The sequence below is a fragment of the Aegilops tauschii genome, chromosome 2, assembly GCF_002575655.3.
Source record: "Aegilops tauschii subsp. strangulata cultivar AL8/78 chromosome 2, Aet v6.0, whole genome shotgun sequence".
NCBI classification, from domain to species: Eukaryota; Viridiplantae; Streptophyta; class Magnoliopsida; order Poales; family Poaceae; genus Aegilops; species Aegilops tauschii.
This window is the reverse complement of record NC_053036.3, coordinates 600,177,141-600,249,229: the sequence shown is the minus strand read 5'-3', so window position 1 is coordinate 600,249,229 and position 72,089 is coordinate 600,177,141.

Below are 72,089 nucleotides of genomic sequence, written 5' to 3'. Positions count from 1 at the left end.
AATTAAATCAAACTTGCATTGTCTTCCCCTGCGCACACTCAAATCAAATCAAATGTTACCAAAATATAGAATATGGTGTCTAAAGTAAATGTCAGACACGATTGAAGTTGAACCACTAGAAGGTGTATTCCCCATTTGCAATGCACGGGCAATTAGCTAGTTTTATTTAATATATGGCCTTCATTTTTTTACAAAAATGATAATTTATATTCGGATTAGACTTCTCCCAAAAAATTGTTTACATTAGAGCCGCATGGGCTAAGGATACAATCTAGCGCCTAAAGAAGGAAAATGCTATTTACGCATGTGAAGTCAACGAGTCAGCCTAACACACAGGGGAGCACGTCCTGGGTTGGCCCATCAACTGATTTTTCAAAACTTTGTTTCCAGTCAGTAGTTTTATTTTCCGTTCGGAATTTTATGCCCAAAATTTCCGTCTATTTTTCTTTTCAAGTACTGGTTTTTATTTGTTTTCCCAGTCTTTCTTGTTTTTCCTGTTTTGTCAGTAATCCATTTTTATTTATTTTAATTTTATGGTGTCTATTTTTATCCTTTTTAATTTCCTATTGGCTTTCTACATCTTTCCATTTGGTCTTTTGCTTCTTGTTATTGATTTTTAACTTTATACAAGTATAATCTTTTATGATGAACATTTTTAAATATGCAGTCAACATATTTCAAATATGAAATATTTTCAAAATAAATGATCTCTTTTTAAAAATACATGATATTCATTTTGTATGCATGATTGATAATTTTATAATGCATGATTAGCATTTTTATATACATAATGATTTTTTTAATAAAATGTTAAAAATTTAAACACAACAATATTTTTCAAATACAATGCGAACATTTTTTAACACATCACAAACATTTTTCAAATGCATGGTGAACATTTTTTAAATATAATGTGAATACTTTTCAATATACGGTGATCATTTTTTCACATACATTTTATTTATTTTTTTGTAATTTTCTATTCTTAAACTCGTTTTAACAACATTTTTAATAAATTAAATTATAATAAATATGATTTAGTCTACTTTTCCGGTTTTTCCTTCTTTTTTGTCAGTGTCAATGCTTTAAGTTCTTTATATATCCTTTATTTTTTCCTCTCTATTTCCTCCTTTTTACTACTCATTTTTATCTTTCGCATTTGGTTTTTTCTTTCATGTTGTATTTTTATTTTCTATATATATAATATTTTATACATGAACAATGCTAACTACATAGTGATTTTTTCAAATATGATAAAAAATACATGATATTTTTTTCAAATACATGATGTTTAGTATTTCTTAAATACATAGTAAACATTTTGTTTTATACATGGTTAGGAAATTAATAATTGAATTTTTTAAATACACAACAAATATTTGACAAATAAAAGACGAATATTTTTTCCACATGATGCACAGTTTTAAATGAATGGTGGACATTTTAATACAAGGCGAATATATGTGTGATAATTTTTCTGTGAAATACATATGAAAAATCATAGTATCTATTCTTAACTTGTTTAACAATGTTTTTAATATTTGTTCTTGGACAAACTATACATAATCTGTCTTTTTTCATGTTTTCATTGTATTTGTTCTTTCAGTCTTTCTTGTATTGTGAATGTTTCATTTTTTCACTCTCTATTTTTCCTTTTTAGTTTTCAACTGGTTTTCTCTCTTTTTCATTTTTTTCAATTCTTTATATTCTATAACGATAATCTTTTATACATTACATTTTTAAATACATAATGAACATTCTACAAATATGATTATTTTTAAAAATACATGATTTCTTTCAAAAGTAAGATGCTCATTTTGTATATGCATGATGGATATTTTTTAAAGACATGGCGAACATTTTCCATATACGTGATTAACATTCTTTACAGAAACTTCAAATAATTTTCAGATACACAATGATTACTCTTCAAATACACGATGAATATATTTCAATACATGATGAATTTTCCAAATGCACATTGGGCATTTTCCAAATGCAAGGTGAATATCTTTTTATGCAGGAAGACCATATTTTCAAGAAACAATCATAGTTTTCTACTCTTAAACTTGGTTTAAGAATGGTTTCTAGGAAACTATTTTTAACAGACTTTATTTAATCTATCTTTCATGTTCTTATTTTTATTTGTTTCTATGCCTATCCTATTTTTTCCTGATTTGTAGGCGTTCTGATTTTTATTTTCCCCTCGTTTTTTGCGCTCTATTTTTTGCTTTTTGCTTTTGGCTAGTTTCCTCTTTTTCCAATTTTATTTTCTATAAATATAATATTTGATACATGAACACTCATAAATACAAAGTGAACATTTTTAAAATATGATAAATATTTTAAAATATATGACATTTTTTTCAAATACAGGGTTTTCATTTTGTATTAGCATTGTGATTTTTTTAAATATTTGTTTTCCATGACGTATTATTGAAAAGCATGACTAGGCCCGGCCAAACTAGCCCAATTGCTAGCGGCCACCTTTCGACATATTCGAGGGGAACCCAAACCGAGCAAAGAAACCCCTTCCCCCCTTCCGCTCCTAGCAAGGTTTTGCATGCGAGTAATGCTACATCTACAAAAGGTTACTTTTTTTACAAACAAGCTGATGTGAAGATTATGATTTGTAATAGGGGATGAAGGGGCCCATCCCGGTTGAATTCAAAGGGGGGAGGATTAGTTTGAAAAGTTAAGTAAAATGTTTGTTGATTTTTGTAGGTAGCTGGCGCCTCTTGGCGTTCCTCTTCCGGCTCGGGCGTGAAAGGGATCGTGGAAGTCCACGTCCATGTCTACCTTACTAGCCCTTGCAGTAGCCATAGCTCCGACTCTGATGGTGGCACAGGGACGGGCGCGGAGGCCTCCAACGCCGATGCGTGGAGCACCAGTGGCAGCTCAGGCCACATCACAACCTCGGCCAACTCGAAGACCTCGAGGGCCTGCTTGAGGGCCTTGTCGTGCTTGGGCTCCTCCTCGTCCCGCGGCGGCTCGAGCGCAGGAGCATGCGGTGGCGCTAGGCGCTGGCGCATGCGCCCGTGCCAAGCACGAGCGGCTGCGCTGGTTGTGCTCATCCTCGAACCAGGTGTCCTAGTAGGGGGGTCCTCAGCGAATGTTGGTCTGTGAAAGAGGTCGTCCGGTAGTAGATCCCGACGATGGCAGATCTTCGCCACATGTAAGTGACTGGAGGGTGGAGAGGGCGACACCAGAATCCTTTCCGGGTTCAAATGGTAGTTGTTTCGCAGGTGCACGTTGGGCCCTGGCATCGGATGGCCACCTCCCAGTACCTTTGGCAAGTCGCGACAGGGACGTACCTGCAGTCTCGCACGAGCGATTTAGCCCTCGACGATGTCATGGTGAACGAGGCTGCGCGGCGCCACCTCGTGGAGGATCCGGCCTCATGGTCGTGCTTCCCGGGGGTCCACTTCCATGGCATTTGCGCAGGCGGTTGGTGGTGGCGGTAAACTAGGGTTTTGACTATTGGCAGTGGGGGAGCAGACTGGAGGAGAGGAGTGGGCACGGATGCCCCGCCCCAACACACACACGCATGGTATTTAAAATTACCAACTCATGGTCGTTGGGTGGCTGCCGAGTGGGCCCAGAGCGAACACTAAGTGAACGCGCGTCGTGCCGGTCTTCTGTCCATGTGGGCGCAAGGCTGGCCTCAATTTAGGGTAGATTTGTGTTCACACGAACATGAAATAGAAAGAATAGCCAAACACATCATTGAGTTGTGGTTTCTGCCCATGGGAACCCAAACCGAGGTTGGGGCGATTTGAATCATACGGCCTGTCCCTCTGGCGACCGTTTGGGCGATCTGTTCTCCCCGCCGGTGAGCTGATCTCCCCGCGTCGCCGTGGCCATGGTGTGCGCCACCGGTGGCGCACCGGGGTCGGCCGCGCTCGTTGGCCTCGGGCCGTCGCTCGGCTTCGCGAAATCTCCAGTGAGCTGGGCTGATCTCGCCGCGAAGGAGGAGGCAGAGGAAGGGCCGGTCGAGCAGCATGTCAAGCTCGCGCCGCCCTTTCTTGCGGATTTTTGGCCGACGGCGCGGTGAGCTCGTCGCACGGGCTGGTCCGCGTTGGGGAGGTCGAGGCCGCGGGGCTCGCCGGCGTCGCGCCGTGGAGGCCGTTCGTCGGGCGTCGTTGCGGCGATGCTTCCTCCGGGGGCTCCACGACGGGGGCCGCCTGCTTCCTCGGGTCGTCCTCTGGCCGTGGGCGAGTCGTGTGGCTCATCTGGTGCTGGGGCGGTGGTCGGAGGAGCCGCCCCGCCGTTGCCCTCGCCGCCGCCGACGACCCTTGCCGAGGGAGATCCCCTCTGCTCGGGTCTTGCTCTGGCCTCGACGCAGCATGGGCCGACTGGGGCTCCCGCTGTTGTTGGGCCTTGTGGCGTACGGGCTGGGCCCGGGGCTGTGGTTGGGCCATCTCCTCGGGAGGTCGTCGCTGCGGCCCAGCGGGCCCAAGAGATTCTGGACCGGATCAATAGGGAATGGAGACTTGCCCCAGCGTATCCGGCCCGTTGGCTGTGGATCCAACGGGGGAGAGGATGTGCACTCCGGGTGGCCGGCCTCTAGGGCCGACGTGGCGTTGGGGCGCCGGTTCGCTAGAACCATTTTCCCCCAACCTGCGCCACCTCTGCCCCGCTGCTCTGGTTCCCCAATGCTCCCGTCGGCCTCGACTCCGGCATCTCGTGCTACGCTTCTCTCGCTGCTTTCCCCTGCACTTCTCTCGTGCTACATCATGACGCGGGTGTCCGGTGATGGTCAGGCTCGCCCCAAGAGGCCGCTGCCGGCCGGGTCGTCGGATCGCCGGAGCGGTGGCTCCTCGGCTCGCGGTGACTCCGGTGACTCCAGCCGCTCCGCTCGAACTGCTCCGACCTACCCGGGCATGTCACTGCGGCGGCCGCCCTCTCCACGCGACCCGGCCAGGGACCCGCGGCTCCCGCTCCTGGGGTCCCCGGGTGATGCCCATCGCTGCAAGGCAGATCGTCGGCGGCGGGAGGACCTGACCCGCGAGGCGGACCTTCGGGCGGAGCTCGTGACCCGGCCGGCGGCGGCGACTCGGGATAGGGAGGGCCCGGTGCCCTGAGACCCAGTCGCCCATGATGCTGCCCCCAGACCCTCCAACGGCGATTGGCGATGTCGTGGGTCAGGTTCGGGAGGGTCCGGTGCTACGCGTGATGGTCCGTCCGACCGGCGTAGTGATGAGGCCCGGGTCTCTCGCACCTCCGACTCCGCTCGATGGGACGACCTTCGCCCACCTCGAGACTCCGTCCCCGAGCGGCGGCGGAGTGAGCCCCGACCGGATCCTCTCCACCGCGCCGGTCTCCTGACCGCCCAGGTGCTGCTGCTCAGAACAAGAAGAAGAAGCACAAGAAGAAGAAGACCCCGGGGGAGGTCGCCCCCCAGGACCGCGCTGGTCTCCCCCGCTCCTTTGGGAGGCCCGGAACAGGAGGTTCCAGTGGCTTTGGTGGCCGTTGGCTCCAGGGGCGGTCGCCCCCCAGGACCCGCAAGGAGACGATGTGCATCAACTGTGGATGCGCGGGCCACTTCCGCTCGGAGTGTGAGGCCCCTCCCCGATGCCCCTCGACCCTGGTCTTTCTCGGGTACGGGACAGAGGGGGTGGTTTCTATTTCGTGGATGCTGAGATTGAGGAGGAGGTAGTTCGGCCACACTTGGCGACGGTCACTCTGGCCCCTGAGCAGGACTTGCCATCGGGGGTGGTGGTCTCGGCCGACCTGAAGGAAATATGCCCTAGAGGCAATAATAAAGTTGTTATTTATATTTCCTTATATCATGATAAATGTTTATTATTCATGCTAGAATTGTATTAACCGGAAACTTAGTACATGTGTGAATACATAGACAAACAGAGTGTCCCTAGTATTCCTCTACTAGACTAGCTCGTTAATCAAAGATGGTTAAGTTCCCTAGCCATAGACATGTGTTGTCATTTGATGAACGGGATCACATCATTCGAGAATGATGTGATGGACAAGACCCATCCATTAGCTTAGCACTATGATCATTTAGTTTATTGGTATTGCTTTCTTCATGACTTATACATGTTCCTATGACAATGAGATTATAAGTCATAGGAACATGTATAAGTCATGAAGAAAGCAATACCAATATGATGCTGCTAACGCGACAATACGATTAGAGACCCTTCGACGAAACTGTGTGCGATGCCATAATCGCAAATGGCGGTGTAAAAAAACCATCAAAAAAGGTGCAAAACATTTGCGATGGAGGATGCATCAAACACGGTTCAAATTTTAGTTGCGTGTGCGATGCAGGGCATACGGTTCAGCTCAATTAACTATTTGCGATGAGCAGGAACAAAAGAAACGGGCAGCCAGATGAAGGTGTGTGCGATGTACAGCATACGGTTCACTCGGATGAACTGTTTGTGATTAGGCAACACAATGGAAACGGTCAGCCAGATCAAAGGTGTGTGCGATATACGGCATGCAGTTCACTCGGATGAACTGTTTGCGTTGACACATGAGAACAGAAACGGTTCAAATGAACAAGATGTGTGTGATACGCGGCAAACAGGTCTGTAATCAGAAATGTGTGTGAATACCGATAATAACACAGACGGTTGCTGCTAATAAGACGTGTGTGTTGTGCGATGGGATTGCATATATATACATACATACATACATATATATATATATATATATATATATATATATATATATATATATATATATATATATATATATATACATATATATATATAGACACACATACACACACTTATAAGGACATGCTTGCATAACCAAATTAAACATCCACTTACATAGGTGGCTACTACAACCATGGCATTTGCACACACCAAAGTAAACTATTACATGCATAATTACATAGGTGTCTCCTACACATGACATTTCCACACACCAATAAAGTAAACTATATATTACATGCATGATTAACTAGCATAAACGATCATCTGATCATCATCTACTTATTGTGACGCTTGCTCTGCTTGTGGCTTGATTCGGACTCGTCGATTTGGGTAACGAGACACTTCCTCATGTCAACGATCCGCCTGTGCATCTCGTAGCATGTGTACACGCTCTTGGTCGGGAACCTGAGGTGAGGTTCATCCAGTTGCCGCATCCAGGCCCTGTGCCAGGATAGGGGGATTGTTCTCTGGGCATCCTGCTTCATCTTTTCGTAGTAGGGGTCGATGATGGCCGAGGCGAGTTCGACCAGGGAGTCCTTCTTCGTGCTGCCCCAGACCCTGTAGTGGTCATGGATTTCGACAAGGTTCTTGCAGGCCAAGCCCGTAACACTGAGCGCCTTTACATCGTCTTTGGTTTCCACCATGGCGAACTTGTAGTTGGTGCTGTTGACAAACCTATTGAAACGGTCACAAGGCTTTGTGGCCATGCAGTGCTGGTAGATGAGGACATGAGGCGCACACACAACTGGGCGATGGCAACCTTCTGATCTATGCCGGGACGACCGGCGGTGTACTGGAGATCGATGCTGACCACCTTGTACTTGTCTCCAGCAAGCAACTGCTCAACGCTGTTGATGTAGTCGTCCACCACGGCCGGGTCGATGGTGTACACCACCGAGAGATCCGTCTCCCTCGCGTGGGTCTCCACTCTATGCTCGCCGAACTCCATTGGAGCGTCACTGTACATCCCCTCTCTATGTGTCGTCGTGGGTGTGCTTGTTGTGTTGTGGGGCGCGATTGAAAGGTTGAAGAGACTAAGCTAATAATGGCTGCGGGAATTAAAGGGGAAGCCGAACGGCCAGGAATATCGGCAGGCCCTGATGGCAGTTCTAATTTGCAGCGCGTAACTCCATCATGCCGCACGTAACTGCATCGCGTGGCAATGCGCGCGGCGCAACCGCATGCATACGGGGCCCCCGGCGTGATCGTGCGCACGCCCAACCGTTGGAAGAGCGCACGCGGAGGGACGCGAGCAGAGCGCTCCGCTGTCGCCTCAACGGCGAGCAACCATATTTATATGCATATAGCAGTTGAACACGCAAGGAAAAGTTGTCCACAAGCCAAGCACGCCGACGGACGCGAGCAGAGCGCGCCGCGGCGCCTAACGGCAAGCACAGCGTGCTGCGGCGCCTAACGGCGGGATATACCTTCATTCAAGCCAATCAAAATAAGACTGGAACGGACATGTCTGTATTGAGCAAAGGGATAGCACATGTCTGTATTGACTGGAACGAGAATGCAATAGCAAAATAAGAATTAAGGCCACGATGATGCAATCGCAGTTGTGGTTACAGGAGGCAAGAAGAAAGATGCATCCATCGCAGTGGTGGTTACAGGAGGCGATGTAGTTCAAATTCGAATTATGCACATAAATGTATTGAAAACTCACTTAATGCATAAAATGTCCAAACAAACCCCCAAAAATCACAAAAAATAACACGACACTCCTCTTGTTCTATGTTGACACGAGAAAAAAAATTAAAAGCAATAAGAGGCAATGGATATCGTTTCGCCCCCAAAGTTGGGGCATTCCCTACCGAAACCATCACGCTTGTTGTGAGAAGCTCTGGTTTGTGAGAAACATATACCCAAACCTGCCTCAAACTGGACAAATTTTTTACCACAGCATGTTGATGCCGCTCCATGAAAGCATGCCAAGTTTCATGAATTTCAGACGAGTTTACCAGGCATCTCAATGTTTTGCCGGCAATCAACGGTGCCCTGGTGTTTGAAATTCATTCCCATTTCTTGCATGGGACCTAAGCATGCACCCAAGGACAAATATTTGATGTTTCAACCAATTTATATGCACTGGAGCATGTGCATGTAGTTCAAATTTGAATTATGCACCTAAATGCATTGAAAACTCACTTAATGCATAAAAATGTCCAAACAAACCCCGAAAATCACAAAAAATAACACAACACTCATGTTGTTCTATGTTGACACGAGAAATTTTTTGAAAGCAATAAGAGGCAATGGATATCGTTTCGTCCCCAAAGGTGGGGCGTTCCCTACCGAAACCATCATGCTTGTTGTGAGAAACTCTGGTTTGTGAGAAGCATATACCCAAACCTGCCCCAAATGGGATAAAATTTTTACCACGGCATGTTGATGCCGCTCCATGATAGCATGCCAAGTTTCATGAATTTCAGACAAGTTTTGGATTTACTAGAATTTAATAACCAGGCATCTCAATGTTTTGTCGGCAATCAACGGTGCACTGGTGTTTGAAATTCATTCCCAGTTCTTGCATGGGACTTAAGCATGCACCCAAGGACAAAGATTTGATTTTTCAACCAATTTATATGCACTGGAGCATGTGCATGTATTTCAAATTTGAATTGGGCACATAAATGCATTGAAAACTCACTTAATGCATAAAAATGTCCAAACGAACCCTGAAAAATCACAAAAAATAACACAACACTCCTGTTGTGCTATGTTGACATGAGAATTTTTTTGAAAGCAATAAGAGGCAATGGATATCGTTTCGTCCCCAAAGGTGGGGCGTTCCCTACCAAAACCATCATGCTTGTTGTGAGAAGCTCTGGTTTGTGAGGAGCATATACCCAAACCTGCCCCAAATGGGACAAAAAATTTACCACGGCATGTTGATGTCGCTCCATGATAGCATGCCAAGTTTCATGAATTTCAAACGAGTTTTGGATTTACTAGAATTTAAAAGGGATTTTTACATCTGTGCCCCTGGTTCCTTAGCCATACTCATTCATCCCCACGCTCTTAACTTTTGCTCACTTTTCCCCACTCCCTTGCCCGAAACCCTCAGAACTGGTCACAAACGGTGGATGCCGTCAGGTCAGTGCTTTGACCGTTAACTCTGATGAGTGGGGCCGCGCTTACTGTGTCGCCTGTTGGACCTGATGAGTGGGGTCGCGGCGGACGGTGCCGTGGTTAGCCCGTTGGGCCGTGGTTAGACTTGGGCTGTGCATGCGCCGCAACGACAGAAGCCTGTTATGCATGCACGACATGTCCAACTAGCCTGCATGCATGCACGTAGCTAGCCTACCTGCATGCGCCGCCGCCCGCCACCATGATGCGCTGACCGGCCTCTTTTTCACGCGAGCCGCCACGGACGCTGACCGACCTCATTTTCACACGAGCCGCCACGGACGCAGGGACGGTTGCTGCCGCTGGTTCGTATCATCTCCCACCTGTGTCTCCTCGATGTAGAGCATTGTTTCACACTTTTTGATCCACTCGCATCTATTCAACGTGGCAATTAAAACCTGTTGGCAATTAAAGTGGCATATCGATCGACGCAGCTCGTTTGAACGTAGCAAATCCAAAGCGCGGCCGGTGCCACTCCCCTTCCCTTCCCCTTTCCCTATTTAAACCACGACCCCTCCACCTATTCTCCACACATCCATTTGTGCCGCCCCCTTCTCTTATTCACCCAAACCTAGAGCACTCTCAAAGAGAGGCAAGGATGCAGTACAACGGCCCCACCTTCGAGCTCCCGCCGATCGTGCCGGAGAGACGGTATCCGGCCGGCGTCGTCGTGGAGAGGACGCTCCGCGTGTGGGCGTTCTCACGCTGGAGGGGTGCAAGGGGGTTTGCCGAGTGGTTCCTCCATGCGGGCTTCGCCCACCTCCCGGCGGGCTCGCCAGTGATGTTTTGACTGGAGGAAGGGCGTCCAAACTCCAGGACTCCGCCGATAGGGCTCACCGTCACCTTCACCAACAGATTTGATCCGTACTACCTCCTCGGCAAGGTGTTTTGGTGTGGATGCGAATTCATCACATTCACAACCCACAACATCTTCACAAACTTCGACTGCATCTTCCCCACCCACGATGGTATGCACAGCCTCCCCTACTACATCGGCCACGACGGCATGGAGAGGGAGCAGTGAAGAGAAGGCGCAGTGAAGATGGTGGTGCAGTCCTGGTCTCGATCGTGAGCTTGTCTTGCCCTAGGGTGTTAGGGATTTTTATCTTTTATATATTTCTATCTTAATTATGTCGTTGATTGTACCGTGAACTTTTAATCTCTGTCGTGTTATCCCCTAAGAACTTTGTTATGCTTGCTACCCTTATTTGATATGTCATTGGTTATCAGTTTTTTCGCTTGCTATTTCTATCTTATTTGACGTGAGATAAATCGCTAGATGGATATGGTGCCGTACACGAGCCCTTCTGCTAAATCAATCAATGATTGAGTATTCCTCAATGAAAACCAGCAAGTTTTCGCCCATTTAGAGTAGGGTCAAGTTTTCGCCCATTTAGAGTAGGGTCAAGTTTTTGCACGCGCGGATAATGGAGTAGTTGAAGTGCCAAAAAGGAAACTAAAGCTAGAAAAATGAGCCATGTTGATGTTGAAAAGAAGAAGAAGAAAAGCTAATGTTTTGAATTGTTGGTGGCCCTACTCCGTGTATTGTATGAACAAAAACAAGCTAATTTTTGAATACTTTGTGGACTATGATATGGTTTAGGGTACCCTATGTTTTATGTAAGAAGTATGCTATGGTTGCTACTTTTTATGTTATGGATCTATGCTTGCTACGAGAGATATCGGTCGATGGATATGGTGCCGTAGCTGAGCCGTAGACAAGCTCTCTAGATGGATATGGTGCCATAGCCGAGCCTAGACATGCTCTCTAGATGGATATGCTGGCTAATGGTGCCACCGGCCTTTATTTTAGACGTGGTTTCAGATGGATATCATGATCTACATAATTAAGTCTGCCATGTTCGTAATAAAAAAACAAAAACAAAAAAACGTGTATACAATATTTTTCTTGCAACAAAAACTTGTTTATAATACCCGCATGTCAAAAAATGAAAGTGTTGTGCCGTAGGCTATATACAGAAGGAAATTGCCATGATACGTACAAATAAATTTGACATGTGCAAGTCCAACAATAAATTGATTTACCATCATGCACTATTTTTGTTCGGTATGGCAATAAATGGATTTACCATGGTAATAATCAAGGGGAAAAACAGAGCCAGCGCGTGGGCCTTCGACACTCAACGCAATGAGACGACCCAACCAGAGCTTAGTTTCAATTTGGGCCCTAGAACTACATTTTTTCTTCTTCTGCGGTGGGTGTTGTTTGACGAAACTGAAGAAACTGAAAGTGTACAAAACTGACGAAACTGACGGGTCCCCGAAACTGACATGATCCACAAATTAAGCAACACAGAGCATAGAGCACATGATCCACAAATTAAGCAACACAGAGCATAGAGCACATAGAGCACATGATCCACAAATTTAACCAAATCCTAGAGCACATGACACCACACTAATAACATCTCTAACGAGTGATGACCAGCAAGTAAGCAAATCCTAGAGCAACTACACAAAAATAAAAGGGATAAAATCCTAAAGCTATCAAATTCGCCTGCTTGTTCAATTGAATCATCTGCTTCAAGTTCTTGTTCACCTTCTTTATTTCCCCCTTCAGATCTGCATCCCCAACTATCAGAGCAACACTTTTAGAGACCAAATTCGTTGTTGCTGACGGCAGATTGAGCTCCCGGGTTGGGGCCCCATTGAATTGAATCCGCTTAACATGGGGATACCCGAAGAAATGGGAGGCACAACCAACAAGTCTCGTGGATCGCCCCACGATCCAACGATGCGGAGCCGTCCATGTGATCCAACGGCGCGGAGCCTAGTCGCAGCCTGCCCTCGGAATTACTTCTAGAAGACCACATCTGAGGGTTGTCGCTTGGCGCTAGGGTATGATCGGACGGCTGACGTTCGGAGCTAGGGTTAGGCGAAACCTCGCGGGGTTTAGAGCTGGTCAACGGGGTTTCAAAGGCTTTGACTGAGCATAAATAATTTAAAAAAATCGAAAAAAATATGAAACCTTCACCGTTCGTCGTTTTATAGGACACACTAACGAGGAAAAAAATACTAAACTTGGTATACGTACATTTAGAGAAAAAACCTAGCTAGCACGATCGAGGTAAATTAGCACCATTAATTAAAAAAATCAAAAAAAAAATAAAACCTATGCACAATGTTGTCTTGTGTGACATGTTACCAACCAAAAATCATAAACTTTGTCTATGGACATTTTCATGAAAAAACCTTCACACATATGAGCTATCATGTACAATGTTTCATAGAGACCAAGGAGAGGAGGTAGGGTTTCCCTTCGGTTTTTGAAATAAAAAAAAAATAAAAAAATCAGCAAAGCTTGATTTCAAAGTGAATAAGAAGGATCTGAATTTAGTTTTCCATTTTCATATGGTAAACATGTTTTTAATGGTCTTTCTATTAAAGTATATTTTTTGAAAAAATGTAAAAATAGAAAGATTAATTCAATAAATAGTGATTCTTCGAATCTACACTATATAGATTGATTTGGTGTAAATAAAAAATATTTGGCTCATTTGGAGTAGGTCCTAAAAAATTGATTACAAATGGGGCTGTTTACCCTAGCTTGGGAGCTCATTTGGAGCACATTTCTCATGACTACAAGTTTTGTAGACGCAAAAGAGATCGGATTGATTGCCCTAACATTTATAACAGTTCAGCAAACTATGCAACTCACACCACAGGGGAATGGACTGAAGTGTTGGTTCAAATTCAAAGTTTGCCTCAGTAGTTCAAATTCAAAGTTTACATATAGAATTATTACACCTTACAAGTTTTCACAGTACTTCAAATTGACGACAAAATCCTTACTACAAATCTTTAAAGTTCAAAGTTTATGACTTGCATTCAAGTTCAAATTCAAATCTTTGCCTTGCTCCTTGTGTTCCGGGATGGGTTAACCATCTTGCTTCTGGTTTCCCTGGCTGGGATATTTTGTGCTTTTGAAAGCTTTGTCTTGTTGCTTCTGATCTTCACTCCTGGTGGTGGCGGTTTTTTTGAGCTTTGAGTGATCGAGCAAGTGATGACCAGTTGACGGTCATTTGTGGGCTCACTAATCTTTAAAGGAACTTCAGACAAAATAACTTCCTCCTCTCTTATAGCTTCAAAACCTTCATAAGCCATTGTTTCAAATTCCGCATCACATGATGGTTCAACAGAAGTTTCTTCCTCTGTAGGTCTTCTCTGTCTTGTGCCTCTAATTATCCTATAGCTGGGTCAAACAGAAATAAGCTTAGCCATCGATAAAAAAGAGAACAAATGCAAAAAATGGAAAGATTGCACACATACCAAGATGCTACTTCAGTTGCTTCATTCTCTAAACTTGTTGCATTCTCCTCTGCTGCTGCATTATCCTCTAAACTTGCTGCATTCTCCTCTGCATTTGTTGCTGCCCATTGTTCCTCTTCTCCAAATGATGCATCAACTAGATTGGTACAACGCCTAGCAATATGCCCTAAGATACCACATCTTTTGCACTTATGTTGTTTTTTTACACGACCCTCTTCACCAGCTCTTATCCTGTTTTTCCTTGGTCTTCCTGGTGGTCTAGTCAGTACAGGAGAATGGAGTTTGAACCCTGGGTCTACTATGTTCCATTGGTCTTTTCCCAAGAGTGCAGGCACATTTTCAGCATAAGCAGCCCTAAATTTGGCAACAGAGAAATATTCAGAGCAATACTGATCAACTTCACCATCTTCACCTCCAATAACAGTCATGAGATGTAGGGCATGTATGCACGGCTTCCCGCGGATCTGCCATTGCCTACAGCTGCATTCATTGGTTGCAAGGTTCACTGGATATCTCCATTCCCTATTTTTACTGTCAGTGTATGTCACCTCAGCCTCGTATGTCGACGGTCGAATGCATTTCATTCTTAGTCCTCTTGGCTTGGCATGCAATGCCTTAATCAGAGATGGGAGCATAAGATGGCCAACATATTGTGTTTCTGCAATTCTTTTACGAAGAGCCATCTTTACCATGATCATTTGCCTGATCTTATCAAATGCTTGCCACAACAAAAGCCCTTTCACTGACTTGAACTTTGCATTGAAACACTCAGCGAGGTTATTGGTCACAAAGTCTACTTTGCAGATTTCATTGAATTTGCTTCTTGACCACAACTTTCCATGATGTTCATCCATGTACTCCTTCACCAAAGGATTATGAGCATACAACACTCTCAAATGGTGCTCATGCTTCCTCAAGCTGCATGTGTATGATGCTGGCCATAGATTCTCATCATAAACTTTGCCTTTGAATTTCTTTTTGAAATTCTGCGCTAGGTGTCGCATACATTCCCTATGTTCCACTCCAGGGAATACAATTTCTACTGCAGTTTCTAAACCCTTGCAAGCATCTGTGTGTATAACTAAACCTGAGGGTTTACCTATAATGTTGCGCAACTGCTGCAGAAACCAAACCCAACTCTCCTCACTCTCTACCTCCAACACACCAAATGCAACTGGGAATAGCCAGTTGTGTCCATCAACTGCAGAAGCTGCTGCTAGCTGGCCTCTCCATCTTCCATTCAAAGCAGTCGCATCGACAGCCAAATAGGGCCTACAACCATTCAGAAACCCCTACCAGCAAGCCTTGAAACAAACAAAAGCCCTCCTGAAGCACTCCTTCTCTATTGCCTTCCCTTTTAATTTGTACTTAACTGTATGCTTGTCAATCTCTACAACACTCCCTGGACTAGCCATCTCCACTTCAGCTTTGAAGGTGTAAAGCAACTGAAAACTCTCATTCCATGGACCATTAATCCTATCAAGAGCCCTTTCCTTAGCATAGAAAATCTTCATGTATTGTACATTAATCTTGTACTTCTCAAATAGCTTCCCATGGAGTGTTGTTGGACCAATTGTTGGTGTTTCCCTCACCCAATCCAAGATTGCATCTGCCACCCACCTAGTCTTTGCAAGCTTAGATTTGTCCTTTCCCCCTCCCCCTCCAGGTGGGCAAGTGTGCCCGTGTGGGCTGCTTTTTATCTGAAACAAAATGAAAAATGATGTCAAATACAATTAAGAAACAGTACACATGATCTGAATATAGAATGGATAAATAATCTGATAACAATATTCAGTTGTAATACCTAAATCAATTTGCTCTTTCGGATAGTGGATGCATGCAACCTCCACCTACACCTATCATAAGGGCAATGAACAGTGAATCTTCCTGGCTCACTCCTATCAACCTCATAAGAGTTTTCGGTGAGAATGCAATATGTAGTCACTGCATTACGATAGTCCACCATCGATTTGAATACGGTTCCTGGAGTAAGGTCAGGATTCTCCTTGTTCCAGTCAATTGTTGGCATGTCCTCACCATCATATTCTTGTAAAACTAAGGAGTCGATGTTCTCCTCCCTCTCTTCCTCATCAGTGTCATCAAATCTAGCACGGCTGCTAGGCTCCTCTGCATATTCATCTTCCACTGCCTGTTGATTGACTCTATCTACCAGTTCAGGGAATAGAATCTCATCCTCATCATCATGTCGAGGCACTTCCTCGTCAGGCTCTGCATCTACTTCTACATTAGGTGCAGAAGGGAGGGAGAAGTGGCAGAATTAGCGGCAACCGACATGTTGTGGCTTTTAGAACCACTAGGTTTACTTGGTCTCGACCTACAAGGAGTGCGAGGACGCTCGCTATTAGCAGAGACAGATGATGTCTGAACACCCTTCGGGATACGTTGCTTGCGTGCCTGAAGCATGCCGATATGGATTTTACCGAAACGGCTATCAACATTCAAACTAAATAGCAATCCCAGATGCTCATCACAAGTTAATGGGAGAAATCTCTGCTCGGTACTGTCGAAATATCTCAGTTCAACAGCATCGACAGGGCTCCACGGATACTCACAACAGAGTGCCTCGCGGAAATCTCCGAACGCAACGCCAGTTTCTACCACTTTAGGATAGAAAAATCCAGAAGTCACACACGGTTTAGTTCCACACAGCTTGCTAGTTTCCATTCTAATCGCCAGCCGAAAAGCAAGTGCAGGATCAACCCTATTCGATTGAAATAATATAAAGGGCACAGTTAGGCCAAAAAATTTCAGATAAATTGCGCTCATTCACGCCAACAGTGGTCAAATACAGCCTAATTTACAGATCTCCTAATCAATTTGAGAGGAAAACGATGCTTACCCAGGTGGAATCCATGAATTATCAGCCTCTGATTAGACCCAATCATCTCCACAGTCGATGGGCCGGACGGGGTGCCCCCCGACATCGCTTCCTAATCCTAGATGGGGAGAGAGGGTAGATGCAGTGGAGGCGGCACGACTGCGGCGTAGGCGGCAAGAGTGCGGCGGAGGCGACACGACGGCGGCAGAGGCGGCACGACAGCGGCGGAGGGGGCGGCGCGGAAGCGACTGGATCTGATTCAGGTTACCGTGAGTGTCAGTTTCGCGGCCCCACTGGTTACCACGTAACGGTCAAAATGTGGACTCTGCCCTACGCGGCCCCACTAGTCAGAGTTAACGGTCAAGCCATTGACCCGACGGCAACGTCCGCTGTGACCAGTTCTGAGGGTTTCGGGCAAGGGAGTGGGGAAAAGTGAGAAAAAGTTAAGAGCGCGGGGATGAATGAGTAGAACTAACGAACCAGGGGCACAGAAATAAAAATCCCAATTTAAAAACCAGGCATCTCAATGTTTGCCGGCAATCATCGGTGCCCTGGTGTTTGAAATTCATTCCCATTTCTTGCATGGGACCTAAGCATGCACCCAAGGATAAAGATTTGATTTTTCAACCAATTTATATGCACTGGAGCATGTGCATGTAGTTCAACTTCGAATTATGCACATAAATGCATTGAAAACTCACTTAATGCATAAAAATGTCCAAATGAACCTTGAATAATTCCAATTCTTTTATGACACACATATAGTTGCATGATCAGTGCAGATAAAAGGTCTAGCAATTCAAACACCGTCCATGGCCGCCGTGACCCCATTATGTAATTCAAATGAAGACGAAAATCAAGTAGATCCCACACAGTTTATTATAACCAACCGTGTGAGATGCAGCACAAAATATCTTTGGACCATGTTTGAATAAGGGACCGTGTCTGATGACACTTTGCGCGCCAGTTTTTTGGCTGAAGCGATTCCAAATTTTTGGCTTCCGCGGAAATATCTACCTCCCCGCCCCCTCCCCCTTACCAAAAGCCACATTTCCCCTGTTTCCGCCTTCCTTTTCAAGTTGAAACCTTCACTCCTTGCTTGCAGCGCCGCCACCTCCTCGCCGGCGACCCTCCTTCACGCTGCTCGGCCTCGCCTATCCAGGCAGGTAATCCACACCCGACCCCCATCCTCCTCCTCCTTCCACATCCCACATGCCCCGACCGCGGGCGCGAGCGCGACACCTTCCACCCAAATTACCAACCCCTCCACCAAATAAGCGCCGGCCTAAGCCATGGTGCACGCAGTATAGCCAGGACCTCAAGAAGCATTTGGCAACGGAGAAGCAAATCGCGGCCGCACGCGCGGATGAGGTCGCGATGGCTGCCATTCGTGCCGACCCCCAGATCTTGGAGGAGCACCTCGCCGTCGAGGCCACCGTTGACGCCTCGCGTGCCGACACTGCGACGCGGTTGGCTGCTTTAAACGACAGTTCATGGCGTTTTCTCGAGGCCACCGTCGGTGCCTTCGACGAAGACTATGAGGTGTTTTCTCAGCGTGCACGTGCTTACCTCATCTCAAGAGCCAGCAGGTTGGTGCCCGGAGTGGCTCAGGCAACTCACCACTACAACGAGGGCACCCACGATGCGGAGGCCTCGCCCTCTTCCATGTCCAAGGAGCCAATTGTCATCGATACCTCCGACAATGAGGAGTAGCTTGTCTTATTAGCTCACTATAAGGACCCATGTTCAGTTTGCTAGCTACTGCCTTTCCTTAACAAATTCTAGTGAATTGTGCTATCTACTTTTACCATGCAATATTCTTCTATAGTGTATATGTTCTATATGTCGTGTAATGTGGTGTTCAATTAACTGCTTGGTTCAATTCTGCAAATGTGATATTCAATTCTTCAGGGTGTAATATTTCCAAGTTGTTAGCATGCTTGGTTTGGTTAACTGTCTGATCTTCTATTAGGAGTATGTTATATTGTTGAATTGGTGTTTAGTTAACTGCTTGTTTCATTTGTTGTGGCTTGGTTCACTTGTTGTGGTGTTTAGTTAACTGCTTGGTTCAATTATGCAATGCGATGTTCAATTGTTGTGGCTGCATTCTGTTATTGTATACCATGTGAGGAATAAATCGAATTTGGCTGTACTAAATACATGAGAAACAAATACAATTGCTATATTTCCAAGTTGTTAAGCATGCTTGTTTGGTTAACTGTCTGATCTTCTATTAGGAGTATGTTATATTGTGCAATGTAGTGCTCAGTTAAAGTTTGGTTCATTTGTTGTGGTGTTTAGTTAACTGCTTGGTTCAATTCTGCAATGCATGTTCAATTGCTGTTGCTGCATTCTGTTATTGTATACCATGTGAGGGATAAATCGAATTTGGCTGCACTTAATACATGAGAAACATATACAAGTGCTATATTTCCTAGTTCTTAATCATGCTTGGTTTGGATAAATGGGTTTTCCGTGTGGCTTGAATTAATCTGATGAATCTGCAATGTGCTTATTTTTCATCAACATATTTTACTCATAGCATGCGAACCCTTACTTAACCTAATGACTAACTACCTTATATGTGTTGCAGGGAAACAATGGGAAGCACTGAGGTTTACAAGATGGTACTAACTATTATACCTTGCCTTTTCTATTCCTTTGCCCCATTTCCAATATACAGAAGATATTTATGCACATCCTTGTTTTCAGGCTTCACTGATGATTACCTCTCAAACCACCTCTGTGGTCAGGAGGCGAGGAAAGTTTTCATACAACGCCGGTTCAATATTGAAGTGTTCGTGAAGAGGTCGAAGGATGGACGGTCAATCATCCACAAGCACTGGCCTAACGTTGCAAAGACCTTCAACATGAATGAAGGCTCAATATTCGCCTTCCGCTTCAGTAGTTTTCCAGATGAGATGCATCTCTCTATGTACCGTCTATGATGATAATTTCGAAAGGTTCTAGATGTTGCATGTGAAACTTGCTGCTGGTGCAGTTGTGTAATGGGGTGGCTGAGTGCTGAAGCTATATCATGTTGTACTATGATGTATTTCAATTATGAAATCCTGCTTCCTTAATGTGGAAATGGAATATATTATGTGCTTAATATGAATGTCAATTATATTAGTAAATGGATTATTAATAATAGGGCAATTAGCCCGCTAATTGGCCAAATAGCTTGCTAATTGGGTTTTCCTATTGCAAACGTTTAACGAGAAAACACCGTGGGCGATGACCTCAACAACGCACACAGTTTCTAGGAATAAACCGTGTTCGATCAATGAACAATCACACACGACATTCTCTTGAAAACTGTTTGCGTTACACCACCTTGCGCAAACGTTTTCCTTGGAGTGCCTGTGTGGGATGTATATACGAACGGAAACGTTTAGCCGTGACTGACTGTGTGGGATGTACTTACAACCGGAAATGATTTCGCCTGTATAATTGTATTTTTTAGCACTACTGTACGTATTTCTGTATTTGAGTGCTTGCGGTTGTACACAACCTCATTTGGCCGAGCGTGTGTGCCAGGACGGCATATCCCCATCGGTTTCTGGGTCGTGTGGGAAGGACCCCCCTATCGCCCACACTCACTTGGCGACAGTTCCGAATGCCATCGCGGAAAGGGGTTAAAAACCGTTGTTTAGGACCGACGTGTACCAGTGTAGGTATGATGATACCGACGATCGAATCTCGGGCAAGTAACATACCGATGACAAAGGGAACAACGTATGTTGTTGTGCGGTTTGACCGATAAAGATCTTCGTAGAATATGTAGGAACCAATATGAGCATCCAAGTTTTGCTGTTGGTTATTGACCAGAGAAGTGTCTTGGTCATGTCTACATAGTTCTCGAACCTGTAGGGTCCGCACGCTTAACGTTCGATGACGATTGGTACTATGAGTTTATGTGATTTGATGTACCGAAGGTTGTTCGGAGTACCGGATGAGATCACGGACATGACGAGGAGTATCGAAATGGTCGAGACATAAAGATTGATATATTGGACCATGTTGTTCGAACATCGGAAGTGTTCCCCAGAGTTTCGGATAAAACCGGAGTGCCGGAGGGTTATCGGAACCCCCCGGAAGTTAATGGGCCACCATGGGCCTTAGAGGAGAGAGGGCCGGCCAGCAGGTGGCGCCCCCCCAGTCCGAATTGGACAAGGGGTGGGGGCGGCGCCCCCTCCTTCCTTCTCTCCCCTTCCTCCTTCCTTCCCCTCCTTGTTGGACTAGGCAAGGGGGAACCTACTCCTAGTAGGAGTAGGATCCCCCCCTTGGGCGCGCCCCTTGTGGCCGGCCGGACTCCTCCTCACCTCCTTTATATACGGGGGAGGGGACACCCCATAGACACACAAGTTGATCTCTTAGCCGTGTGCGGTGCCCCCTCCACAGTTTTCCACCTCGATCATATTGTCGTAGTGCTTAGGTGAAGCCTTGCATCGGCAACTTCATTATCACCGTCAACACGCCGTCGTGCTGACGAAACTCTCCCTCGGCCTCAGCTCGATCTACAGTTCGAGGGACGTCACCGAGCTAAACGTGTGCAGATCACGGAGGTGCCGTGCGTTCGGTACTTGATCGGTTGGATCACGAAGACGTTCGACTACATCAACCGCGTTACTAAACGCTTCCGCTTTCGGTCTACGAGGGTACATGGACACGCTCTCCCCGCTCGTTGCTATGCTTCTCCTAGATAGATCTTGTGTGATCGTAGGATTTTTTTTGAAATACTACGTTCCCCAACAGTGGCATCCGAGCCAGGTCTATGCATAGATGTTATATGCACGAGTAGAACACAAAGAGTTGTGGGCGATAATAGTCATACTGCTTACCAGCATGTCATACTTTGATTCGGCAGTATTGTTGGATGAAGCGGCCCAGACCGGCATTACATGACCGCGTTCATGAGACTGGTTCTACTGCCGTGCTTCGCACATAGGTGGCTAGTGGGTGTCTGTTTCTCCAGCTTTAGTTGAATCGAGTGTGACTACGCCCGGTCCTTGTTGAAGGTTAAAACAACACACTTGACGAAAAATCGTTGTGGTTTTGATGCGTAGGTAAGAACGGTTCTTGCTAAGCCCGTAGCAGCCACGTAAAACTTGCAACAACAAAGTAGAGGACGTCTAACTTGTTTTTGCACGGCTTGCTGTGATGTGATATGGTCAAGACGTGATGATATATAAATTGTTGTATGAGATGATCATGTCTTGTAACAGTTATCGGCAACTGGACGGAGCCATATGGTTGTCGCTTTATTGTATGAAATGCAATCGCCATGTAATTGCTTTACTTTATCACTAAGAGGTAGTGATAGTCTTAGAAGCAATAGTTGGCGAGACGACAATGATGCTACGATGGAGATCAAGGTGTCAAGCCGGTGACGATGGTGATCATGACGGTGCTTTGGAGATGGAGATCAAAGGCACAAGATGACGATGGCCATATCATATCACTTATATTGATTGCATGTGATGTTTATCCTTTATGCATCTTATTTTGCTTAGTACGGCGGTAGCATTATAAGATGATCTCTCACTAAATTTCAAGGTACAAGTGTTCTCCCTGAGTATGCGCCGTTGCGACAGTTCGTCGTGCCGAGACACCACGTGATGATTGGGTGTGATAAGCTCTACGTTCACATACAACGGGTGCAAGCCAGTTTTGCACACGCAGAATACTCGGGTTAAACTTGACGAGCCTAGCATATGCAGATATGGCCTCGGAACACTGAGACCAAAAGGTCGAGCGTGAATCATATGGTAGATATGATCAACATGGTGATGTTCACCATTGAAAACTACTCCATCTCACGTGATGATCGGAGATGGTTTAGTTGATATGGATCACATGATCACTTAGATGATTAGAGGGATGTCTATCTAAGTGGGAGTTCTTAAGTAATATGATTAATTCAACTTTAATTTATCATGATCTTAATACCTGATAATATTTTGCATGTCTATGTTGTTGTAGATAAATGGCCCGTGCTATTGTTCCGTTGAATTTTAATGCGTTCCTAGAGAAAGCTAAGTTGAAAGATGATGGTAGCAACTACACGGATTGGATCCGTAACTTGAGGATTATCCTCATTGCTGCATAGAAGAATTACGCCCTGGAAGCACCGCTGAGTGCCAAACCCACTGCAGGAGCAACGCTGGACGTTATGAACGCCTGGCAGAGCAAAGTTGATGACTACTCAATAGTTTAGTGTGCCATGCTTTACGGCTTAGAACCGGGACTTCAACGACGTTTTGAACGTCATGGAGCATATGAGATGTTCCAGGAGTTGAAGTTAATATTTGAAGAAAATACCCGGATTGAGAGATATGAAGTCTCCAATAAGTTCTACAGCTGTAAAATGGAGGAGAATAGTTCTGTCAGTGAACATATACACAGAATGTCTGGGTACCACAACCACTTGACTCGGCTGGGTGTTAATCTTCCGATTGATAGTGTCATTGATAGAGTTCTTCAATCACTGCCACCAAGCTACAAGAGCTTCGTGATGAACTATAATATGCGAGGGATGGATAAGACAATTCCCGAGCTCTTCGCGATGCTGAAAGCTGCGGAGGTAGAAATCAAGAAGGAGCATCAAGTGTTGATGGTCAATGATACGTCTCCAACGTATCTATAATTTTTGATTGTTCCATGCTATTATATTATCCATCTAGGATGTTTTATATGCATTTATATGCTATTTTATATGATTTTTGGGACTAACCTATTAACCCAGAGCCCAGTGCCAGTTTCTGTTTTTTCCTTGTTTTTGAGTATCGCAGAAAAGGAAAACCAAACGGAGTCCAATTGACCTGAAATTTCACGGAGATTGTTTTGGGTCCATAAGAATCCCACTGAGTATCGGAGATGGGCCAGAAGAGTCCCGAGGCACCCACGAGGGTGGGGGCGTGCCCTACCCCCTAGGAGCGCCCCCCTACCTCGTGGCGGCCTCGGAGACCCCCACTGACTTGTTCCCGATGTTAAAACCTCTTATATATACCCAAACTTCCAGAACATAACCTAGATCAGGAGTTCCGCTGCCGCAAGCCTCTGTAGCCACCAAAAACCAATCGGGACCCTGTTCCGGCACCCTGCCGTTGGGGGGATCCCTCACCGGTGGCCATCTTCATCATCCCGGCGCTCTCCATGACGAGGAGGGAGTAGTTCACCCTCGGGGCTGAGGGTATGTACTAGTAGCTATGTGTTTGATCACTCTCTCTCTCGTGTTCTTGATTTGGCACGATCTTGATGTATCGCGAGCTTTGCTATTATAGTTGGATCTTATGATGTTTCTTGATGTCTACTACACAACCTTCTTCTTGTAGACGTTGTTGGGCCTCCAAGTACAGAGGTTTGTAGGACAGTAGCAAATTTCCCTCAAGTGGATGACCTAAGGTTTATCAATCCGTGGGAGGCGTAGGATGAAGATGGTATCTCTCAAGCAACCCTGCAACCAAATAACAAAGAGTCTCTTGTGTCCCCAACACACCCAATACAATGGTAAATTGTATAGGTGCACTAGTTCGGCGAAGAGATGGTGATACAGGTGCAATATGGATGGTAGATATAGGTTTTTGTAATCTGAAAGTATAAAAACAGCAAGGTAACTAATGATAAAAGTGAGCGTAAACGGTATTGCAATGCTAGGAAACAAGGCCTAGGGTTCATACTTTCACTAGTGCAAGTTGTCTCAACAATAATAACATAATTGGATCAAATAACTATCCCTCAACATGCAACAAAGAGTCACTCCAAAGTCACTAATAGCGGAGAACAAACGAAGAGATTATGGTAGGGTACGAAACCACCTCAAAGTTATTCTTTCCGATCAATCCATTGGGCTATTCCTATAAGTGTCACAAACAGCCCTAGAGTTCGTAGTAAAATAACACCTTAAGACACACATCAACCAAAACCCTAATGTCACCTAGATACTCCAATGTCACCTCAAGTATCCGTGGGTATGATTATACGATATGCGTCACACAATCTCAGATTCATCTATTCAACCAACACATAGAACCTCAAAGAGTGCCCCAAAGTTTCTACCGGAGAGTCAAGACGAAAACGTGTGCCAACCCCTATGCATAGGTTCATGGGCGGAACCCGCAAGTTGATCACCAAAACATACATCAAGTGAATCAATAGAATAACCCATTGTCACCACGGTTATCCCACGCAAGACATACATCAAGTGTTCTCAAATCATTAAAGACTCAATCCGATAAGATTACTTCAAAGGGAAAACTCAATCCATTACAAGAGAGTTGTGGGGGAGAAGCAACATAAGATCCAACTATAATAGCAAAGCTCGCGATAGATCAAGATCGTATCACCTCAAGAACACGAGAGAGAGAGAGAGATCAAACACATAGCTACTGGTACATACCCTCAGCCCCGAGGGTGAACTACTCCCTCCTCGTCATGGAGAGCGCCGGGATGATGAAGATGGCCACCGGTGAGGGTTCCCCCCTCCGGCAGGGTGCTAGAATAGGGTCCCGATTGGTTTTTGGTGGCTATAGAGGCTTGCAGCGGCGGAACTCCCGATCTATTATGTCTCCCGGTCGTTTTAGGGTATATGGATATATATAGGCGGAAGAAATACGTCAGAGGAGCCACGAGGGGCCCACGAGGGTGGAGGGTGCGCCCGGGGGGTGGGCGCGCCCCCCTGCCTCGTGCCTCCCTCGTTGCTTTCCTGACGTGCACTCCAAGTCTCCCGAGTTGCTTTCTTTCCAAAATATCTTCTCCAGAAGGTTTCATTCCGTTTCGACTCCGTTTGATATTCCTTTTCTTCGAAACACTTAAACAAGGGAAAAACAGGAACTTGCACTGGGCTCTGGGTCAATAGGTTAGTCCCAAAAGTAATATAAAAGTGTAAAATAAAGCCCATAAACATCCAAGATGGATAATATAATAGCATGGAACAATAAAAAATTATAGATACATTGGAGACGTATTAGCATCCCCAAGCTTAATTCCTGCTCGTCCTCGAGTAGGTAAATGATAGAAACAGAATTTTTGATGTGGAATGCTACTTAACATATTTCTTAATGTAATTATCTTTATTGTGGCATGAATATTCAGATCCATAAGATTCAAGACAAAATTTTAATATTGACATAAAAATAATAATACTTCAAGCATACTAACTAAGCAGTTATGTCTTCTTAAAATAACATGGCCAAAGAAAGTTATCCCTACAAAATCATATAGTCTGGCTATGCTCTATATTCACCACACAAAGTATTTAAATCATGCACAACCCCGATGACAAGCCAAGCAATTGTTTCATACTTTTGACGTTCTCAAACTTTTTCAATCTTCACGCAATACATGAGCGTGAGCCATGCACATAGCACTATATGTGGAATAGAATGGTGGTTGTGGAGAAGACAAAAAGGAGAAGATAGTCTCACATCAAGTAGGCGTACCAACGGGCTATGGAGATGCCCATCAATAGATATCAATGTGAGTGAGTAGGGATTGCCATGCAACGGATGCACTAGAGCTGTAAGTATATGAAAGCTCAACAAAAGAAACTAAGTGGGTGTGCATCCAACTCGCTTGCTCAAGAAGACCTAGGGCATTTTGAGGAAGCCCATCATTGGAATATACAAGCCAAGTTCTATAATGAAAAATTCCCACTAGTATATGAAAATGATATCATAGGAAACTCTCTATCATGAAGATCATGGTGCTACTTTGAAGCACAAGTGTGGTAAAAGGATAGTAACATTGTCCCTTCTCTCTTTTTCACTCATTTTTTTTATTTGGGCCTTTTTTCTCTTTTTTTATGGCCTCTTTTCTTTTCTTTTCTTTTTTGTACGGAGTCTCTCCCGACTTGTGGGGGAATCATAGTCTCCATCATCCTTTACTCACTTGGGACAATGCTCTAAAAATGATGATCGTCACTCTTACAACTCAAACAATTACAACTCGATACTTAGAAAAAAATATGACTCTATATGAATGCCTACGGCGGTGTACTGGGATGTGCAATGACTCAAGAGTGACATGTATGAAAGAATTATGAACGGTGGCTTTGCCACAAATACGATGTCAACTACATGATCATGCAAAGCAATATGACAATGATGGAGCGTGTCATAATAAACGGAACGGTGGAAAGTTGCATGGCAATATATCTCGGAATGGCTATGGAAATGCCATAATAGGTAGGTATGGTGGCTGTTATGAGGAAGATATATGGTGGGTGTATGATACCGGCGAAAGGTGCGCGGTATTTGGAGAGGCTAGCAATGGTGGAAGGGTGAAAAGTGCGTATAATCCATGGACTCAACATTAGTCATAAAGAACTCATATACTTATTGCAAAAATCTACAAGTTAACAAAGCAAAGTATTACGCGAATGCTCCTAGGGGGATAGATTGGTAGGAAAAAACCATCGCTCGTCCCCGACCGCCACTCACAAGGAAGACAATCAATAAATAAATCATGCTCCGACTTCATCACATAACGGATCACCATACGTGCATGCTACGGGAATCACAAACTTTAACATAAGTATTTCTGAAATTCACAACTACTCAACTACCATGACTCTAATATCACCATCTTCATATCTCAAAACAATTATCAAGCATCGAACTTCTCATAGTATTCAACACACTCATAATAATTTTTCTTTTACTAATCTTGTGTGCCTATTATTGTTAAAGCAAACTACCATGCTGTTTTGTAGGACTCTCAAAATAATATAAGTGAAGCACGAGAGTTCATCTATTTCTTCAAAATAAAACCACCATTGTGCTCTAAAAGATATAAGTGAAGCACTAGAGCAAACGACAAACTACTCCAAAAGATATAAGTGAAGATCAATGAGTAGTTGAATAATTATGTAACCATGTGAAGACTATCTAACATTTAAGAATTTCAGACCTTGGTATTTTATTCAAACAGCAAGCAAAACAAAATAAAATAAAATGACGCTCCAAGCAAAACACATATCATGTGGTGAATAAAAATATAGCTCCAAGTAAAGTTACCGATGAACGAAGACGAAAGAGGGGATGCCATCCGGGGCATCCCCAAGCTTAGGCTCTTGGTTGTCATTGAATATTACCTTGGGCTGCCTTGGGCGTCCCCAAGCTTAGGCTCTTTCCACTCCTTATTCCATAGTCCATCGAATCTTTACCCAAAACTTGAAAACTTCACAACACAAAACTTAACAGAAATCTCGTGAGCTCCGTTAGCGAAAGAAAACAAAACACCACTTCAAGGTACTGTATTGAACTCATTCTTTATTTATATTGGTGTTAAACCTACTGTATTCCAACTTATATATGGTTTATAAACTATTTTACTAGCCATAGATTCATCAAAATAAGCAAACAACACACGAAAAACAGAATCTGTCAAAAACAGAACAGTCTGTAGTAATCTGTAACTAACGCAAACTTCTGGAACTCCAAAAATTCTAAAATAAATTGGTGGACCTGAGGAATTTGTCTAGAAATCATCTGCAAAAAGAATCAACTAAATATCATTCTCCAGTAAAAGGTTGAAGTTAATCTCGTGAGCGCTAAAGTTTCTATTTTTTACAGCATGATCATAAAGACTTCACCCAAGTCTTCCCAAAGGTTCTACTTGGCACAAACACTAATTAAAACACAAAACCACATCTAAACAGAAGCTAGATGGATTATTTATTCCTAAACAGAACCAAAAATCAAGAAACTAAAATAAAATTGGGTTGCCTTCCAACAAGCGCTAACGTTTAATGCCCCTAGCTAGGCATGATTATTTCAATGATGCTCACAAAAAAGATAAGAATTGAAACACAAAGAGAGCACCATAAAGGATATGACTAGCACATTTAAGTCTAACCCACTTCCTATGCATAGGGATATTGTGAGCAAACTACTTATGGGAACAAGAATCAACTTGCATAGGAAGCCAAAACAAGCATAACTTCAAAACTTTAAGCACATAGAGAGGAAACTTGATATTCTTGCAATTCCTACAAGCGTATATTCCTCCCCCATAATAATTTTCAGTAGCATCATGAATGAATTCAACAATATAACCAGCACCTAAAGCAATCTTTTCATGATCTACAAGCATAGAAAATTCACTACTCTCCACATAAGCAAAATTCTTCTCATTCGGAATAGTGGGAGTTTCATAAGAGACTTGAATACTATAAATTATTTCCACATTGAAAGAGTAATGTTCAGAAAAAGGGTAATCATAATCATGAAATGTTTTATAAGTATAGTCATCACTACTTTTTATAGCATAAGTTTCATCACAATAATCATCATAAGTAGCAACTTTGTTCTCATCATAATCAATTGAAACCTCTTCCGAAATAGTGGATACATCACTAAATAAAGTCATGACCTCTCCAAATCCACTTTCATAATTATCACAATAAGATTCAACATCCTCCAAAATAGTGGGACCATTACTTCCTAAAGTTGACACTCTTCCAAACCCACTTTCATCAATATAATCATCATAGGTAGAAGGCATGCTATCATTATAACAACTTTGCATATCAAAACTTGGGAGACTAAAAATATCATCTTCATTGAACGTAGCATCCCAAAGCTTGGGAAAAACATTAATTTCAGCAAATATATTCTCAAATATGTCATTCTCATCAAACATAGCTTCCCCAAGCTTGGGCCTTTTCATATCATAAGCATAATCACTCTCATCATTAATAGTATGGATAACACCAATAGTATAGCAATTATCATATTCTTCCAAGCAAGTGCCAAAAAGATTTTCAAGATCATAAGAAGTATCATTATCTTCCCAATCATAATCATCACAACAAGCAATAGGCATAATGAGATCATCATCAAGTGCATCATCTTCCACAATTATTTTTGATTCATTTTCATGAGGCACAACAATATTCTCCTATTATTTGGGAGAGATGTATTTTTACCTCTCTTCCTTTTTCTTTTCTTATTCTTCACCCCATCGGGTGTGGGTTCAATCCTCTTTTTGGAGCTCCTTATTAATGAGATTGGTTGAATAGAAGGCTCCTCCTCGTTACCTGATTCATCATAAGAAATAATAGGAGAATATTGAGAAATCTCTTCCCTTTCGTTAGTATTCTCTTCATCTTCTATTTGTTTTCTTTTCTTTATGTAATTGGCAATATAAGGATTTTCAATGCAATTCACCGCACAATACATATAAATTTCCACTAGATCAAAACCAAGAAGTTTATAACGGGCAAATTCTCGAAGATGCCTAGTTATCTGTTTCATTTCTTCGCAACCCATAAGCAAGCTAAGTTCATTATAATGTGCAAGGGAAATCAACTCATCACAATTTTTGGACACGATTAGATCATGAAACAATTTGCATCGGATAGCTAAATGACCACTTTCATTGCATAGTCCACAAGTACGGCCAAGAAAATTTAAATTTTCAGCACAAACATCTAGACTTTCTTGCAACAATTTAGTTTCTAAATGCTTATGCCTCTTGCAATATCTATCTTCCCTATTTGGTGTGTACTTGCAAACCCAATGCACTCCAGAAAAATTGACACGTTTATAGGAGACATTTTCATCATAACTAGTGCAATCATCATTAGTACTATGGATATTCAAAGAGTTCATACTAACAACATTGCAATCATGCTCATCATGGTGCCAAACATTTTAATGCATTCTTCTTCTAACACTTTGGCACAATTTTCTTTTCCATCATACTCACGAAAGATATTAAAAAGATGAAGCGTATGAGACAAACTCAATTCCATTTTTTTGTGGTTTTCTTTTATAGACTAAACTAGTGATAAAACAAGAAACACAAAGATTCGATTGCAAGATCTAAAGATATACCTTCAAGTACTCACCTCCCCGGCAATGGCGCCAGAAACTGCTTGATGTCTACTACACAACCTTCTTCTTGTAGACATTGTTGGGCCTCCAAGTGCAGAGGTTTGTAGGACAGTAGCAAATTTCCCTCAAGTGGATGACCTAAGGTTTATCAATCCGTGGGAGGCGTAGGATGAAGATGGTCTCTCTCAAGCAACCCTGCAACCAAATAACAAAGAGTCTCTTGTGTCCCCAACACACCCAATACAATGGTAAATTGTATTAGGTGCACTAGTTCGGCGAAGAGATGGTGATACAAGTGCAATATGGATGGTAGATATAGGTTTTTGTAATATGAAAGTATAAAAACAGCAAGGTAACTAATGATAAAAGTGAGCATAAACGGTATTGCAATGCTAGGAAACAAGGCCTAGGGTTCATACTTTCACTAGTGCAAGTTCTCTCAACAATAATAACATAATTGGATCAAATAACTATCCCTCAACATGCAACAAAGAGTCCCTCCAAAGTCACTAATAGCGGAGAACAAACGAAGAGATTATGGTAGGGCACGAAACCACCTCAAAGTTATTCTTTACGATCAATCCATTGGGCTATTCCTATAAGTGTCACAAACAGCCCTAGAGTTCGTAGTAAAATAACACCTTCAGACACACATCAACCAAAACCCTAATGTCACCTAGATACTCCAATGTCACCTCAAGTATCCGTGGGTATGATTATATGATATGCGTCACACAATCTCAGATTCATCTATTCAACCAACACATAGAACCTCAAAGAGTGCCCCAAAGTTTCTACCGGAGAGTCAAGAAGAAAACATGTGCCAACCCCTATGCATAGGTTCATTGCGGAACCCGCAAGTTGATCACAAAAACATACATCAAGTGAATCAATAGAATAACCCATTGTCACCACGGTTATCCCACGCAAGACATACATCAAGTGTTCTCAAATCATTAAAGACTCAATCCGATAAGATTACTTCAAAGGGAAAACTCAATCCATTACAAGAGAGTAGAGGGGGAGAAGCAACATAAGATCCAACTATAATAGCAAAGCTCGCGATACATCAAGATCGTATCACCTCAAGAACACGAGAGAGAGAGAGATCAAACACATAGCTACTGGTACATACCCTCAGCCCCGAGGGTGAACTACTCCCTCCTCGTCATGGAGAGCGCCAGGATGATGAAGATGGCCACCGGTGAGGGTTCCCCCCTTCGGCAGGGTGCCGGAACAGGGTCCCGATTGGTTTTTGGTGGCTACAGAGGCTTGCGGCGGCGGAACTCCCAATCTATTCTGTCCCCCGATCGTTTTAGGGTATATGGATATATATATAGGCGAAAGAAATATGTCAGGGGAGCCACGAGGGGCCCACGAGGGGCCCATGAGGGGCCCACGAGGGTGGAGGGCGCGCCCAGGGGGTGGGCGCGCCCCCCTGCCTCGTGCCTCCCTCGTTGCTTTCCTAACGTGCACTCCAAGTCTCCCGGGTTGCTTTCTTTCCAAAAATAACTTCTCCAGAAGGTTTCATTCCGTTTCGACTCCGTTTGATATTCCTTTTCTTCGAAACACTGAAACAAGGGAAAAAACAGGAACTGGCACTGGGCTCTGGGTCAATAGGTTAGTCCCAAAAGTAATATAAAAGTGTAAAATAAAGCCCATAAACATCCAAGATGGATAATATAATAGCATGGAACAATCAAAAATTATAGATACATTGGAGACGTGTCATTTCTCCCCCTCTACTCTCTTGTAATGGATTGAGTTTTCCCTTTGAAGTTATCTTATCGGATTGAGTCTTTAAGGATTTGAGAACACTTGATGTATGTCTTGCATGTGCTTATCTGTGGTGACAGTGGGATATTCACGTGATCTACTTGATGTATGTTTTGGTGATCAACTTGCGGGTTCATTGACCCTGTGAACTTATGCATAGGGGTTGGCACATGTTTTCGTCGTGACTCTCCGGTAGAAACTTTGGGGCACTCTTTGAAGTTATTTGTGTTGGTTGAATAGATGAATCTGAGATTGTGTGATGCATATCGTATAATCATACCCGCGGATACTTGTGGTGACATTGGAGTATCTAGGTGACATTAGGGTTTTGGTTGATTTGTGTCTTAAGGTGTTATTCTAGTATGAACTCTAGGATAGATCGAACGGAAAGAATAGCTTCATGCTATTTTACTACGGACTCTTGAATAGATCGATCAGAAAGGATAACTTTGAGGTGGTTTCGTACCCTACCATAATCTCTTCGTTTGTTCTCCGCTATTAGTGACTTTGGAGTGACTCTTTGTTGCATGTTGAGGGATAGTTATATGATCCAATTATGTTATTATTGTTGAGAGAACTTGCACTAGTGAAAGTATGAACCCTAGGCCTTGTTTCAACGCATTGCAATACCGTTTATGCTCACTTTTACCACTTGCTACCTTGCTGTTTTTATATTTTCAGATTACAAAAACCTATATCTACCATCAATATTGCACTTGTATCACCACCTCTTCGCCGAACTAGTGCACCTATACAATTTACCATTTGTATTGGGTGTGTTGGGGACACAAGAGACTCTTTGTTATTTGGTTGCAGGGTTGTTTGAGAGAGACCATCTTCAACCTATGCCTCCCACGGATTGATAAACCTTAGGTCATCCACTTGAGGGAAATTTTCTACTGTCCTACAAACCTCTGCACTTGGAGGCCCAACAACGTCTACAAGAAGAAGGTTGCATAGTAGACATCAAGCAGTTTCTGGCGCCGTTGCCGGGGAGGTTAGTGCTTGAAGGTATATCTTTAGATCTTGCAATCTAATCTTTTAGTTTCTTGTTTTATCACTAGTTTAGTCTATAAAAGAAAACTAAAAAAATTGAATTAAGGTTGCCTCATATGCTTCATCTTTTTAATGTCTTTCGTGAAAATGATGGGAAGAAAAATTGTGCTCAAGTACTAGAAGAAGAATTACATAGAATGCTTGGCATAAAATATGTGAATGATGAGCATGATTGCAATGTTGTTACTATGAATTCTTTGAATACCCATGATGCTAATGATATGCAAAGCCACAAGCTTGGGGATGCTATGTTTGATGAAGATGATATGTTTAGTCCCCCAAGTTTTGATGAGGAAATTTGTTATGATGAAAGCATGCCTCCTATTTATGATGATTATTATGATGACATGTATGCTATAAAGAACAATGATAACCATGAAACTTGTCTGCATGATTTTAATTTTCAATTGGATTATTCCTCACGTGATAGTTATTTTGTTGAGTTTGCTCCCACTACTATTCATGAGAAGAAATTTGCTTATGTGGAGAGTAATAAAAATTCTATGCTTGTAGATCATGAAAAGAATGCTTTATGTGATGGTTATATTGTTGAATTCATTCATGATGCTTCTGAAAATTATTATGAGGGAGGAATATATGCTTGTAGGAATTGCAATAATATCATGTTTCCTCTCTATGTGTTGAAAATCTTGAAGTTATGCTTGCTTTACCTTCCTATGCAAGTTGATTCTTGTTCCCATAAATTGTTTGCTCACAAAATCCCTATGCATAGGAAGTGGGTTAGACTTAAATGTGCTAGTCATATTATTTATGAGGCTCTCTTTATGTCTCAATTCTTATCTTTTATGTGAGCATCATTGAAATCATCATGCCTAGCTAGGGGCGTTAAACGATAGCGCTTGTTGGGAGACAACCCAATTTTATTTTTGTTCTTTGCTTTTTGCTCATGTCTAGTAATAAATAGTCTATCTAGCCTCTGGTTAGATGTGGTTTTATGTTTTAATTAGTGTTTGTGCCAAGTAGAACCAATATGATCTTCTTGGGTGATAGTTGTTTGATTTTGCTGAAAAAGACAGAAACTTTGTGCTCACGTAAATAATTGTTAACATTCACCAGAACGTGATAAAATGCCAATTCTTTTTGAAGTAGATCAATATAAAAATTCACCAGGTTGTCCTAGTTTTTTAGAATTTTTGGAGTTCCAGAAGTATTCGAACAAATCAGATTGCTACAGACTGTTTTGTTTTTGACAGATTCTGTTTTCTGTGTGTTGTTTGCTTATTTTGATGAATCTATGAGTAGTATCGGAGGGTATGAACCATAGAGAAGTTGGAATACAGTAGGTTTAACACCAATATAAATAAATAATGTGTTCACAACAGTACCTAAGTGGTGATTTATTTTCTTATACTAACGGAGCTTACGAGTTTTCTGTTGAGTTTTGTGTTGTGAAGTTTTCAAGTTTTGGGTAAAGATTCGATGGACTATGGAATAAGGAGTGGAAAAAGCCTAAGCTTGGGGATGCCCAAGGCAGCCCAAGGTAATATTCAAGGAAAACCAAGAGCCTAAGCTTGGGGATGCCCCGGATGGCATCCCCTCTTTCGTCTTCGTTCATCGGTAACTTTACTTGGAGCTATATTTTTATTCACCACATGATATGTGTTTTGCTTGGAGCGTCATTTTATTTTCTTTTGTTTTAATTGTTGTTTGAATAAAATACCAAGATCTGAAATTCTTAAATGTTAGAGAGTCTTCACATAGTTACATAATTATTCAACTACTCATTGATCTTCACTTATATCTTTCGGAGTAGTTTGCCGTCTGCTCTAGTGCTTCACTTATATCTTTTTGGAGAACGGTGGTGTTTTATTTTATAGAAATTATTGATCTATCATGCTTCACTTATATCATTTTGAGAGTCTCTAAACAACATGGTAATTTGCTTTGGTTATGAATTTAGTCCTAATATGATGGGCATCCAAGATGGGTATAATAAAAACTTCCATATAGAGTGCATTGAATACTATGAGAAGTTTGATACTTGATGATTGTTTTGAGATATGAAGATGGTAATATTAGAGTCGTGCTAGTTGAGTAATTCTGGAATTGAGAAATAATTATGTTGAGGTTTGCAAGTCCCGTAGCATGCACGTATGGTAAACGTTGTGTGACAAATTTGAAGCATGAGGTGTTCTTTGATTGCTTTCATTATGAGTGGCGGTCGGGGACGAGCGATGGTCTTTTCCTACCAATCTATCCCCCTAGGAGCATGCGCGTAGTGCTTGGTTTTGATGACTTGTAGATTTTTGCAATAAGTATGCGAGTTCTTTATGACTAATGTTGATTCCATGGATTATACGCATTCTCACCCTTCCATCATTGCTAGCCTCTTCGGTACCGTGCATTTCCCTTTCTCACCTCGAGAGTTGGTGCGAACTTCGCCGGTGCATCCAAACCCGTGATACAATACGCTCTATCACACATAAACCTCCTTATATCTTCCTCAAAACAGACACCATACCTACCTATTATGGCATTTCCATAGCCATTCCGAGATAAATTGCCATGCAACTTTCCACCGTTCCGTGTATTATGAAACGCTTCATCATTGTCATATTGCCTTGCATGATCATGTAGTTGACATCGTATTTGTGGCAAGGCCACCATGCATAATTTTTCATACATGTCAATCTTGTTTCATTGCCCATCCCGGTACACCGCCGGAGGCATTCATATAGAGTCATACTTTGTTCTAGTATCGAGTTGTAATCTTTGAGTTGTAAATAAATAGAAGTGTGATGATCATCATTAATAGAGCATTGTCCCGAAAAAAAAGAAGAAAAAGAAAGGCCAAATATATGTATAAAAAAAGAAAGGCCAAATAAAAAAAATAAAAAAAGAGAAAAGAAATAAAAGGGACAATGCTACTATCCCTTTTCCACACTTGTGCTTCAAAGTAGCACCATGATCTTCATGATAGAGAGTCTCTTATATTGTCACTTTCATATACTAGTGGGAATTTTTCATTATAGAACTTGGCTTGTATATTCCAACAATGGGCTTCCTCAAATACCCTAGGTCTTCGTGAGCAAGCAAGTTGGATGCACACCCACTTAGTTTCTTTTGTTGAGCTTTCATACATTTATAGATCTAGTGCATCCGTTGCATGGAAATCCCTACTCCTCGCATTGACATCAATTGATGGGCATCTCCATAGCCCGTTGATTTACCGCGTCAATGTGAGACTTTCTACTTTTTTGTCTTCTCCACATAACCCCCATCATTATATTCTATTCCACCCAAAGTGTTGTCTCCATGGTTCATGATGTCTACTACGCAACCTTCTTCTTGTAGACGTTGTTGGGCCTCCAAGTGCAGAGGTTTGTAGGACAATAGCAAATTTCCCTCAAGTGGATGACCTAAGGTTTATCAATCCGTGGGAGGGGTAGGATGAAGATGGTCTCTCTCAAACAACCCTGCAACCAAATAACAAAGAGTCTCTTGTGTCCCCAACACACCCAATACAATGGTAAATTGTATGGGTGCACTAGTTCGGCGAAGAGATGATGATACAAGTGCAATATGGATGGTAGATATAGGTTTTTGTAATCTGAAAATATAGAAAAAGAAAGGTAACTAATGATAAAAGTGAGCGTAAACGGTATTGCAATGCGTTGAAACAAGGCCTAGGGTTCATACTTTCACTAGTGCAAGTTCTCTCAACAATAATAACATAATTGGATCATATAGCTATCCCTCAACATGCAACAAAGAGTCACTCCAAAGTCACTAATAGCGGAGAACAAACGAAGAGATTATGGTAGGGTACGAAACTACCTCAAAGTTATTCTTTCCGATCAATCCATTGGGCTATTCCTATAAGTGTCACAAACAGCCCTAGAGTTCGTAGTAAAATAACACCTTAAGACACACATCAACCAAAACCCTAATGTCACCTAGATACTCCAATGTCACCTCAAGTATCCGTGGGTATGATTATACGATATGCATCACACAATCTCAGATTCATCTATTCAACCAACACATAGAACCTCAAAGAGTGCCCCAAAGTTTCTACCGGAGAGTCAAGACGAAAACGTGTGCCAACCCCTATGCATAGGTTCATGGGCGGAAACCGCAAGTTGATCACCAAAACATACATAGAGTGAATCAATAGAATAATCCATTGTCACCACGGTTATCCCACGCAAGACATACATCAAGTGTTCTCAAATCATTAAAGACTCAATCCGATAAGATAACTTCAAAGGGAAAACTCAATCCATTACAAGAGAGTGGAGGGGGAGAAGCATCATAAGATCCCACTATAATAGCAAAGCTCGCGATACATCAAGATCGTATCACCTCAAGAACACGAGAGAGAGAGAGATCAAACACATAGTTACTGGTACATACCCTCAGCCCCGAGGGTGAACTACTCCCTCCTCGTCATGGAGAGCGCCGGGATGATGAAGATGGCCACCGGTGAGGGATCCCACCTCTGGCAGGGTGCCGGAACAGGGTCCCGATTGGTTTTTGGTGGCTACAGAGGCTTGCGGCGGTGGAACTCCTGATCTATTCTGCTCCCCGAAGGCTTTAGGGTATATTGGTATATATAGGAGGAAGAAATACGTCAGGGGAGCCACGAGGGGCCCACGAGGGTGGAGGGCGCGCCCAGGGGGGTGGGCGCGCCCCCCTGCCTCGTGCCCTCCTCGTTGATTCCCGGACGTGCACTCCAAGTCCCGTGGATTGCTTCCATTCCAAAAATAACTTTTCCGAAGGTTTCATTCCGTTTGGACTCCGTTTGATATTCCTTTTCTGTGAAACACTGAAACAAGGGAAAAAATAGAAACTGGCACTGGGCTCTGGGTTAATAGGTTAGTCCCAAAAATAATATAAAAGTGCATAGTAAAGCCCATAAACATCCAAAACAGATAATATAATAGCATGGAACAATCAAAAATTATAGATACGTTGGAGACGTATCAGCATCCCCAAGCTTAATTCCTGCTCGCCCTCGAGTAGGTAAATGATAAAAACAGAATTTTTGATGAGGAATGCTACCTAACATATTTATCAATGAAATGTTCTTTATTGTGGCAAGAATATTCAGATCCATAAGATTCAAAACAAAAGTTTAATATTGGCATGAAAACAATAATACTTCAAGCATACTAACAAAGCAATCATGTCTTCTCAAAATAACATGGCCAAAGAAAGTTATCCCTACAAAATCATATAGTCTGGCTATGCTCTATCTTCATCACACAAAATATTTAAATCATGCACAATCCCGATGACAAGCCAAGCAATTGTTTCATACTTTTGATGTTCTCAAACTTTTTCGATCTTCACGCAATACATGAGCGTGAGCCATGGACAGCACTATAGGTGGAATAGAATGGTGGTTGTGGAGAAGAAAAAAAGGAGAAGATAGTCTCACATCAACTAGGCGTATCAATGGGCTATGGAGATGCCCATCAATAGATATCAATGTGAGTGAGTAGGGATTGCCATGCAACGGATGAACTAGAGCTAAGTGTATGAAAGCTCAAAAAGAAACTAAGTGGGTGTGCATCCAACTCGCTTGCTCACGAAGACCTAGGGCATTTTGAGGAAGCCCATCATTGGAATATACAAGCCAAGCTCTATAATGAAAATTTCCCACTAGTATATGGAAGTGATATCATAGGAGACTCAATATCATGAAGATCATGGTGCTACTTTGAAGCACAAGTGTGGTAAAAGGATAGTAGCATTGTCCCTTCTCTCTTTTTCTCTCTGTTTTTTTATTGGGCCTTTTCTCTTTTTATAATGGCCTCTTTATTTATTTATTTTTTATTTTTCGTCCGGAGTCTCATCCCGACTTGTGGGGGAATCATAGTCTCCATCACCCTTTCCTCACTGGGACAATGCTGTAAAAATGAAGATCATCACACTTTTATTTACTTACAACTCAAGAATTACAAATCGATACTTAGAACAAAATATGACTCTATATGAATGCCTCCGGCGGTGTACCGGGATATGCAATGACTCATTAGTGACATGTATGAAAGAATTATGAATGGTGGCTTTGCCACAAATACAATGTTAACTACATGATCATGCAAAGCAATATGACAATGATGGAGCGTGTCATAATAAACGGAACGGTGGAAAGTTGCATGGCAATATATCTCGGAATGGCTATGGAAATGCCATGATAGGTAGGTATGGTGGCTGTTTTGAGGAAGGTATATGGTGGGTGTATGATACCGGCGAAAGGTGTGCGGTATTAAAGAGGCTAGCAATGGTGGAAGGGTGAGAGTGCGTATAATCCATGGACTCAACATTAGTCATAAAGAACTCATATACTTATTGCAAAAATCTATTAGTTATCGAAGCAAAGTACTACGCGCATGCTCCTAGGGGATAGATTGGTAGGAAAAGACCATCGCTCGTCCCCGACCGCCACTCATAAGGAGGACAATCAATAAATAAATCATGCTTCGACTTCATCACATAACGGTTCACCATACGTGGATGCTACGGGAATCACAAACTTTAGAACAAGTATTTCTCAAATCCACAACTACTCCACTAGCATGACTCTAATATCACCATCTTCATATCTCAAAAAAATCATAAGGAATCAAACTTCTCATAGTATTCAATGCATTCTATATGAAAGTTTTTATTATACCCAACTTGGATGCCCATCATATTAGGACTAGTTTCATAACCAAAGCAAATTACCATGCTGTTCTAAAGACTCTCAAAATAATATAAGTGAAGCATGAGAGTTCATATATTTCTTCAGAATAAATCCACCGCCGTGCTCTAAAAGATATAAGTGAAGCACTAGAGCAAACAACAAACTACTCCGAAAGATATAAGTGAAGATCAATGAGTAGTCGAATAATTATGCAACTATGTGAAGACTCTCTAACATTTAAGAATTTCAGATCTTGGTATTTTATTTAAATAGCAAGCAAAACAAAAGAAAAGAAAATGACGCTCCAAGCAAAACACATATCATGTGGTGAATAAAAATATAGCTCCAAGTAAAGTTACCGATGAACGAAGACGAAAGAGGGGATGCCTTCCGGGGCATCCCCAACCTTAGGCTCTTGGTTGTCCTTGAATATTACCTTGGCGTGCCTTGGGCATCCCCAAGCTTAGGCTCTTGCCACTCCTTATTCCGTAGTCCATCGAATCTTTACCCAAAACTTGAAAACTTCACAACACAAAACTTAACAGAAAACTCGTAAGCTCCGTTAGTGAAAGAAAACAAAACACCACTTCAAGGTACTGTAATGAACTCATTCTTTATTTATATTGGTGTTAAACCTACTGTATTACAACTTCTCTATGGTTTATAAACTATTTTACTAGCCATAGAGTCATCAAAATAAGAAAACAACAGACGAAAAACAGAATCTGTCAAAACAGAACAGTCTGTAGTAATCTGTAACTAACGCAAACTTCTGGAACTCCAAAAATTCAGGCAAAATAGGACGACCTAAACAATTTGTTTATTTATCTTCTGCAATTGGAATCCATATTTTATCATGTTCTGGTGATTTTTAACAATTGTTTTCGTGAACAGAAAGTTTCTGGAATTTTCAGCAAGATCAAATAACTATCATCCAAGAAGATCCTATAGGATTAACTTGGCACAAACACTAATTAAAACATAAAAACAAATCTAACCAGAGGCCTCACCAGGTTTAACTTGGCCAAGGTACCCGCGTGATCCTATAGGTTTAACTTGGCCAAGGTACCCGCGTGATCCTAAATTTTTTTTTTTAGTGAAATTTGAGGAGAGAAGAGTCAAAACTTCTACGTCAGGAGGCCTCACCAGAGCGACGAAGGGACTGGGGAGTAAATAGAATCCTACTCTCCGATATATATAATCCTAAGACTCAAAACATTTTTGTTCTAGACTCAACAACGTCAGCGATTCGATCAAGCAGGGGGCTCCTAAGTCGGGGATGGCTCTGATTACCAACTTGTAACACCCACGATGCGGCTATATCTCCCACGTGTCGAGGCACGACTTAGAGGCATAACCGCATTGTGGTTTCGTCGCAAGAAGGGTCATCTTCACACAATCCCATGTAATGAACAAGAATGGGATAAAGAGTTGGCTTACAATCGCCACTTCACACAATACATAAATGAATTCATACAACATTCAAGATACACACATAGGTCCGACTACGGAACCAAAATAAAAGAAGACAACCCAACTGCTAGATCCCCGATCGTCCCTACTGGGATCCACTACTGATCAACATGAAAAGAAACAACACAACGAACAAGATCTTCATCGAGCTCCCACTTGAGCTCGGTTGCGTCACCTGCACTGGTATCATCGGCACCTGCAACTGTTTTGGAAGTATCTGTGAGTCACGAGGACTCAGCGATCTCACACCCGCGAGATCAAGACTATTTAAGCTTAAAGGAAAGGATGGGGTAGTGAGGTGGAGCTGCAGCGAGCACTATCATATATGGTGGCTAACATACGCAAATGAGAGCGAGAAGAGAAGCAACGGAACAGTCGTGAACTAGCAATGATCAAGAAGTGATCCTGAACTCCTACTTACGTCAAACATAACCCAGAAACCGTGTTCACTTCCCGGACTCCGCCGAAAAGAGACCATCACGGCTACACACGCGGTTGATGCGTTTTAATTAAGTCAAGTGACAAGTTCTCTACAACCGGACATTAACAAATTCCCATCTGCCACATAACCGCGGGCACGGCTTTCGAAAGATAATACCCTGCAGGGGTGTCCCAACTTAGCCCATTATAAGCTCTCACGGTCAACGAAGGATAAACCTTCTCCCAGGAAGACCCGATCAGTCTCGGAATCCCGGTTTACAAGACATTTCGACAATGGTAAAACAAGACCAGCAAAGCCGCCCGATGTGCCGACAAATCCCGATAGGAGCTGCACATATCTCGTTCTCAGGGCACACCGGATAAGTCAAGCTACGAGTAAAACCAGACCTCGAGTTTCCCCGAGGTGGCCCCGCAGGCTGCTCGGTTCGGACCAACACTCAAAGGAGCACTGGCCCCGGGGGGGGGGGGGGTCTAAAATAAAGATGACCCTTGAGTCTGCAGAACCCAAGGGAAAAGGGGATAGGTGGTAGCAAATGGTAAAACCAAGGTTGGGCCTTGCTGGAGGAGTTTTATTCAAAGCGAACTGTCAAGGGGGTCCCATAAATCACCCAACCGCATAAGGAACGCAAAATCAAGGAACATAACACCGGTATGACGGAAACTAGGGAGGCAAGAGTGGAACAAAACACCAGGCATAAGGCCGAGCCTTCCACCCTTTACCAAGTATATAGATGCATTAATTAAAATAAGATATATTGTGATATCCCAACATAAACATAATCCAACATGGAGCAAACTTCATCTTCACCTACAACTAGCAACGCTATAAGAGGGGCTGAGCAAAAGCGGAAACATAGCCAAACAACGGTTTGCTAGGAAGGGTAAAAAGGTTAGAGGCTCATGGCAATTTGGGAGGCTTGATAAGCAAGTGGTAGGTAGCGCGGCATAGCAATAGAGCGAACAACTAGCAAGCAAAGATAGAAGTGATTTCGAGGGTATGGTCATCTTGCCTGAAATCCCGCTAGGAAGAAGAACGAGTCCATGAAAAAGACAAACGGACGTAGTCGAACGAATCCTCACAACTCCGGAACGAACCCGAAGCTAACGAGAGAAGCAACCCGGAAAGAAACAAACAACATAGTAAACAACCACCACATACACATGGCATGATGCACAAACAAGTATGATGCATGTCCGGTTTAAATATGCATGGCATGGCAAAGTGCACAAGCAAAACTACAAGTCAAGTGGAGCTCAATATGCAACGAGTTGCATATTGACGAAACACCACATCAATTATTTAGTTCTCTCTCATTATGTACCCAACAATATTAAATGTTGATTAACATGGCAAGAGGTGAAGCATAAATAAACTAACTATCTAGGCAATTTAAACGAAGCCGGAACAACAAACAACAATTCCGGAAATCCTCAGGTGTCATTTAGCAATTTAAATCAAACAACAATTTTAGACATTTTAAATGTTGTTATCATGATGCGGATGACATATGCAAGGTATATGCAATTTTTATGAAAATGTTGTTATAATAAGATATGGGGCAAGATAAGAGCATTTGTCACCGTGGTGGAAGAAAAGGTGCCACGGCGACGAATCCGAAAATGATGCCACGGCAACATATCGGTTCCGATAGCTCACGGAGGTACCGGTGCAAAAGAAGTGGGCGCAAGCGTGTCATGCAAGATGGTGGGGTGCTCCCGACTACCGGGTTCCCACGGGTTAGTGGTATGGAAACGAGGAACGTGCAAAGACATCTCGGGCACGGTGCAAACACGAGCATCTCGTACAACAAAGCATTCGTTCACGGGCGTCGTCTCGGGGTTATACCTTCGAAGCGTGCGTTTTCGGGGTGGAACACGTTCGTCGAAGGAAGTAGTGGTACACGGGTCGTAGTGGAAGTGGTGGTAGACGGGTTGTAGTGGGACTTGACGCATCTGATGTCTCCGGGGGCGAGGGTAGTGGAACTTGGTGTTTGCGCTGCATGGGTCTTCGGCGACGGTAGTGGTACACGCACGTAGACGAACTTGACGAGTCGTCGTCATCCTGGTACTCGGCGAATCCCACAGCGGCGGTAGAGGTACACTTGGCGGTCTTGGGTCTACATGATTTGGATGCATTCGGGGACGTCTCAGTCATTCAACGTAGAGGCCGTGTAGGCGAACTTGTTAGTCTTGATGACCCGAAACGAAGCAATACAAGGGCCTCGGGTGGGCAGCAGCGAGGAGGCGATGGTGGTGGTCAGCGGCAGCACGGGGCCCGGGGTGGCAACGACGACGAACAGCGGCGCCCGAAGAGGTGACGGCAGGGATGGCTGGGAGCCCTGGACAAGGCCGGAGGTCGGGGAGGGGCAGCAGCGACGACAGCCGAACCAGGAGTCGAGGCGGCGGAGCTCCTGTTCGGTGACAGGCGAAGCAGCAAGGAGGAGGCGTTCGGGGACGGCTCGGGTGAGGGACGAGGAAAGGAGACGCGAGGACGCGGCGGGTCGATGGGGCGGCGCGGCACAGAGGCAAAGCAGGGCGGTCTCAGGCGAGGCTTCACGCCGGCAATGGAGGACGCGCTGCAGCGCAACCACGTCGGAGCAGGAGGCCAGCTTGGTTGTGGCTCGGGCAGCGACCCATGTGTGGTGGTGAGGGTGCAGCCACGGTGGAGGAGCTACAGGGAGGAGAAGGAGGCGCCCGGCAGCGACGAGCCGGAGGATGGTGGGGACAAGGGAGCTCCTCTCCCTAGCGCGAGGAGGGAGACAAGTGGAGGGGAAAGGGGATCGAGCCGGGGCTCACCGTGGCGGCGCAAGTGAGGGGCATTGGGAGAGATGGGGATTGAGAGCGATTGGAGGGATCGCTAGGGTTAAGGGGGCACGGCTGGGCCTTGGGCCAAAAGGACTGCGGGGAAGCAGGCCGGCCTGGCTGCTGGGCTCTCTCTCACTCTAAATATAAATAAATCAAAATAAAACAGAGATGAGAAAGAAAAGAAAGAGAGGTTAGGGGTGGAGCTTGAGCAGGAGGGTATTTTTCTCGGACTCATAAAAATTGAGCTTGATCCAAGAAAATAGAAAAAAGGCCATGATTGAAAGTTTTAAATTCAAACTCATTTGATTTAAATTCAAATGATTTGAATAGGAAGCGAGGGTTGGGAAGGTCCAAAAATGTTCGGATATTTGGTGGAGCTCCAGAATATGATGAAAAAATATATGGCGAGGTTGGAGACCAAGAATTAAGATAACAAAGGCATTGGGATATTTGCAAGTGTGTTATGGTGAACTCCAATTAATGGAATATTTTAATATAGCTGCCTAATAATATTGGGAGGATATATGTTATAAAGAGAAATCACCATGTGCATTTCCCTCGATTTAAATGGATCAAAGATCCATGCAATTTACTTAGTTGAGTTTTTAAAAATTAATGACATGATGGCATGATGACATGATTCAATGAAAAATAAAAGAGCAAGCACAAAAGAAACACACGGTGATCACGAAAAAATATGGAAGTCTTCTGAAGCGTCGGTCTCGGGGTGTTACAACACTCCACCACTACAAGAGGATCTCGTCCCGAGATCTAGGATGGCACCGGAGAGAAACGGAAGAGGAAGAGGTAAAACAAAGTTACTTCTTGACAAACGAGTGAAACCATTGAACCTTGAGAGGTCGCAAAGCTTGAAGAAATGACATGACGGAGGTGAACAAAATTAAAAACACTCCGTTCAGCAAGAGGAACAAGGAACTTTACAAGAATCTTGTAGGTTGAAAGACAAAAAAAAATGGTTACGATGGACAAAAAGTACATGTAAGCACTCCGGTTGAAACGAGATGTATAAGGAATGATAAAGATCAATTACGACAACACTCCGTTTAAAACAAGATAGAGAAGGAATAAGAGTGATATAATTTGGACAGCACTCCGACTGTAAATGGAAGGAATTGAACATGAACTTAACAAGATGAGAGGATACTTAATGAAATCAACAGCACACTGCCTCCGGAACTATAGAAAGAATGGCACAAGGGGTAAGAAAGATTTAAGAGAGCACTCCGGTTGAGAAGGGAGGCAAAAACTTGACAGAATGGGAAGAACTTGAAAATAGGGCACGACAATCCGGTTGGAATGGAAAAGCACGAAAAGAACATGGTCCTCACAAATCGAGAAGATGAGTGAAGAGAGCAACATCACCATGTCTCCGGAAGAAATAAATAATAGAAGATAGATCCTTGGAATAAAGAATGGAGAAGAAAATGCCAACTTCTGCCACAAATTATCTTGGAAAGCACCCTTCCAAGAAGGTAAGAACGGAGTAGTTGGAAAACCAACAACGAAAAGAAAAAACTTGTAGTGGGCTTATGGAAACATCTCAACATTATGAGGTGACAAACGGCCACTAAAGGAAGCCATTGGTTTGAGTGAGAGCACCAAGGCGATGAAAAACTTCTTTCACCAAGAGGATAGGAGAAAACTTGGATCATTGATAAGCACCATAATAGCAACATTCCTTAGCGAAGGCTTTAGGTGAAACATGACACAAGATAAATCCAACGAAGAGATTATTATGAGTTGAAACAACTCATGGATGAAGAAAATAGGATGGGTTTAAATATCTCATTCTTGACAACTTGTGAATCATGAAACATGAAGAAAATAGTCAAGAGTGACATAACACCACCTCAAAAGATCAGGTAGGAAGAATTGCACTACGGAATGCAAGAATGCTTGAGCTCCAACAAGAATCTTGAAGAACACTTCAAGAATGAATTAAATCCTTGATGAACCACCCTGTATAGCCTCCATGAAGAACTCCGGTAATAAAAGAATGATCAAACAAAAAGGAAAGGTGAAAAGAACTCCGGGAGAAGCCTTGCGACGATTAGATGAAGCTTTGAAATGATATAATTGAAATAACTTGGAGCTCCGGAAAGAAAAGATGAACAACTTGGAACCGAGAATTTGATATCATGAACGAACTCCGGAAGAAGGAATTAATCACTTGGAGGAGACAAGAATAAGAATTACATTACGCGTATCCTTCACCAATTTAGATTGATGACAAACAATGGATTTGGCATACTACTTATTCTCGTAGAAAGGATTATGATAGATATAGCGCAAACTTGTGAAGGTCTTCCTCAAACCACCGGTAGGATTGAAACAACGAATAAATTGATATGATAACGAAGGAAGAGAAATCCTGAACGAACCACCGTAAGAATTGAAAACAAATGAAGGAAAGAGGACGAAACACCGTAAGAATTAAAGAACGCGCAAAAATACTCGAGGGAATTTAGATACATGAGAACGAAGAGATCACGAGCTGACTAGAGGATATTTGAGTGATGCACCGGTATGATTTGGAGAACGAGAGCTGAAAGCTTGAATGAATAATTCTGAGATGGTGGGCTCCGGAGAATCAAACTGAAAAGACTTCTGAAATGCTCCGGGTGGGCGAAAAGAATTCTCACAACCGCAAACAATTATGAGAGGAGAGCAACACGCTTGAACCATGAATCTTGAAGAGAATGGAGCAAGATTTAAGAGAAACTCTTCTTCGGTCTTCCAGTGTTGAGAAGGACGATGAGAAACACCACCATGAATTGTTGAGATACTCCAGGATGAAAATTAGAAAGGTTGAACCAAAAATGAAAAGAATTTGAAAGATCTTGGAGAAAGACATTTGACTGATGATAAATCATTCTTACGTCAAACTTTGAAAAGAATTTTTTGAAGCTCAGGGAAAAGTTAGAAGAGTCACGTAAGATCCTGGGAAAAGACCTGTGGGTTAGGGCCCACTCAAAAGATACACCGTTGAATAATTACTTGAAAAGGAGATAGTACCGGTTGAATTAAATGGCTTGAATGAGGTAACAACCTCAAAATAGTTAGAATTGATGCGGAGTGAAAACACAAATCTTCAGAGATATCTTCAGCACTCCAGAACAAATGAATGGCGAGAAGTGGATGATTAAGAGGTACACCGGCATGAGAAAGCATTTGAAACGAGGACAAGAATACGATCAACACTGAAAGCTTGACTTTAGTCCACTGGAGAAGAAAGAGAACGAATAATGATAAACTTGAAGAACATCTTCATGAGAACCACCGGTTAAGAACATGGAGGAAAAGAATGAAGAGACTTCACATCCATAAGATGGATACTTGATTAAGAAATCTGAGTGTTTCAAGAAAAAGGGTGGGAGGGCGGGAAAACAAAGACAACTTGGGACGGATGAAGCAAACAACGTTGCAAAGAACCGAGAATTGATCTCGCGAATGTTGAAATGATCGGATTTACTTGAAGAGAAGCACACCGTTTGGGAAGGAATTAACATGGCAACCTCGATGAACAAGAAGGATTAGCACTCCCATAGAAATATGAGAACACCGTTTAGGGAAGGTATGGATCAACACTTGACAATGAAGCAACTCGAATACCACAAATAAAACAAAACAAAGGATTTGGCTTGCAGAATAAGCCGGAACAAACATATGATAGAGATTTCGTCCAAAGTTTTCGTGGTGGGGCCCACATGGGCTCGATCGTACAGCACCATCATGTACAAGGCAGTGCACATGACATACGAAGCGTCCCCGAGTCGGCATAGACAAGGACTCTTTAAGACACTACGAGACCACTGTAAAACCAACCGTGGAAAGGCGGACCACTAGACGTCGAACCCCAATCTCATATCATGCATCTGTCGGAAAGATATCCTAGGAGCTACTTGAATTCCCACTTATAAACTCCCGAAACTTTCTGGTTATGCAATCAGGTGTTGGGGATACAGGGGACACAAAATATATCACCCAAACTAACAATACCTAGATCCAACTGTATCCATCCTTCAACACATAACCAAGAAACCTTCGGAAATCATTTACCTCAACCTTCGAAAAGCATTCGTTATACGAGTTATGGCAATACTCCCGAACTCCCGCCCCAGTACTGGGTGGCGTCGAGGTGATCTCACCAACAACTGCATAAAAGAGATTTTCAATGTCGGCGAAACTCAGGTATTCTAGAACTGCAACGATAAAATTGTGACGACAACACCTCGGAGCTCAACTCCCCGGGACACTGCCACAACCCCTAAATGTCAGGAGGCACCAAGAACAATGTTCTCGTAAAAAACCATCGGAACGATTCCAAGGTACCCGCGTGATCCTAATTTTTTTTTAGTGAAATTTGAGGAGAGAAGAGTCAAAGCTTCTACGTCAGAGGCCTCACCAGAGCGACGAAGGGACTGAGGAGTAAATAGAATCCTACTCTCCGATATATATAATCCTAAGACTCAAAACATTTTTGTTCTAGACTCAACAACGTCAGCTATACGATCAAGCAGGGGGCTCCTAAGTCGGGGATGGCTCTGATTACCAACTTGTAACACCCACGATGCGGCTATATCTCCCACGTGTCGAGGCACGACTTAGAGGCATAACCGCATTGTGGTTTCGTCGCAAGAAGGGTCATCTTCACACAATCCCATGTAATGAACAAGAATGGGATAAAGAGTTGGCTTACAATCGCCACTTCACACAATACATAATTGAATTCATACAACATTCAAGATACACACATAGGTCCGACTACGGAACCAAAATAAAAGAAGACAACCCAACTGCTAGATCCCCGATCGTCCCTACTGGGCTCCACTACTGATCAACATGAAAAGAAACAACACAACGAACAAGATCTTCATCGAGCTCCCACTTGAGCTCGGTTGCGTCACCTGCACTGGTATCATCGGCACCTGCAACTGTTTTGGAAGTATCTGTGAGTCACGAGGACTCAGCAATCTCACACCCACGAGATCAAGACTATTTAAGCTTAAAGGAAATGATGGGGTAGTGAGGTGGAGCTGCAGCGAGCACTATCATATATGGTGGCTAACATACGCAAATGAGAGCGAGAAGAGAAGCAACGGAACAGTCGTGAACTAGCAATGATCAAGAAGTGATCCTGAACTCCTACTTACGTCAAACATAACCCAGAAACCGTGTTCACTTCCCGGACTCCGCCGAAAAGAGACCATCACGGCTACACACACGGTTGATGCGTTTTAATTAAGTCAGGTGACAAGTTCTCTACAACCGGACATTAACAAATTCCCATCTGCCACATAACCGCGGGCACGGCTTTCGAAAGATAATACCCTGCAGGGGTGTCCCAACTTAGCCCATTATAAGCTCTCACGGTCAACGAAGGATAAACCTTCTCCCAGGAAGACCCTATCAGTCTCAGAATCCCGGTTTACAAGACATTTCGACAATGGTAAAACAAGACCAGCAAAGCCGCCCGATGTGCCGACAAATCCCGATAGGAGCTGCACATATCTCGTTCTCAGGGCACACCGGATAAGTCAAGCTACGAGTAAAACCAGACCTCGAGTTTCCCCGAGGTGGCCCCGCAGGCTGCTCGGTTCGGACCAACACTCGAAGGAGCACTGGCCCGGGGGGGGGGGTCTAAAATAAAGATGACCCTTGAGTCTGCAGAACCCAAGGGAAAAGGGGATAGGTGGTAGCAAATGGTAAAACCAAGGTTGGGCCTTGCTGGAGGAGTTTTATTCAAAGCGAACTGTCAAGGGGGTCCCATAAATCACCCAACCGCGTAAGGAACGCAAAATCAAGGAACATAACACCGGTATGACGGAAACTAGGGCGGCAAGAGTGGAACAAAACACCAGGCATAAGGCCGAGCCTTCCACCCTTTACCAAGTATATAGATGCATTAATTAAAATAAGATATATTGTGATATCCCAACATAAACATAATCCAACATGGAGCAAACTTCATCTTCACCTGCAACTAGCAACGCTATAAGAGGGGCTGAGCAAAAGCGGAAACATAGCCAAACAACGGTTTGCTAGGAAGGGTAAAAAGGTTAGAGGCTCATGGCAATTTGGGAGGCTTGATAAGCAAGTGGTAGGTAGCGCGGCATAGCAATAGAGCGAACAACTAGCAAGCAAAGATAGAAGTGATTTCGAGGGTATGGTCATCTTGCCTGAAATCCCGCTAGGAAGAAGAACGAGTCCATGAAGAAGACAAACGGACGTAGTCGAACGAATCCTCACAACTCCGGAACGAACCCGAAGCTAACGAGAGAAGCAACCCGGAAAGAAACAAACAACATAGTAAACAACCACCACATACACATGGCATGATGCACAAACAAGTATGATGCATGTCCGGTTTAAATATGCATGGCATGGCAAAGTGCACAAGCAAAACTACAAGTCAAGTGGAGCTCAATATGCAACGAGTTGCATATTGACGAAACACCACATCAATTATTTAGTTCTCTCTCATTATGTACCCAACAATATTAAATGTTGATTAACATGGCAAGAGGTGAAGCATAAATAAACTAACTATCTAGGCAATTTAAATGAAGCCGGAACAACAAACAACAATTCCGGAAATCCTCAGGTGTCATTTAGCAATTTAAATCAAACAACAATTTTAGACATTTTAAATGTTGTTATCATGATGCGGATGACATATGCAAGGTATATGCAATTTTTATGAAAATGTTGTTATAATAAGATATGGGGCAAGATAAGAGCATTTGTCACCGTGGTGGAAGAAAAGGTGCCACGGCGACGAATCCGAAAATGATGCCACGGCAACATATCGGTTCCGATAGCTCACGGAGGTACCGGTGCAAAAGAAGTGGGCGCGAGCGTGTCATGCAAGATGGTGGGGTGCTCCCGACTACCGGGTTCCCACGGGTTAGTGGTATGGAAACGAGAAACGTGCAAAGACATCTCGGGCACGGTGCAAACACGAGCATCTCGTACAACAAAGCATTCGTTCACGGGCGTCGTCTCGGGGTTATACCTTCGAAGCGTGCGTTTTCGGGGTGGAACACGTTCGTCGAAGGAAGTAGTGGTACACGGGTCGTAGTGGAAGTGGTGGTAGACGGGTTGTAGTGGGACTTGACGCATCTGATGTCTCCGGGGGCGAGGGTAGTGGAACTTGGTGTTTGCGCTGCATGGGTCTTCGGCGACGGTAGTGGTACACGCACGTAGACGAACTTGACGAGTCGTCGTCATCCTGGTACTTGGCGAATCCCACAGCGGCGGTAGAGGTACACTTGGCGGTCTTGGGTCTACATGATTTGGATGCATTCGGGGACGTCTCAGTCATTCAACGTAGAGGCCGTGTAGGCGAACTTGTTAGTCTTGATGACCCGAAACGAAGCAATACAAGGGCCTCGGGTGGGCAGCAGCGAGGAGGCGATGGTGGTGGTCAGCGGCAGCACGGGGCCCGGGGTGGCAACGACGACGAACAGCGGCGCCCGAAGAGGTGACGGCAGGGATGGCTGGGAGCCCTGGACAAGGCCGGAGGTCGGGGAGGGGCAGCAGCGACGACAGCCGAACCAGGAGTCGAGGCGGCGGAGCTCCTGTTCGGTGACAGGCGAAGCAGCAAGGAGGAGGCGTTCGGGGACGGCTCGGGTGAGGGACGAGGAAAGGAGACGCGAGGACGCGGCGGGTCGATGGGGCGGCGCGGCGCAGAGGCAAAGCAGGGCGGTCTCAGGCGAGGCTTCACGCCGGCAACGGTGGACGCGCTGCAGCGCAACCACGTCGGAGCAGGAGGCCAGCTTGGTCGTGGCGCGGGCAGCGACGCGTGTGTGGTGGTGAGGGTGCAGCCACGGTGGAGGAGCTACAGGGAGGAGAAGGAGGCGCCCGGCAGCGACGAGCCGGAGGACGGTGGGGACAAGGGAGCTCCTCTCCCTGGCGCGAGGAGGGAGACGAGTGGAGGGGAAAGGGGATCGAGCCGGGGCTCACCCTGGCGGCGCAAGTGAGGGTCATCGGGAGAGATGGGGATTGAGAGTGAGTGGAGGGATCGCTAGGTTTAAGGGGGCGCGGCTGGGCCTTGGGCCAAAAGGACTGCAGGGAAGCAGGCCGGCCTGGCTGCTGGGCTCTCTCTCACTCTAAATATAAATAAATCAAAACAAAACAGAGATGAGAAAGAAAAGAAAGTGAGGTTAGGGGTGGAGCTTGAGCAGGAGGGTATTTTTCTCGGACTCATAAAAATTGAGCTTGATCCAAGAAAATAGAAAAAGGCCATGATTGAAAGATTTAAATTCAAACTCAGTTGATTTAAATTCAAACACATTTGATTTAAATTCAAATGATTTGAATAGGAAGCGAGGGTTGGGAAGTTCCAAAAATGTTCGGATATTTGGTGGAGCTCCGGAATATGATGAAAAAAATATTTGGCGAGGTTGGAGACCAAGAATTAAGATAACAAAGGCATTGGGATATTTTCAAGTGTGTTATTGAACTCCAATTAATTGAATATTTTAATATAGCTCCCTAATAATATTGGGAGGATATATGTTATAAAGAGAAATCACCATGTGTATTTCCCTCGATTTAAATGGATCGAAGATCCATGCAATTTACTTAGTTGAGTTTTAAAAATTAATGACATGATGGCATGATGACATAATGCAATGAAAAATAAAAGAGCAAGCACAAAAGAAACACACGGTGATCACGAAAAAATATGGAAGTCTTCTGAAGCGTCGGTCTCGGGGCGTTATAGTGAACTACTCCCTCCTCGTCATGGAGAGCGCCGGGATGAGGAAGATGGCCACCGGTGAGGGATCCCCCCTCCGACAGGGTGCCGGAACAGGGTCCCGATTGGTTTTTGGTGGCTACAGAGGCTTGCGGCGGCGGGACTCCCGATCTATTCTGCTCCCCGAAGGTTTTAGGGTATATTGGTATATATAGGAGGAAGAAATACGTCAGGGGAGCCACGAGGGGCCCACGAGGGTGGAGGGCGCGCCCAGGGGGTGGGCGCGCCCCCTGCCTCATGCCCTCCTCGTTGATTCCCTGACGTGCACTCCAAGTCCCCTGGATTGCTTCTGTTCCAAAAATAACTTTTCCGAAGGTTTCATTGCGTTTGGACTTCGTTTGATATTCCTTTTCTGCGAAACACTAAAACAAGGGAAAAAACAGAAACTGGCACTGGGCTCTGGGTTAATAGGTTAGTCCCAAAAATAATATAAAAGTGCATAGTAAAGCCCATAAACATCCAAAACAGATAATATAATAGCATGGAACAATCAAAAATTATTGATACGTTGGAGACGTATCAGCTCACGCTCATGTATTGCGTGAAAATAGAAAAAGTTTGAGAATACTAAAGTATGAAACAATTACTTGGCTTTTCATCGGGGTTGTGCATGATGAGAGCATTTTTGTGTGACGAAAATGAAGCATAGCCGAACTATATGATTTTGTAGGGATGAGCTTTCTTTGGCTATGTTATTTTGATAAGACATAATTGGTTGGTTAGTATGCTTGAAGTATTATTATTTTTATGTCAATATTAAACTTTTGTCTTGAATCTTATGGATTTGAATATTCTTGCCACAATAAAGAAGATTACATTGATAAATATGTTAGGTAGCATTCCACATCAAAAATTCTGTTTTTATCATTTACCTACTCGAGGACGAGCAGGAATTAAGCTTGGGGATGCTGATACATCTCCAACGTATCTATAATTTTTGATTGTTCCATGCTATTATATTATCCATCTAGGATGTTTTATATGCATTTATATGATTTTTGGGACTAACCTATTAACCCAGAGCCCAGTGCCAGTTTATGTTTTTCCTTGTTTTTGAGTATCGCGGAAAAGGAAAACCAAACGGAGTTCAATTGACGTGAAATTTCACGGAGATTGTTTTTGGACCAGAAGAAGCCCACGGAGTATTGGAGATGGACCAGAAGAGTCCCGAGGCACCCACGAGGGTGGGGGGCGCGCCCTACCCCCTGGGCGCGCCCCTACCTAGTGGCCGCCTCGGAGACCCCCTGACTTGTTCCCGACGCTAAAACCTCTTATATATACCCAAACTTCCCGAACATAACCTAGATCGAGAGTTCCGCCCGCGGCAAGCCTCTGTAGCCACCAAAAACCAATTGGGACCCTATTCTGGCACCCTGCCGGAGGGGGGATCCCTCACCGGTGGCCATCTTCATCATCCCGGCGCTCTCCATGACGAGGAGGGAGTAGTTCACCCTTGGGGCTGAGGGTATGTACTAGTAGCTATGTTTGATCTCTCTCTCTCTCTCATGTTCTTGATTTGGCACGATCTTGATGTATCACGAGCTTTGCTATTATAGTTGGATCTTATGATGTTTCTCCCCATCTACTCTCTTGTTATGGATTGAGTTTTCCCTTTGAAGTTATCTTATCGGATTGAGTCTTTAAGGATTTGAGAACACTTGATGTATGTCTTGCATGTGCTTATCTGTGGTGACAATGGGATATTCACGTGATCTACTTGATGTATGTTTTGGTGATCAACTTGTGGGTTCAGTGCCCTTGTGAACTTATGCATACGGGTTGGCACATGTTTTCGTCGTGACTCTCTGGTAGAAACATTGGGGCACTCTTTGAAGTTATTTGTGTTGGTTGAATAGATGAATCTGAGATTGTGTGATGCATATCGTATAATCATACCCGCAGATACTTGTGGTGACATTGGAGTATCTAGGTGATATTAGGGTTTTGGTTGATTTGTGTCTAAAGGTGTTATTCTAGTATGAACTCTAGGATAGATCGAACGGAAAGAATAGCTTCGTGCTATTTTACTACGGACTCTTGAATAGATCGACCAGAAATGATAACTTTGAGGTGGTTTCGTACCCTACCATAATCTCTTTGTTTGTTCTCTGCTATTAGTGACTTTGGAGTGACTCTTTGTTGCATGTTGAGGGATTGCTATATGATCCAATTATGTTATTATTGTTGAGAGAACTTGCACTAGTGAAAGTATGAACCCTAGGTCTTGTTTCAACGCATTGCAATACCGTTTGTGCTCACTTTTACCACTTGCTACCTTGCTGTTTTTATATTTTTAGATTACAAAAACCTATATCTACCATCCATATTGCACTTGTATCACCATCTCTTCGCCGAACTAGTGCACCTATACAATTTACCATTGTATTGGGTGTGTTGGGGACACAAGACACTCTTTGTTATTTGGTTGCAGGGTTGTTTGAGAGAGACCATCTTCAACCTACGCCTCCCACGGATTGATAAACCTTAGGTCATCCACTTGAGGGAAATTTGCTACTGTCCTACAAACCTCTGCACTTGGAGGCCCAACAACGTCTACAAGAAGAAGGTTGTATAGTAGACATCAGTCAACAAGACCACTAGCTTCAAGAAGAAGGGCAAAGGGAAGAAGGGGAACTTTAAGAAGAATGGCAAGCAAGTTGCTGCTCACGTGAAGAAGCCCAAGTCTGGACCTAAGCCTGAGACTGAGTGCTTCTACCGCAAAGGGACTGGTCACTGGAAGTGGAACTGCCCCAAGTATTTGGCGGATAAGAAGGATGGCAAAGTGAAAGGTATATTCGATATACATGTTATTGATGTGTACCTTACTAATGCTCGTAGTAGCGCATGGGTATTTGATACTGGTTCTGTTGCTCATATTTGCAACTCAAAACAGGGGCTATGGATTAAGCGAAGATTGGCTAAGGACGAGGTGACGATGCGCGTGGGAAATGGTTCCAAAGTTGATGTGATCGCCATCGGCACGCTACCTCTACATCTACCTTCGGGATTAGTTTTAGACCTGAATAATTGTTATTTGGTGCCAGCGTTAAGCATGAACATTATATCTGGATCTTGTTTGATGCAAGACGGCTATTCATTTAAATCAGAGAATAATGGTTGTTCTATTTATATGAGTAATATCTGTTATGGTCATGCACCCTTGATGAGTGGTCTATTTTTACTGAATCTCGATAGTAGTGATACGCATATTCATAGTATTGAAACCAAAAGATATAAGTTTAATAATGATAGTGCAACTTATTTGTGGCACTGACGTTTAGGTCATATTGGTGTAAAGTGCATGAAGAAACTCCATGTTGATGGGCTTTTGGAATCACTTGATGCTTGCGAACCATGCCTCAGGGGCAAGATGACTAAGACTCCGTTCTCCGGAACAATGGAGCGAGCAACAGACTTGTTGGAAATAATACATACTAATGTATGCGGTCCAATGAGTGTCGATGCTTGAGGGAGTCCTGGATTAGGGGGTCCTCGGACAGCCAGACTATATCCTTTGGCCGGACTGTTGGACTATGAAGATACAAGATTGAAGACTTCGTCCCGTGTCCGGATGGGACTCTCCTTGGCGTGGAAGGCAAGCTTGGCAATAAGGATATGTAGATCTCCTCCCTTGTAACCGACTCTGTGTAACCCTAGCCCCCTCCGGTGTCTATATAAACCGGAGGGTTTTAGTCCGTAGGACAACAACAATCAGACCATAGGCTAGCTTCTAGGGTTTAGCCTCTACGATCTCGTGGTAGATCAACTCTTGTAATACTCATATCATCAAGATCAATCAAGTAGGAAGTAGGGTATTACCTCCATCGAGAGGGCCCGAACCTGGGTAAACATCGTGTCCCCCGCCTCCTGTTACCATCCGCCTTAGACGCATAGTTCGGGACCCCCTACCCGAGATCCGCCGGTTTTGACACCGACATTGGTGCTTTCATTGAGAGTTCCACTGTGTCGTCACCGTAAGGCTTGATGGCTCCTTTGATCATCGGCAACGATGCGATCCAGGGTGAGATTTTCCTCCCCGAACAAATCTTCATATTTGGCGGCTTCGTACTGCGGGCCAACTCGCTTGGCCATCTGGAGCAGATCGAGAGCAACGCCCCTGGCCATCAGGTCAGGTTTGGAAACTTGAACTATACTGCTGAGATCCATGGAGATTTGATCTTTGATGGATTCGAGCCCGTGTCAGGTGCGCCGCACAATCACGACAAGCATGATTTAGCTCTGCCGTCGGACAGTGTTCGGGAGATCACACCTACAACTACTCCAGCCCTCAATCCGGAACAAATTGCGCCATCTGAGGACGGGTGGATGGACCCCACCACGGAGGCCACGCACTCAGCGGCGATAGAGCCGAATACTGATTTCACCTCCTCCGAGACCCGTGTTGCCGAACCGTTGGATTCGTCCCCAGCCATGGACTCCGAGCCGCCTGCGCCCGTGCCTATCGAATCCGATTGGGCACCGATCATGGAGTTTACCTCCACGGATATCTTTCAGCACTCGCCCCTTGGTGACGTGCTAAACTCGTTGAGGTCTCTCTCCCTGTCAGGAGACCCTTGGCCGAACTATGTCCGGCTAGAATGGGATGCGGACGACGAAGAAATTCGCTCCCCACCCACCACCCACTTAATAGGCACTGTCGACGATTTAACCGACATGCTCGATTTCGACTCCGAAGACATTGACGGTATGGACGACGATGCAGGAGAGGAACAGGAACCACCGCCCACAGGGCGCTGGATAGCCAATTCATCACACGATATATATATATGGTGGATACACCCAAAGAAAACAATGACGAGGAACGGAAGGATGCCGCAAAGGATAGCTCCCTCGAGAAGCAACCAAAGCGACGGCGTAGGCGCCGCTCCAAATCCCGCCTCAGCAAAAACAACGATAACATCGCAAGAGAAAATAACACCCCAGTCGACTCCAGAGGAAACGACGACCACATTGACCCAGCGATAGAGCAGGATGAACCAGCAAACGGCGAACATAGTACGGATCCACTGTCCGAACATGGCGACGCCGAGGATAAAGCTCATCAACCTCCCTCCGGAGAGGAAAACAGTCCGGACGAGGATGCACACATCATCCCGGAAAGGCACTTGGAACAAGAGAACCTCCGCAGAAGGCTTATTGCCACCACGAGGAGGCTGAAGAAGCAGAAGCAAAGGCTTAAGGCCGCGCAGAATACGCTCAACAGTAGATGGAACAAAGTGCTCGACACTGAAGAAAAGTATGGTGGCAGTCGCCACACAAAGAGCTATCCAAAGCACAAGCTGCTGCCCGAATTCGATGGTGAGGCCTTAGAGCCCACACAACCGAAAAATAAAACGGCCGACCGGTCGGATCGACCACCTCGTGGCTGCAATAGGGCGGCTAACGAGGCCGCACATAAGTCAGCACACGATCCACGCGAGGACTCACATCAAAAGGCCGGCGTGACCAGTTCCATCTACGGATCTAGGAAGCACGCTCCAGCGCATAATCAAAACCGAACACTACAACCGTCAGAACGCCAAGACACATCCAAATACAGGGGTGCCACGCACCCCCTATGTTTCACCGATGAGGTGCTGGATCACGAATTTCCAGAGGGATTCAAACCCGTGAACATAGAGGCGTACGACAGAACAACAGACCCTGGGGGTCTGGATTGAGGACTTCATCCTCCATATTCATATGGCTCGCGGAGACGATCTCCACGCCATCAAATACTTGCCCCTCAAGCTAAAAGGACCAGCTTGGCACTGGCTGAAGAGCCTCCCCGAAAATTCAATTGGAAGTTGGGAGGAGCTTGAGGATGCTTTTAGGGCCAACTTTCAAGGGACCTATGTCCGACCTCCGGATTCAGACGATTTAAGTCACATAATTCAACAGCCCGGAGAGTCAGCCCGAAAGCTTTGGAACAGATTCCTCACTAAGAAGAACCAAATCGTCGACTGCGTGGACGCCGAAGCCTTAGCAGCTTTCAAACACAGCGTCCGAGACGAATGGCTCGCCAGACACCTCGGCCAAGAAAAACCAAGGACAATGTCAGCCCTAACAAGCCTTATGACCCGCTTTTGCGCGGGCGAAGATAGCTGGCTGGCCCGTAGTAGCACCAGCGACCCAGGAACATCTGAAGTCAGGGATGGTAATGGAAAACCACGACGCAATAAAAGCAAGCGTCGGAATAACGAAGACAGCCCAGACAACACGGCGCTAAACGCCGGATTTAGGGGCTCTCAACCCGGTCAACGGAAAAAGCCTTTCAAAGGCAAGAGAGATGGACCGTCCAGCCTAAACAAGATTCTAGACAAATTATGTCAGATTCATGGCACCTCCGATAAACCTGCAAATCATACCCACAGAGAATGCTGGGTCTTCAAGCAAGCCGGCAAGTTAAACACCGAACACAAGGGGAGGGATACACCAAGTGAAGACGAGGATGAGCCTCGCCAGCAAAGCACTGGGGGACAGAAAAAATTCCCACCAGAGGTCAAAACAGTGAACATGATTCACGTGACAAAGAGGAGAAGCAAACATGCACTCCGCGACATACGTGCCGTAGAGCCCGTCACCCCTAAATTCAACCCTTGGTCGGCCTGCCCCATCACATTTGATCGCAGGGATCACCGGACAAGTATCCGGCACGGAGGATTGGCTGCCTTGGTGCTAGACCCAATTATCGACGGATACCATCACACCCAAGTCCTCATGGACGGCGGCCGTAGTCTTAATCTGATATATCAGGACACAGTCCGCAAAATGGGGATAGACCCGACAAGAATCAGACATAGTAATACTACCTTTAAAGGAGTAATACCAGGCCCAGAGGCCCGCTGTACGGGCTCTCTAGTACTAGAGGTTGTATTCGGTTCTCCCGACAACTTTCGAAGTGAAAAGTTAACCTTCGACATCGCTCCATTTCAAAACGGCTATCAAGACTACTCGGAAGAACAGCTTTCGCTCGTTTTAATGCAGTACCGCATTACGCTTCTCTTAAGCTTAAGATGCCCGGTCCACGTGGCATCATCACAGTTAGCGCAAATGTTGAGCGCTCCTTACGCGCGGAGGAACGTGTGGCGGCTTTAGCAGCCGAACACTAAACGGCCCCTCCAATCAGAATAAACGATCGGCCGTCAAGACCGCGGACACGGCTAGACGAGTCCGGCGCATCACTAGCTGTAACAGCTTAGATAAACCTAAGATTGGTTTGACGGATATACCCCCATAGGCGGTACCAGGGGCTTCCCGCATGTAAAAGGACTACAGTTTAGCTCGACCTTACTTATCTTGATTTTTAATGGTTTATTGAGAATAACCAATTTTTCGCATGACAACTTTCACCTAAGTTCTTCTCTTTTACAGATGGTAATCGTGCTACACCCTTCCAGGATACGGCACAACGGAGACACAGGCGCAGACGTGCAGCAGGGCCCCGCTCAAAGGTTTCTTTTTAGATTAAGACCCTGCGTAAACCTTTTTTACTGTCTCTTGTTGCTTCACATCCTCCGGATGCTCAGCATAACCGAGAGCGATGCTGACGTTATTGGCATTTCGCCACGTCAGAATGATGCACGTACCTGGACACTCAGGGATCATTATCAAGGGCGTTGTTCAGCCCGGTATATGTTGCAAAGACCGAATACCCTAGGGAGTGTTCGGCGTCGCGAGTTTGGCCTTATATGCATCAGCTCCGAATCATGTCTTTGGTCAAATGTTGGGTTTGCCCGGCTCCCGCGTTTTGCTACCTTACGTTCCGCTCTATCGGCTAAGGTGGCACCGCGAGAACTACTGCGATTGTGCCCTGGTTCATCCGGACGAGCACCTCAGTAGAGACTGACTGTCATGATAAAGCGCGAGACTGGTCAACCACTCGATGACTTAGCGGAATCTTCGGGATTCCTCCATATTAACGAAGGGCCGTTTCCCGGTCATGTATGTACGCGCCCCGTATTCGGATGAGCACGGAGGTACCAGGGGCTATATAGTAGTCCCACTGTCAAACTCCTATGGTTAAGTGAAAGTGTTAAAGCAATATAGTCCGATTGCCTCGTTCGCCGCGCTACCACCTCCTTCATGGACCAAGACGTTGGATCAAGTGTGAAGACGCGCTTTTGCGAACACCCCCGCATTATGTGCGTGGGGGTTGAAGCCGACGACTGCAAAATTTCAGGATATATATATATATATACTTACATAAACGACCGCACAGGAGGCATAATCATACATTCAGGAAAAAGTATAAACACAACCTTTATAATTCAAATAACATTGTTCTTACAATTGGGATACATGTCACTAGAACATGATACGCTTCAAGCACTGAGCCTCTATTAAACGAGCGCCTTCTAAGACTTCTTCAAAATAGTGCTCGGCCGATACCCGGCCTACCGCCGAACTCTGGGATGCAATAGCGGTGGCCTCCATCACTTCCCAGTATGTCTTGACACGGGCAAGAGCCATCCGCGCACCCTCTATGCACGCCGACCTCTTCACAGCGTCGATATGCGGCACAACACCAAGGAATTGTTGCACTAGACCAAAATAACTATTCGGCCTCGGTCCCTCTGGCCAAAGGTGATCCACGACGGACCTCATAGCAAGTTCGGACAACCTATGGAGCTCGGCCCACTTGGCCATTTGTTCATTTAACAGCAACGGATGCGTTGGAGTCCGGAACTGTGACCAGAACAACCTTTCCACTACATGATCTTTCTAATCTTTGAGAAACTTGGTCGCATCAGCAGCACTCGCAGCTAAATCCAAGTACGCGTCTGCACAACTCAAAAATTTATCCTGAGGGGCATACTTCGGGTCTCCAAACCTCTTCCGCAACAAAAAGGGCTTCCCAGCCGCAATATCTCCAGCTTGATGGACTTCCTCCTTCGCCGCTCTGATTTGCGAGCGGGTTTCCTTGGCTGCTTCCATAGCCTCCTTCAGGTCCGCCGCCTTCGCTTGGCTTTCCTTTTCAAGAAGCTCATACCGGCCGGCGGCATCTTTCAGCTCAACAGCCATCTTGGCTATTTTCTCTTTGCTCTGGCAATGGGCAGCCTGTTCGGCTCTTAGTTCTTCGACCGCCTTTAGGGCGGCCGCATCACTCTTCCTGGCTTGTTCCTTGGCTCGGGCAAGTTCTGCCCGAAGGTTCTCCACGGCGACAGCTCCATCTGCAGTCACAGCATATTACAGATACTAGCATCATGCTCCTCTTAATATGTATTGATCCTAGGAGAATACATACCATGTGCCTCGTCAAGCCGCTTGTTTACAAGCACGATGTCGGCATCTGCCGCATCAAGTTGCCGCTTCAGTTCGGCAAACTCACCAGTCCGGCTAGCCACCGGACCCTCAGCCACCTGCACATGAAAGCAGCACGGTTATTACCTGGGACTATGATCCTCTATTTGCCGTCTTTTTAGACAGCAACCAGAGTCTCAGGGGCTACTATCTGCATAGGCCACACCTAGCGTGTGCAGTATCGCCAAAAAATATATATTACTTTACGTACCTCAAAGCCTTTCAGCAGACTCATAAAAGCTTCATGCAACCCGCTTTCGGTGGATGAAAGACTCTCAACCACCGTACCCATTAGCGTATGATGCGTTTCTGAGATAGCCGCTTGCTCCAGAAGATTCATCAGTGCGTCTGGTCGCACACCGGACAATTCCGGACTCTTTCTGTTGCTCTCCTTAGGAGCCGAATACCCCAGACTTCGGGTGGCCGAAGGTTTACCATCTGGCCTTGGCGGATCAGGAGAAATGCTCCATGACGACACCTCAGGGTCACCCGCTTCACGAGGCGGGGAGGTACGGGGAGGTGTTTCGCTCTCCATCATCTCCGGAAGAAGATCCCCCGAAGACGAACTCTGTCGAGAAGGGCTATGATCCGAACTACAAGACACACGCCTCGGTTATCGTTCTCGAAAATGAAGCAGGATATATTTACTATAAAGTACTTTCGTTTACTTACAGCTCAGTAGACGGCTGGTCCCCTTGTGGGTACTGTGCGGTAAGGATGCCCTCCGGGGTAGGACCCTCTGACAAAGGTTTCTTCCCTCGCTTGGAGACCAGTACTTCCAAGTCTTCAGAGGCGGTCCTCTTCCTTCCTTGGGGCGAGGGAATTTTAGATTCTTCCCCCCGGTTATCCTCCTTCGCGGAGGCACTAATTCCCCCCGTTTGGATGAATAGTGAGTGAGGCTCGCCCTCGGCTTCTTTGTTCCTCCCTTTATCTTCCCCTGATGGCGCTTGATAAGGCGCAAGATCAAGCATCCTGGCTAGTACAGGATCCGGTGAGCCCTCGGGAAGGGGGGCCGGACACCTGATCATCTTCGCCTTTTTTATCCTGTCCTGGTCAAAAGGCGACTTTTCAGAATGATGTTGTGATAAATTAAAAGACAACGTGTTCGGCCGCGGAATTACTTACTTGAGTGTCTAGACGATTGCAGTTCAGACCCGCATCCTCGGAGGTGTCCGGAGACTCTATTTGTGATCCGAAGAACGATCTGTACATCTCTTCGAGCGTCACGCCGAAGAAGTGCTGAATAGTTTGCGGTCCTTCCGGGTTGAACTCCCTCATACGGAGAGGCCAACGTTTGCAAGGCAGGGCTCGACGAACTAGCATGACTTGCATTACCTCAACAAGGCTGACATATCTCTCGAGGAGATCTCGGATGCGACTCTGCAATGTCGGCACATCATTTACTGGCCCCCAGTCCGGCCCATTGTTGACCCATGACGCCAGTTGTGGCGGGGGGCCCGAGCGGAAGGCAGGGGCGGCTACCCACTTAGTACCCCGGGGAGCTGTGATATAAAACCACACCCGTTGCCATAAACTGGACACCTCCGGGAAGGAACCCTTTGCCCGTAGTAGAACATGAGCCCTCTGACAAAGGGATCTAGACTAAAACCTAGCCCTCGGAGGAAGTGGGAGACGAATACGACACTCTCGCCAGGTTCGGGAGCGGGAATGACCTGCCCTCTAGCAGGCAGCCTGTGCGAGATTTCGCCGGTCAAATACCTAGCTTCTCTTAGCTTCTTGATGTCCTCCTCTGTGACAGAGGAGGGCATCCACCAACCTTGAAGGTTGTATCCGGACATGATTGTAGGTCCGAAGCACCTAGCCTGAGCCTTGGGTGTTGGAACTCGAGGTGGGGGAAGGATTCGATTGAGCGCGAGAAGAAGGGGACAGGCCTAGGACCCTTTATAAAGAGGATGAATATAGAGCGTCCTCCGTGTGGCCGTTTGGGACTTGCCTAAAATCGAGGAGTCATACCAACATGCATGATTGGGTTACCCATACCCGTATTGACGAGAATCCCGTGAAAAAAGGGACACGATCCCTGCTTCGACAGGACGTGCCAAGGAAACCACCTCGCAATTTGTGTAGTGGCTAGTTGTGAAAAACGGTTCGAATAATGACCGGGCCGTGGTGTGATGTCATGCTACAAAGTGCGTCAGCGGATTAGATTTGTGGAAATATCATTCTCTCTATGGTGGTATGTGGAATTTGTTTTGCAGAGCCGGACACTATCCTTGTGTTCAAAATCTTCTATGGAGTATTCGGAGGAGGAACCCGCCTTGCAATGCCGAAGACAATCTGCGCGCCGGACTCATCGTCATTGAAGCCTGGTTCAGGGGCTACTGAGGGAGTCCTGGATTAGGGGGTCCTCGGGCAGCCGGACTATATCCTTTGGCCGGACTGTTGGACTATGAAGATACAAGATTGACGACTTCGTCCCGTGTCCGGATGGGAACCTCCTTGGCGTGGAAGGCAAGCTTGGCAATAAGGATATGTAGATCTCCTCCCTTGTAACCGACTCTGTGTAACCCTAGCCCCCTCCGGTGTCTATATAAACCGGAGGGTTTTAGTCCGTAGGACAACAACAATCAGACCATAGGCTAGCTTCTAGGGTTTAGCCTCTACGATCTCGTGGTAGATCAACTCTTGTAATACTCATATCATCAAGATCAATCAAGCAGGAAGTAGGGTATTACCTCCATCGAGAGGGCCCGAACTTGGGTAAGCATCGTGTCCCCCGCCTCCTGTTACCATCTGCCTTAGACGCACAGTTCGGGACCCCCTACCCGAGATTCGCCGGTTTTGACACCGACAATGCTCGCGGCGGGTATCGTTATTTTCTGACCTTCACAGATGATTTGAGCAGATATGGGTATATCTACTTGATGAAACATAAGTCTGAAACATCTGAAAAGTTCAAAGAATTTCCGAGTGAAGTGGAAAATCATCGTAACAAGAAAATAAAGTTTCTACTATCTGATCGTGGAGGTGAATATTTGAGTTATGAGTTTGGTCTTCATTTGAAACAATGCGGAATAGTTTTGCAACTCACGCCACCTGGAACACCACAGCGTAATGGTGTGTCCGAACGTCGTAACCGCACTTTATTAGATATGGTGCGATCTATGATGTCTCTTATTGATTTACCGCTATCGTTTTGGGGTTATGCTTTAGAGACGGCTGCATTCACGTTAAATAGGGCACCATCTAAATCCGTTGAGACGACACCATATGAACTGTGGTTTGGCAAGAAACCCAAGTTGTCGTTTCTTAAAGTTTGGGGCTGCGATGCTTATGTGAAAAAGCTTCAAACCTGATAAGCTCGAACCCAAATCGGAGAAATGTGTCTTCATAGGATACCCAAAGGAGACTGTTGGGTACACCTTCTATCACAGATCTGAAGGCAAGATATTCGTTGCTAAGAATGGATCCTTTCTAGAGAAGGAGTTTCTCTCGAAAGAAGTGAGTGGGAGGAAAGTAGAACTTGATGAGGTAAATGTACCTGCTCCCTTATTGGAAAGTAGTTCATCAAAGAAATCAGTTCCAGTGATTCCTACACCAATTAGTGAGGAAGCTAATGATGATGATCATGAAACTTCTGATCAAGTTACTACCGAACCTCGTAGGTCAACCGGAGTAAGATCCGCACCAGAGTGGTACGGTAATCCTGTTCTGGAGGTCATGTTACTTGACCATGATGAACCTACGAACTATGAGGAAGCGATGATGAGCCCAGATTCCGCGAAATGGCTTGAGGCCATGAAATCTGAGATGGGATCCATGTATGAGAACAAAGTGTGGACTTTGGTTGACTTGCCCGATGATCGACAAGCCATAGAGAATAAATGGATCTTGAAGAAGAAGACTGATGCTGTCTGTAGTGTTACTGTCTACCAAGCTCGACTTGTTGCGAAAGGTTTTCGACAAGTTCAAGGAGTTGACTACGATGAGACCTTCTCACCCGTAGCGATGCTTAAGTCCATCCGAATCATGTTAGCAATTCACTGGTGCGCGTCGGTCCTAAACAAACGGTTTAAAACCCCTTTCCACGACGGCATTTGGAACCATCGCCAAGTGAGTGTGGGCGATAGGGGGGTCCTTCCCACACGACCCAGAAACCGTCGGGGATAGGGGCCCTACAGTACTCCTACTCGTTTCTGCTCGCATAGCCATCGCAATCGGTATTCTGTGGTGCTACGTTTACGATGCACGGCCCATCACAAACGGTTCACTATTATAGAACGTGTATGATGCGCGGCCCATCACAAACGGTTCACCGTTAAGAAGATTAGCTAATCGTTGTACGAGTGTCAGATAGGATTACGAAACGTTGGACCGTCGTAACCACACGCTATTCTGTGGTGCGACGTTTATGATGCATACTTCATTAGAAACAGTTCATGGTTGCGAATCGTGTATGATAAGGCAACTAACGGAAATGTTTAGTTTGCCCGCACCGTTTGTGATAGTCTGACATCGCACACTCTTTGCAAACGGCAACTGTGTGCATGCTTGCACACGTTTCCTCTCTGTGAACCGTCTCGGATTATGGTGCATATCATAAACGTTTGTGTTTTACCAACCGTGTGTGTCGTAACAACCCGGAGAGCGTAATTTCACCGTAATTTAATTGCTGCTTTTCCAAATTGTACCGGATTGGGGGATTTGAATTTGAATGTATGCTACAGCTTTATTCATATCCATTAGGTTCAAACAACCAATGCATTATTCGATTCATAGGTACATATGTTCAAGAATTACATAAGAACCAAATAAAGAATGATGAACCACAATTGTATACTTGTACTATTAAAGACGGTAAAGAAAGAGGCGAAATATATTCTGGTTGCTGGACAAGGCGAAGCGGAATGCCCATATTGTGCCCTCCTCCATGCAGAAGGCACGCACGACTCTAGTCCAACCCCTTGTGATGGCCGACCGCCCATCCTTCACGGTCTTCATGAAAACATCTAGAAAATCATCGTGTTCTGGTAGAAATACTTTAATCTTTGCATGCCCACCAATCATGTAGTTTGAGAGGTAATCTTGAGTAAACTTCTTTGGCAACCACTGGAAAGGAATAAGATTTCAGACATTGTCATCTAACACAACTCATTATGGGCAGTAAAAAGAAGGCTGCAGAGTTCTTACTTACCATCCTGCAGTTCGCTGTTGTCTTGGATAAAGTGTAAACAAATAGTTTAATTGCCATCTTTGGACCCATTTTACTAACAATCTTTATCAGCTTCCTCACTTGATGCTGGTTCATCGATATCTCATTGCCCCATACGCAGAAAGGGTTGAAACGCGGATCTTTACCAATGCCATATGTACCTAAAAGCACCAAGTTAATATTAGAAGCTAAACAACAATGGCACAATGATGTAGTACAACACTCTTTTATAATATGTCTATATACATCCGTATGTAGTAGTCCATTTGAAATCTCTAAAAAGACAAATATTTAGGAACAGAGGGAGTATCTTATAACATCCAATATACTCACATATTAGATGAATTAACATCTTATATTATGGGCCGGAAGGAGTTTAGTTCGTTCTTAAAAATTATCTGCTGCTGTATCCACATGTTACAGTTAGTTTGAGCTAGTTCGGGCTCAAATAGCCCTAAAGTATATCTAAACATGAGGGCTAGTTTGAGCTAGTTGCATCTATAACCCACCCAAAAAAACTAGTATCCAACCCAAGAGGTGCTAATTGGAGCTAGTTCTCCTAGTGTATTTATTGTCAATCTAACCCTGCCATCCAAACAACTCTTTGGATGGAGTTAGTTCAGGGTTAGTAATGAGCTAGAAACTAACTCTAACCTGTAGCTAAGTTGAGTATCCAAACAGGGCTATGTTGTTGCTGTTGCTGCTGCTTCTGCTCTTCTACGTATATCTAGACATCATTAGAACATTAATGTAACACTCTTCCTTGTTGCTATGTAGCCTAGGATTGCATATTTAGACATTAAGTACAATGCATGTTGCTATGTAGCCTCAGATTTATTACATATGGCCCTAGTTAACCTAAGGAAAAATGTGTTGCAGATATATTCAGTTAAAAGTCCGATTCACCGATTAGTCCCTTATCAGCCGCCGGCCTATATGGTACCAGCTACGGATATCCTGAACACTGAGCAGATATAAGTCATGGGATGAAACTAACCTCGATGGAAAACAGCAGTCGTTCCCAAAATTGTCCTGTGTAGGTACATCAAGAAGCATGTTAAGCACAACAGGCTAAACATCAACCAAAATTACACATGGCAGACAAAATAATCTCCAAAAGACAGCTTCAGTGTGCATGTTTAAGCACGCTAGTAAAGCAAAACAAGTGGAAAGGTGTGCTAACTGCAACAGGCCTAACATTTAACAACAAGCAAACATGGTCATTCAAACTGGTAATTTGCCGACCTAAGTACACTGGTTATGGTTAAATAAAAATGGAAAGGCGTGTTAACTACAAGATGCAGCAACCAAATGTAGTCATTCATAGTGGTATTGTTGAAACTGGTACTGATGAAATTGAACTGCACATTTCATACTTGCACATATAGAACATCACGTTGTGAATAACTGGAATAAACAAGGCATACTACGAACAACCAAAGATAGCATTTGAAACTAAACATATGCTAACTACAAACAACCGAACAATCAAAAAACTTTAAAAGAGGCATATGCTAGCTATAACATGCTTAACAACAAGCAAATATATGCATTCCTATCGTTATTTTTAAAACTGGATTGATGAAATGTACTGCACAGTAAATAATTGCACATATAGAGCATCACACTGTGAACAACTGAAATAAACAAATCATGGGTTTCCTCACGTGTCACAAATGGGCTCGTTCCCATGGGAAGAGCACGGACCCTGGATGCGCTCCATGTTGTCACAGATGGGCTCCTTCCCCTAGGAAGGGCACGGCTGTAGGGTGCCCTCCCTGATGTCGCAGACGGGCGCTTTCACCTTGGAAGAGCAGATGGGCACTTTCCCCTTGGAAGAGCCGGAGAGGGTGCCCTCCTCGTGGTCGCCGTCGATCAGGTCTGACTTGGAAGCTTTGGATCCCAAGCCAGCGTCGCAGAACGTGTCCTTCAGAAATGAAAAAGGGGTTCGATGGCGATGTAGAATGGCAAATTGTTAACAGCGAGCCAGAGGAGATCAGCGGCGGGGCCATGGATGAGATCGACGACGGTTGAACCCGAGGGGTTGGGGGTGAGCCACTTAACCTGTGACACAGCCCGCCTCAGGGCGTCGCTGTCGATGACCTCGATGTCGTAGCCGGCGGAAGAGACATTTCCGCATACTCAAGCCTGCTACTTGAGTGCCTGCCGCCAGTAATGGTCGTCAGCTTCCTCGGCGACGTCGGGCGAAGAGACACTATACACCTCTTTTGGGCCAGTCACTCCTCGAGCTCCACGGGAAGCGTAGCCGGGCTTAGGCTGCGACGCTCTGGAGTGGGGGATGGGGATCTGTGGGAAAGGGGGCGTTTGGCAGGCGTCATCTAAGAAACTCAGGGCGACCTAGGTATGGAGATCGGTGGGTAAGCTGCACGGGCAAACCGTCAGATGTTGACAATGGAGGCCTTGCGGCGGTGGCGGCGGGGACTTTGCTAGGGTTTCGAGCGAGGGAGGGTGTGTGTGTGCGCGCGCGCACGCGCATGCCCGAGGAGGTTTTGGTGTGTGTGTGTGTGTGGAGGGGGGCGCGGGGTGTTTGAGGAAATGACGCGGGTACTGAAAATTTTACTACGCGTGAGTGAAATGCCGGGCTATTGAAAAGTTTGATGATAGTGCATCGCACACGGTCCGGAGATAACAACCGTGTGTTATGAAAAAGAAAAACCCTCGAGACGGGCAGATATTTTCGATGCAGGCGGGATTGGGAACAAGAAACATCGCACACGGTCCGGAGATAACAACCGTGTGTTATGAAACAGAAAAACCCTCGAAGCGGTCAGATATTTTTGAGAGGGGGGGCCTCGTGGAGCCCAATGTACTGTGCGGATGTGTGCGTGATAGGTGCACCGGCGTGGCACACAGTTAGTTTGAGTGAACCGTGTCTGTTGCGTCATCCGACTTTTCTAATGTTCATAAATTTGGCGAAAAATGATGCGGGAGAGGGTTAGAACATGACACACTTGCATGTGGACCAAATTTATGTAAAAAAGGGTGGTTTGATTTTCAAATACCAAATGCAACTTCAATGTGGCACCTTTCTCACAAAGCGCACGGTATTGCTTGCTCCCACCCTCTCGTGTCGGCATGAAGGGAATCCTAAGCAATGCATGCCCCCTCCCCCTCAACCGAGGTTCACCTAGCAAAGTGTGAAGTAGCTAGCAGCCCCCCTCCTCCATCGTGTCGGCACGAAGGGAATCCAAAGCTATATATGAATGCATGCCCCCTCCCCCTCAACTGAGGTTCACCTAGCAAAGTGTGAAGTAGCTAGCAGCCCGGCCCCCTCCTCCCTCGTGTTGGCACGAAGGGAATCCTAAGCTATATATGACTGCATGTCGCCCCAACCGAGGTTCACCGTAGCAAAGTGCGAAGTGGCTAGCAACCCCCTCCCTCGTGTCGGCACGAAGGGAATCCTAAGCTATGAATGCATGCCCCCCAACCGAGGTTCACCTAGCAAAGTGTGAAGTAGAGCTAGAAGCCCCCCCTCGTGTTGGCACAAAGGGATTCCTAAGCTATGAATGCATGCCCCACCCCCAACCGAGGTTCACCTGGCAAAGTGCGAAGTAGCTAGCAGGCCTCCTCCCTCGTGTCGGCACGAAGGGAATCCTAGCTAAGCTATGAATGCATGCCCTCCCCCCAACCAAGGTTCACCCTAGCAAAGTGTGAAGTAGCTAGCAGCCACCCCTCCCTCGTGTCAGCACGAAGGGAATCCTAAGCTATGAATGCACATGCCCCCCCAACCGAGGTTAACCTAGCAAAGTGCGAAGTAGCTAGAAGCCCCCCCTCGAGTCGGCACGAAGGGAATCCTAAGCTATGAGCATG